We start from the raw sequence: 62,425 nt of genomic DNA on the forward strand, positions 1-62,425 counted from the left end.
ATAAATGACCTGAAGTTCCCCCTTCCAGGGCTACTACGGTGTCATTGTATTAGTACCCGGAAGGTGGAGCTGGGCTGCTCGCGCTAAATGGTAAGTGCTAGCAGCTGCCTTTGTGAAGCAACACAAATTGACCCAAGCGCCAAGTCACTGCAGAGTGACCTCCCCACTCCGGACCTGTTATGTTTCTTTCCTCTGCAGAATAGTGAGCACTCTCAAGCATTAATGAAACCCAGAAAATGGCATCCGAGTGAGAATATAGTGAAAATATGCAAAAGTTAAAAATAGCCTTCCCCTAAGACTCCTTAGGACACCGTGTCCAGCAGCCAGACTCTCCCGGAACAGTCAAAGCATGGGAAGCACATTCTTTGCATGTAAAGAAATTCTTTCCCCAGTTTCATTGCAGTTGAGGCTGAAGGCCAACCAAGTTAGGCCTGTGGCCAATTATCCTCACTGAAGTTTTGTTACATTATGTGGCCCATGCTTTTCATTAAAAAAATGCTGTTACTTTCACCTCCCTGTCGGGCACTCCTCTGAGAGGGAAAAGGCACGTGGACTAAGACACCAAACAGCTGTGATGCAAACGTTGTCACCGAAGATGCTGCCGACACAGCAGCAGCACAGTGAAGCAGTACCGCTTGAAGCGGTCACGGCCCGTTTATGAAAATCTGCATTCGTCATGCAGCAGATACTCACGAGAGTGCAGAGCTTGACTGGAAAAGGGATAGACAGACAGACAGACAGACAGACAGGCAGACAGACAGACAGACAGACAGACAGACAGATAAGCAGAGAGACAGACAGACAGATAGACAGACAGACAGACAGGCAGACAGACAGACAGGCAGACAGACAGGCAGACAGACAGGCAGACAGATAGGCAGATCGACAGATAGATAGATAGATAGATAGATAGATAGATAGATAGATAGATAGATAGATAGATAGGTAAAGTGACAGCAGACACTGCAGACTAGTACTCAAAGACCCAGTCTAGGCCCCACCAGATGTGCCAGTCTGGGCATGGGAGGTGGCCACAGGGCAAACTCCTCTTCATGGCCTTTCTTTCTCCTTAAGAATCTTCAGGTTGCAACCAGTGTCTTGGTGCACTGCGTTCAGTTCTTGCTCACAGATGTGCCCTCTGTCTCACTGACCAGACGTTTACCAGTTTCCTGAATCCCCCCTGGCTGCTGTTTCTCACCCTCAGCTTCTTTTTTTTTTTTTTTCGGAGCTGGGGATCGAACCCAGGGCCTTGCGCTTACTAGGCAAGCGCTCTACCGCTGAGCTAAATCCCCAACCCCTTCACCCTCAGCTTCTTATGCATTTCTTGGAAGGCTTTCATTCTGACATTAGCTTGACAATGTCTAATTGGCACTTCATGGAAACTATCATCTGTATGGGTTTCTTTTGGTAGTTGTTGTTTTATAACTATTACCATGGAAACAAAAAATCACGGGGAAGTAAACATACCGAGTTGTATGACTCATAATGAAAACACCTGTGATTGGAGCTCTCAGTAATGCTCGCTATACTGGCTGATGGGTACTGAGACAGATTATGCATAACTTGTTACTTGACAATATAATGTCTCACACAAACGCCACTGTCATCTTCAAATGGGTCAGTGGTTTTCAACCTGTGGGTTGTGACCTCTGTCTCCAAAAATATTTGCATCACGATTCATGGCAGTAGCAGAACCATAGTTTCGAAGCAACAAAAATCAATTTATGGTTGGTTAAAGGGTCGTAACATTAGGTTGAAAACCACCGGCCTAGAACAATGCTTACGGCCCTGTTGTGCAAAGCAGGCAGATGGCTGGGAACGCAATTCTGTGGAGGCTGAAAACTCCTTGGAGCCTTTGCATGTAAATAGCACTGACCAGACAGCGAGAGAGGGCACTTGTGTGGGCCTCAAGGCAGTGTTAAAGTGGTCAGACCAGGCTTCTCACATTAGAATCACCTACGACATTTTTGCAGCACATCCATGTTCAGCCCCAAGTCTAGAGCCATTGGCCTGGAGTCTTTGCCTCTGAGTAATGGCGGCTGTTGAGCCTGAGTTATTCTAATGGGACTTCAAGGCAGAGAGTGTCTGGTTGGAGCTTTCTTCCCTGTTCTTTTTTATCTCTGTGAATGTGCCTTTTTCTTTTCTCTTCACAGGTTGTCACTCGAGGCATTCAGAGGAAGCAGACACATAGGTTTCTCTAGTTGGCACCATCTGTAGCAAAGGGCAGCAAATCAGCCAAAGATTGTTTCACTGGAGCAAATTCAGATGCTTCGACCCAACATCAGGATGGGGGCTCTCTGATCCTTAATGGGAACACAGGCAGTCGCCAAGATGAACAATGAAAATGAGGCTATAACTATCCTATGATTTAAAAACCAGGGTAGAAAACTGGGCGTGCAGGCACACGCCTTTAACCCCAGCAGAGGTAGAGGCAAGTGGATCACCAAGTTGAAGGCCAGCCTGGTCTGCAGAGACAGTTCTGGAACAGTTAGGGCTACATAGAGAATCCTGTTTGAGAACAACAACAAAAACAAGCAGGGTAGAATTGCACCAAAATATTATCTCTCTTTTCCAGCAAGATCCCCTGATTGGCAGCCAAGTGCAGAGTTTGTCAGGATAGTTCCATCCCTGGCTATGTTAGCTAAAGCTCTTGGAGAATTATGTGGAACCGACTTTTCTAGCAAAGACCATGGAACAGGAGCACCCTGGGTCTGTGATGCCCAAGTAGTCACATGCCCAAGAAGCAGTGGCAAGCTTGTCAAATGTAGAATTCACCCACATGGCTGCTCGACCAGCAGTTTTCAACCCTAGATGCACATTGGAACCCGGGCAGCTTGAAAAATACTAGGGCTTGGGTCCTTCTTCCAGAGAATGTGATGATTTGGTCTGATTGTGCATTGCTCATTTTTACTGTTGCTGTGAGTGGTAGTTTGAAGGAGAAATGTCCCCCTTAGGTCCGTGTATTTGAATACTTGGTCCCCAGTTGATGGCACTGTTTAGGGGAGGTTATGGGACCTTGAATAGGTAGAGCTTTGCTGGAGGAAGTGTATGGCCGGGGGGCAAGCTTGGGGGTTTTATATCCACCCTCCATCTCTCTCTGTGTCTCTGTCTCTCTGTCTCTGTCTCTCTGTCTCTGTCTCTCTGTCTCTGTCTCTCTCTGTCTCTGTGTCTCTGTCTCTGTCTCTGTCTCTCTCTCTGTCTCTCTCTCTCTCTCTCTTTCTCTCCTACCTATGTGTGGCTCTCAACCTGCCCCACACCTTCCTCGCCAGAATAATCTCTTCTATGAATTGGGTATGAATTGGGTTTGGCCACGGCATTTCACCACAGCAACAAAAACGTAAACAAATACTGCACCCATGACAAGTGCCCGAGAGAACACAAGTGTTTTCTTCGTGATTTCAGTTGATTTTAGCCCTCATGGTGAGGAGACTATGGTAGAGCAGGACAGAGAGGCTCACTTTACAGTGGAAAGAGTGCAGAGGGAGGGACGTTGGCCACGCTTTCTGTTTTTCCCATTCTGTTCTGGCCTCAACCATGAATGTTGCCACCTATACCCAGGGTAGAGCCATCTCCATCAGTCAATCATCTCTGGAAATGCCCTTGTGTGCCAGATCTGAGGCTCACCAATCTCCTCGTGGAAGCTAAACCCAATAACGCTGACAATGAGGCTCACTTGTCACAGGGTGCGACATGGCCTGGAGATGCTCCCGGCAGAGTCTAACATGCAGCCTAGAATGGGAACCACTGGAAAGAAAAATGCCATGTGGCGGGTGCGAAAGCCTAGTTCTTGGAAGGCTGAGGCGAGAGGACCGTGAATTCTGGGTCAGCCTGGGATACATGGTAAGACCTCTCTCTCTCTCTCTCTCTCTCTCTCTCTCTCTCTCTCTCTCTCACACACACACACACACACAAAAGTAAAGTCTTTCTTTCCTTTCTCTTTGTTTCTTATTTCTTTTCTTTCCTCCTCCTCCCTTGTCTCTTTTCTTCTTGAGACAGTCTCTGACTCTGCTGCCTTGGGTGATCTTTGTTAAAAATCAGGTTCTTGCCCAGCCCATCTTCAGGGTCTCAGTGTCAAGAGCCATGTCATCTCCCGCTGCTACCAAATGTGACACATTTCCACTGTTGCCACAAGTAGCATGTTCTCCATATGCAACAGGCATAGCCTTTAAAAGGTCCCCATCATCGCAGCTCACTCTCCCTGTCTGTCTGACTCTCTCTGTTTTTCTCTCATGTTCCTGCTTTGAGTCATCCTTTTGCTCCTTCTTCCCCAATAAATCTCTTTTCTTTTTTGGTCTTTTTTTCGGAGCTGGGGACTGAACCCAGGGCCTTCTGCTTCCTAGGCAAGCGCTCTACCACTGAGCTAAATCCCCAGCCCTTCCCCAATAAATCTCATTCATGAAATGTGTGGTGTGGTCTTGGTGCCACACTTTGACCCTGATCTGCCAAGGTACTCCTGCTGCTTAATCCTAACATCCTGGAACTCACTCTGTAGACCAGGTTGGCCGGGAACTCACAGAGATCTGCCTGCCTCTGCCTGCTGAGTGTTGAGATCAGAGGTGTACACCACAGTGCTTGGTTTCCTGGTTGTTCTTGTTTCCTTCTTTCCTTCCCCCTTCCCTCCCTCCATTCTTCCTTCCTTCCTTTGGTTTCATATCCTATCAGCAAAGGATTAGAGGAAATTAAGAACTAAGAGACCAGACATCTAAACTGAGGGCAGGGAGATTAAGTGACTTTCCTAAGGACACATGGTGACTGCACAAGTGGCTGTAGGGCACAGGGTCCCTGCCTCACTGTCTGGCAGGAAATAAAACATATTCAACAGAGCAATACCACTTTATTTACTTTGTCTTAGTTAGGGTTTTACTGCTGTGAACAGACACCATGACCAAGGCAACTCTCATAAGGACAACATTTAATTGGGACTGACTTACAGGGTCAGAGGTTCAGTCCATTATCATCAAGGCGGGACCATGGCAGCATCCAGGCAGGCCTGGTGCAGGAGGAGCTTCATCTGAAGGCTGCTAGCAGAATACTGACTTCCAGGCAGCTAGGATGAGGGTCTTAAAGCCCACACCCGCAGTGACATGCCCATTTCAACAAGGTTACACCTACTCAAACAGGGTCACACTTTCTAATAGTGCCACTCCATGGGCAAGTATATAGAAACCATCACATAGAAACATCATCATATCATCATATATATACTGTAGCTGTCTTTAGACACACCAGAAGAGGGTATTGGATCCCACTATAGATGGTTGTGAGCCACCATGTGGTTGCTGGGACTTGAACTCAGGACCTCTGGAAGAGCAGTCAGTGCTCTTAACCACTGAGCCATCTCTCCAGCCCCAACGTTCAGTATTTATAAAGGGATGCTATGCGCCTAGGGGAAAATTCTAGCATTTCTATCCAGCCACAGGTTTACTGACCGTGGACATGCGCTTGATTCCGGCTCTGACTCTCAGAAGCCGGTTGGATTTGGGATCTGATGAAGATCTTAGTTGTCTGTTGTTTTTCTTTCCTAAATCTCTACAAATAGGTGTAGATCTGACATATTGCGCATAACAAGCTTATGCCTTTAATTCATTTTAATTTTCAGAAATTACTTACTTTTGATCAGGCAGTGGTGGCGCACACCTTTGATCCTAGTGTTTGGGAGGCAGAGGCAGGCAGATCTTTGAGGTCGAGGCCAGCCTGGTTTACAAAGTGAGTTCCAGGAGAGCCAGAGCTACAAAGAAAAATACTGTCTTGAAAATAACAAGCAGCAGCAGCAGCAGCAGCAGCAGCAGCAGCAGCAGCAAACTCCTGGATATTACTGACTTCTTTTTATTTTTTGTTATGCGGTCTCATATAGCACAGGCTAGCACTGAGCTCACTTCACAGTGAGAAAGACTTTTTTTTTTTTTTTTTTTTTTTGGTTCTTTTTTTTCGGAGCTGGGGACCGAACCCAGGGCCTTGCGCTTCCTAGGTAAGCACTCTAACCACTGAGCTAAATCCCCAGCCCCGAGAAAGACTCTTAAATGTTTTCTGATCCTCTCATGTCTAGACCCTTGCTGACGTCACAGGCCACAGCACCGTGCATGGGTTTATGTGGTGCTGACAACTGAACACCGGGCAAGGCTAACAGGCAAGGTTTAATGCTCACTAGGAAAGCCAAAGTCGCTTGGGACATGGTACCCTGTACATCTTCTCAGACAGCAACTGATTGTGGTTGAGGCTGTCACATGACCTTGTACTAGCACAAAGAGTCGTTCGTGTGTAGTTAGAGAGGGTTGCTCCCTTGCAGAGCCCTTCAAACTGTGAGTGTGTATGTGGCCGTCTTAAGACTCGGGAATGCCAAGCAAGGGGCTTGGTGCCTGTTCTTATAGAAAAAGTTTCATTTGTCTGAGAACGAAATTGCTGATAGGAAACTTGCCCATGCATTTCTTTTTATCTTTTTTTTTCTTTTTTTTTTTCTTTTTTTCGGAGCTGGGGACAGAACCCAGGGCCTTGCGCTTCCTAGGTAAGCGCTCTACCGCTGAGCTAAATCCCCAACCCTGCCCATGCATTTCTTTTTTTTTTTGGTTCTTTTTTTCGGAGCTGGGGACCGAACCCAGGGCCTTGCGCTTCCTAGGTAAGCGCTCTACCACTGAGCTAAGTCCCCAGCCCCCGCCCATGCATTTCTTAAGCTGCCTGGGAATAGCATCTTGTTGTCCTGGGGGACCCGATTCTCCAACCATTGCTCATTCCTTCTCTTCTCTTTGCAGACATTTATTATGTTATACAGTAAGCTTCAGGGCTGAGCCATGGCAGAGGGAGCCGGGTCTTTTTCCGGAGGCTGAAGTCTCTCCAGGCAATGCCTGCCAGTGAACAGAGACATCCGAGTGTGTAAGCGAATGGTAATGATCCAGTCTGACGTGACGCTTATCAGTCCTGACAAGTATTAAAAACACATTTGGGGCTGCAAACGTAGTTCATTGGTCGAATGCTTACATAGCACACGTGAGGCGCTAAGCTCGGGTCCCTGAACCACCAAAAAAACAGCAGCAAACCTACGAAAACAAAAACAACAGAAATAACCACCTTCGACTTCAGAATCAGAAACACAAGTTTTCCAGGAATAAGCTCATTTCAAAGACTTGCTCAGCTCTTGCTGCTATTGTGAAACTGCAAACTTACAACCTGTTTTTATAGAACTTGAAAAAAAAAAAAAGGACCCTTCTTAAATCTTAAAATGTGTAATTTTTATAGAACATAGTTAAATAGAAATTTACATCCTTCACAACACAAATACATTAATAATAATGATCATGCTGAGGGTGATGATGACGGTGGTGATGATAATGATGATGACGATAAATGGATAACCAAAGAACAAATGGCCAGTGGGCACATGGAAGGTGCCCAGCAGAGGCAGGGGGATGGCTCAGTGGGTAGTGTCTGCTGTTGTAAGTGTGAACACCTGAGTTCAGATCCATAGAACCCACATGAAATGGCCAAATGTGAGGTGCTTGTCTGTAAGCCCAGTGCTGGAAGGCAGAGACAGGAGGATCCCTGGGACTTGCTGACCAGCCAGCCAGCCAGCCAGGCTTCAGTGAGAGACTGTCTTTTAAAAAGGCAGAGAGAAAAGAGGAGGGCGCCTGACTGTGACCTCTGGCTCACATAGGCAAGCGAACCTGTTCCTATGCACATATCTGCACACACCATTCCACGGGCTAAGCATGTTGACAAGGGTGTGAAGGAACCAGAGCCCCGCATAACAGCTGGTAGGATGGAAAAATGGTAAAGCCACTGTGGAAATGGTCTGACGGCTCTTCAGAAGGCTGAGCGAGAGTCTCCATCTTCTGAGCAGCAGTTCCCTCTGGTGGGGGGTGTGTGTGTGTTACTTCTCAAGACAGCAAGCGAAATGGGAGGTTTTCAGACATGATGTTTATAGGGAGGTAAAACAATGTGTTCTAAGGGGAGGTGAAGCATTCCATCATGCAAGGAAGTAAAATAGCTTCAGGAAGTCCCTGAAACTGACCAAATTCACTAGGCCCCTCCCTTCCCAGGAGTATGAAAACAGTAAAGTCAGCTGAGAGTCCCTCTCAGAAAAGCGCAGCATGGGGCTGGGGATTTAGCTCAGTGGTAGACCGCTTACCTAGGAAGCGCAAGGCCCTGGGTTCAGTCCCCAGCTCCGAAAAAAAGAACCAAAAAAAAAAAAAAAAAAAAAAAAAAAAGAAAAGCGCAGCAGCCTGAAAGAAGCAGAAATCATCTGAGCTGACTGGGAGAACCACAGACAAAGTGAGTTGCTTGAGGAGGCTCAGACCAACTGACGAACCAGGAAAGTGAACTCTGAGCTGCAGGCAAGTTACAGTAAGCTCCAGGTTCTCAGCTTTTGTGAGCTGTCAATCATACTAGGGTACACATTGTTGATAAATCTTTTCCTTTTTTTTTTTTTGAATCATATCTGCTTCTGTAAGTAGCTGTTCTCATCTATATTCCTGCAACTATCCCCAATAAAACTCACTGGTTGGTCAAGTTGGACGGACATTGCTGGTGTCCATACTTGGGTCTGTCACTGGTTCCCTCCCTGAAGTAGATATTTGTTTCTAGTATCCCACAATTACCTCCTTACCCAGCAATATTCAGACAAAATGTTGCATCATTTCATTCATTTGAGGTTTTTATTCAGAGGAGAACAAACTATAGAAACAAAACTGGACACTGACAGTCTAGGGCTGTGGGGCTCTCAAAGGACTGAATCTAAGACAACTTCTGGTAGGTATGAGGCTGTTTCAAAAATGATAAAATGTTCTAAAAGTTATGATGTTATTTGCACAATCTGAGCATCTTAAAAAGCAATTTAGTTTTGTATCATAATGGTATGGTATATGAATTTTACCTCTGTAAAAACATTTTTTTTACAAAGTTTTTGAATGGGGCTAGAGAGATGGCTTAGCTGTGAAGAAACAAAAAGCAGCCCTCACTCACCCCCTTGCTAGCCCTAGTGCCAAGTTCAACACTCATCCCCCTGTTAGCCCTAGCCCTGAGTTTAGCGTTAGCCCCAGCGCCAAGCTTAACAGCCAGCACTCGCTCCCTCTGCCCCACACCCTCCTGAACAAACGTTATCTGTTTTGAAGGATAACATTCCTTTACCCCTCACCCAATCATGTAACACCAAGGCTCAAACGCCCCAGATAATGCATTTCCTATATATAAACCCTGAGCTCCTAGCCCTGGTGTTGCATTCCTAATTCGATGAGCACAGAAGGTTGCGTCCCAAGTTTAAACTCAAATAAAGGACTCTTGGAAGCTTGCGTAGGCGTCATGATCTCTGGCGGTCTCCTGGAGTTCTCACGAATCGGACATAACATTCTGGGGGGGCTCGTTTGGGGTTCCCCAGCACATTCCCCAGGATCTGCCACCCGGAGAGTCTAGTGCCCTCTGGTGAGTGTCAGTCTCTCTGTATTGTCTGTGCCTGTTCTTGCTTTCAGTTTTGGGAAAACCTCGAGGGGTCTGTATAACTGGCAAAGTTTGACTGGGAGCGGTTGTGCTGGTTGTGCATGGCTCCGGAGGGGAGGCAGGGTCAGGAAGATGTTTCTGATCTTGAGTGATCTCGAGAGTATATCGCTCACCTGTGGTGGTAGTGGTGGTGGTGGTGGTGGGGCTGGTAGTGGAAGAGAAGCCTTGCCACAGGTTACTTTCCTCCCCGTGTCACCTCTGGTTTCTGAGGTGGGAGTCTGTGAGTCAGAGTGTTTGGATTTGCTTCTGGTTCCAGTCGTGACACGGCTACTTTGTGTGTGTGTGTGTGTGTGTGTGTGTGTGTGTGTGTGTGTGTGTGTGTGTGTGTCTGTCTGTCTGTCTGTCTGTCTGTCTATCTACTGTGTTCCTCCTTGTGGCATTTGGTTTCTTTCTGTACCAGATTTTACAGACGTTATGGGGCAGAATGATTCTCACCCTCTCGATATTATTTTAGCTCATTTTAAGGAAGTTAGGCCCAGAGTTCCCAACCTGCAGCTCAGAGTGGCCAACTTTTGAAGTTGGCTGCTCATCAGAGGGGACCTTCCACCTCTGCCTTCTAGTGGTAGCACTAGAAGACAGAGTGTTTCAAAGGGCCTAGGGACAAAAGGATCAGGTCCACTATGTAGTAGTTTGGAAAGATTTGCTTACCAACCTGCTGCCTTGGGTTAAGTCTTTTCTCTTCCCCCTTGCTAACGTTTCCTCACCAACACGAACGATGTCGGCCATGGTGGCAGGAGAACGAAAAGGGAATTCCCCAAGCCTCCCACACCTCTTTACCCTCTCTTTTAGGACAGCACACCTGAAGCTGTTCTCCTTCCCCACCTTATACCCACGTCTCAGAGCCTGCACTTCCCCCAGTGTGCCACCTGCACTTCCTCGGGAGGAAACCCCAGTGCAGCCTTCAGATCCGGTGGCATCAGCTTCAGGACTACAACTGGAAGCAGGTGTGCTGTGCCTCCTGAGGCTGTAGAGCCAGAGGCAGATTCCACTGTTTTACCCCAAGGGCGATGCGGCCAGTCGATCAACAAGGGAATCAACCTCACCATTACTGGCCTTTCGTTACTGCTGATCTTTATAATTAGAAGACAGAAAAGGCCAGATTCTCTGACAACCCTAGAGAGCTCATCGGTCTGTCAAACAACATCCTTTTCGCCCATCAGCCCACTTGGGATGATTGTCAGCAACTTTTGCAGATCCTTTTTACTACCGAGGAAGAGGAACGTACCATTTTGGAGACCCTAATGGTACTCCAACCAGGAACCCTGCTGACCCAGATGATGGATTTCCCCTCAGGAGACTGGCTTGGGACTACCATATGGGTGAAGGTAGGGAGTGTCTTCGAGTCTATCAATGGACTCTAATGGCAGGTCTCAGGGCAGCCGCTCAGTGACACAAATTTGGCTGAAGTTTGTGATGTTGGGCACAAGAGTAAAGAAGACCCAGCAGTGTTTCTCAGGCAGGTTGTGGATGCTTTCTGCTGTTACAGGCACCTAGACCCTGAGGAGCAGAGAACTCTAACACAGTAGCGTCAGTATTTGTAAATCAGTTGACACCAGACATTAGAAGGAAGCTCCAGAAGTTAGGAAGATTAGGAAAAGTCATCGAGGGACTTCACAGAGGTGGCAGAGAAGGTGTATCATAGCAGGGAAACTAAAGATGAGAAGATTGAGACTGAAAAGATATTGAACAGAGATCTGGTCAAGGCCCTTCGGGCCAATAGTATTCCAGACCAGAGAGCGAGAGGAAGTGCCAGCTCCCGATCGCTGATGGGAAAGAGCCAATGGGAGATCATCGACCAATCTTAGGTAAGAACCAATGCGCCTATTGCTAGGAGGAAGGGCACTGGGCTGAAGAGTGCCCAAAAGAGAAAGCCAAAGGTTAAGACTGTGGTCACAGAGGAAGAAGATGGAGGGAGTCACCTGTCCAGCCTTGAAACCTGCGACTCTTCTTCCTGACCCTGATCTGGCCCATCTGTAGATGGAAGCGGCTTCATCCTCGAAGGTCAGAGGAAGTCGGGAGCAGCGGTAACCATGGAAACGGAGGTAATCTGGGCTCAGCCTCTTCCCCCAGGTACTTCAGCTCAAAGGGCCGAACTGATAGCGCTAACCCAGGCCTTCAGCACGCGAAGAGGACTGGCCGCTAACACTTATACGGACAGCCCGCACGCACTCGCAACTGCTCATGCGCATGGAGCTATTTACCAGGAGAGAGGGCTCCTAACTGCAGAGTGGAAAACTATCAAAAATAATGATAAAACCCTACAGCTACTTGAAGTTCTCCGGTTGCCAAAAGAGGGTGGCCATCACACACTGTCCAGGCCATTGAAGAGGAAGGACACCAGTGGTTAGAGGTAACAACTTAGCCAGCGATCCGCTAAGGAGGTAGCCCTGGAAGACACGACTGCCTCCATGTTGGCTACTGTCCTGCCTGAGCCACCCAATCCCAGCTTGCCGGAATGCCCTGTCTGTGTGAAGGGAGAGATCAAATGGGCTAAGAATCAGCCCATGAGCCAACGCTCAGAAGGCTGGTGGCAAACGGCTGAAGGTAAGCTAATATTACCCACTTCCTCAGCAAAAGCCATCCTCAGGGAAATCCATAGAGTCACTCACGTCGGCTGGCCGATGCGGTGAGACGATCTAAGGTGACTTTCAGGGACATGCAGAATACTATTGAGGAATAGTGTCAAACTGCAGTTTGCCATCTAACCAACACCCACGACACTGCCAAACATCTAGGCTCTCGGTTGTGAGGTCTGAGACAGAGGGTCTACTGGGAAGTTCATTTTACAAAACTCAAACCAGAGGAGTAGGCTGCAAGCACGTGCTGGTGTTCTTCAACACCTTCTGTGGATGGATGGAAGCATTCCCAACGAAGACAGAGACTGCAAAGGTAGTGACCAAGAAGTTGCTGAAGGATGTCTCACTCAGGTATAGATTCCCTCATATGAGAGGGTCAGATCAACATATGTGTCCAAGATAAGCCAGGATGTCACAAGGTTTATTGGGGCAGGTTGGAAATTACATTGTACATACTGACCCCAAAGTTTGGGACAGGTAGAAAGGATGAACAGAACATTAAAGAGACCTTAATTAAATTGACCTCAGAGACTGCTGGAGACTGGGTGATGCTCCTTCCCTTTGCTCCATATCAGGTAAGGAATTCTTACCAGATGAGATGAACCCCTTTTGAGATTGTGTACGGTGTCCCTGCCCCCATTGTACCTAACTTACAGTCGGCAGCTGTTACCAAATTAGAAAATGATAAGTTAATAACTTGGGTCAGAGCAACCCAGTGCGCTCATAAGTATGTTTGGCCTAAACTGTGTGCCCTCCATGAAGCAGGCCCGGTTCCAGGACCACAAAAGTTTTGACCAGGAGAATGGGTCTACGTGAAGAGATTTCACTGACACACGAATAAAAGGGTCTTGTGTGCTTGCTTCGGAATCATGATCTCTGGCAGTCTCCTCGGGTTCTTGTGAACTGGACGTAACAGTGGTTAAGAGTACTGGATACTCTTCCAGAGGACATGGATCAATTCTCGGGGATCCAACGCCCTCTCCTGGCTTCTTCAAGCACCAGGCACACATGTGGTACATAGACAAACATGCCCATTCACACACATCAAACACGGCTTCTGAAGGTCAGGGGCTGTAGTGTGTATCTCTAGACTTACCTACTTAGAAAGCTGAGGTCGGAGGACTGTTGCATCCAGGAGTTTGGTACCAATTCAGGAAACACAGTGAGAATCCATCCTTTTCAAACATTTTGCTGAAAACCCTAATTGATTTGCAATCCTTGTAAAGTTAATGGGTTTCCCCTGTGTGCCAACTTTTATACAGCAGAGCAAAGAAAAGAAGACGAATATGATAGTTTTCGAGGCAGGATCTTTCAAAAGGCAGGTCTCAAACTCACTGCTGTTGGGGATGACCTTGGCCTCTGGTGCTGGGGAAACAGGAGTATGGTACATGTCTAGTTTATGAGGTAGGATGGACTTTGTTCATGTTTGGTAAGCACTCTACCAACTAGCCTCTGGTCTCAGCTCAAGGATAAATTTTTATATCCTAAGAGAATGTATGGAAAAACCCCAGTTAAGTGTTGTTAAAGAAGTTTTTAGTCAATGTAGTATAATTTTAAAATGTGCTCTTCACCCTTTCAGGACCATGCTCTTGCTAGCCCACACTCTACCCCTTATCCTGTCTAGCTTTGCCAAGCCAGAGCTCCGAGATCGCTCTCTCACCAGCCAACCACTCCTCGGCCACCTCGGCCAGTGTCCGCCTGACCTGGCTCAGCTCCACCAAACTGCCAGCTTGCGTCCCCCACACCCACACCCTTGCTAAATGGGCATCACAGAGGAAACAGAAAAACCCATGTGAGTGGTAAATATGGTTAAGGAGACTCCTCTTGACCACAATCCTACTGCCTTTAAGACTCATTACCCACACCTGTTAAAAGGAAAAAAAGCAAAACCCCCAAAAAACTCAACCAAACAAAAACCCGTTTTGTTTTACTTTTGTTAAACAGGATGAAACATATTCATGTTAAGAGTGTGAATCTTGGCTGGAGAGATGGCTCAGTGGTTAAGAGCACTGACTGCTCTTCCAGAGGTCTTGAGTTCAATTCCCAGCAACCACATGGTTGCCTACAACCATCTATAGTGGGGTCCAATACCCTCTCTGGTGTGTCTAAAGACAGCTACAGTGTACTCATATACATAAATAAATAAATATAAAATTTTTTCAAAAAAAAAGAGTGTGAGTCAAGCCAGGTAATTGGATCTGGCCTTTAATCCCAAAGCTCGGGAGGCAGAGGCAGGTGGATCTCTGAGTTTGAGGCCAGCCTGGTCTACAGAGTGAGTTCCAGGACAGCTAGGAATATGTAGAGGAAGCTTATCTTATAAAAAACAAAACAAAACAAAACAAAACAAAACAAAACAAAACGACAGAGTGTGGGTAAATCTTTAAACTGTCACTCACCCTTATTGTCCAGGGCTGTCATGTACAACTATGAAGGCTGTGCACTTCACAACTGCAGGGAGAGTCACTCACACAGCACACACTTGAATTATACCTTGATGGTCCTACACAGTGTAGCAGCCAGACCAGAATTAGCAGAATACCTTCCCAGGGTTATCCCTGGGGTTAACCCCATTTAACTTAGCGAGTGGTTTACAGCTCAACATCGGTTATGACGGGCAGGTCAGAAGGCTCCTCTAATCTTTCCCCAACTCGGTCCCCGATGGAAAAGACCTTGCTGAGCAGATGTAGAATGAGTCTGCATACTCCAAGCTGAATTTGTTGTTTTAGGGATCATCTCTTGTAAGTGTATGAGGAGAGTGGGAGCTGGGCAGGGGTCACATTTAACATCAGTCATCTTTACCTGGAATTTCTCTATAAGAGAAAAAGATATTACCATCCCAGCCATATGAGATGTCAGGATAGATACATCCATAGAGACAGGAAGCAGCTTCGTTGTTGGGATGAGGGTGAGAATCTTTTGTAACCACATCACTGTTGTCACGTTTTCTGCATGTTCCTAAAATACCGGAAAATACCGAATCGTGCAGGCGTGTGTGCCCACACACACATGCGAGCACACACAAAAACACACAGACACACACTCACACACGCTTATACTTTGAAGATTTTTTTAAAAAATTATATGCATGTGTATCTATTTCTCTGCGTATGTGCATGTGTAAATGCATACGTTGGAGTTGCAGGTGGTTGTAAATTGATCAATAAAGGTGCTAGGAGATGAACTGGAGTCTTCTGTAAGAGCAGTGCATGCTCTAAAAAGGCTGAGCCACTTCTCTAGCCTCTAGAGCATGGGGATGAATTTTAAAGCATATGAATTATAGCCTAGCCTTCCAAGAAATGACATATTGAGATAGCGGTTCTCCACTAAGCTGAGGACGTCTCTGAAACTAGTTTCGAAGACAGATGACTCCTGAGCCACTCCTAGTTTCTCTTTCTCTACAGGCAGTGTTGGGACACAGCTGTATTATGAGTCCTGTGAAAGTGTATGTGTAAAAGCCACTTGAACCTGTTGAAATTTAATGCCAGTGGTGAGGTAAGAGCCTGATGATCCAATCATCTCCATGACTTTTAGAGGCATGTCCTATTGAAAGTGATTAGTATCAAAGCCTTCATTGTTGACTCCTGGTGGCTGCATCAGCAGAGAGACCAGAAGGGACGGGCTGTAGCTGCTATGTTACCATGTTCTGCTTCAGGTGGTGAGGTCACCACTAGATTCAAGCCTTCAACTTTGGACATCCAGACCCATGAACATTTTCTTTTTAACTCCCCTAGTCTGAAGTGCTGTGTTAATAAGAACCAAAAAAGGCTGAAATTACCTATGACACATACTTCAAGTTCGAGAATCTGACTTGAAAGATTCTAGGAGATTCCTGAGATCGTCCTTTCTGAATTCTCCAGCACAAATGGAGCCTGGGCCTGAGCCTTGAGTTGGGGCACACCAGGATAGGACAGGAAAGTCCCTCAGTAATGGGTAGGAAGAGGGTAAGGGTTTCTCTTTCTTTCTTTTTTCTTCTTTTGTCTGTAACAGCTGATGCCTGTCAACATCAGGATTATAGTTAGAAAGTCTGAAAGGAAGTGCCCTGTGATATTGAAAAAGAGGCCTCTAGAAACCTGACGGCTGTTAGATAAAAGTCCCAGTGCTGGTGCAGCCTGACTCCCTAGTTGTTGGTCAAGGAGTTCCAGGACCCCCTGAGCAGCACAGGCTGCCTTCTCTGCTGCTGCTTGTTCACCAAGGTAAAGAAGCCCCATGGGCGCTCCATGCTTTGTGTAGGACACAGGACAGTGAAGCAGGGACAGAGCCATGAGCTTCCCCCTTACTAGCCAACTTCCACAGTGCTCGAAGGCACTACGTAGGCTCTGGGGGAGAGCTGTCAACAGTCCTACTCAGCTGTGGAGCCTGGGAGCTATATATACCACCAAAATTCCAGGCGAGGTGGGCCCACTGGTTCAATGATGGACTGCTTTGAGTGTACCCAGCTGCTCTCTGGTTGGATTTCAGGCCCATTCTGCACAAAGGATTTCACATCTGGTCAGAAGCCCGGGGCTAAGAGGTCATGAGCTCTGGTGAGGAAGCTACTGCTGCTGTTTTGCTAACTGGATATATCTGTCAAGATGCCTTTAAATATTTATGCTTATGTCCATAGACTACATTGCTCTCACCTCTAGTCAGAGAAGCTTCCTTTTAGGAAGGGTAGCAGTTACCGAAGAGACTCATACGTCATCAGAGTCCTGAGAAGAAGTGACTGTTGAATGTTGAGCCATAAATGGGACATCGGGGAACGAGGAATGTAAGTTGGACAAAAGGGTGAGTGTTGTAGAACAGTCTCCTAGGCGTGACTTGGCCCTTGTGTCAGCAGCTCTGGTTGCCTAAAGGAGACCTGTACAAGGTTGGGCCCATTAATTTCCCCCAGGGTGTGTGTGTGTGTGTGTGTGTGTGTGTGTGTGTGTGTGTCACACATGAGACGTGCTCCAAGATTTACAGGCAGCTAAGACTCATGAGGGGGAGAGGTATTTCTATTTTCTTCAATGACGTAGTTGCCCATAAGCTGCCCATGATTCTTTATGCAACCCTAATTAAACCCATTGTTTCCCAAGCTAGACTCAAGTGGACTCTTTGGTGCGTGGTGTGTCATTGGTGCCCTATTTGGATAAATAGGTGTTGGTCTCCTCACAAAAACGTTTGCAAAACATGGACCTAGCCACAAAGGGACACCATCCGATGAGGAACATTCCCAGCTACTATTTGATGTGAAAACCAGCGTGCGCACAGTGCATTCAACGTGCCAGTCACCTTCCTGAAGACTACCTGTCATGGGAGTCACCTGCTCTTGCCGATGGCCTGTCACTGCGACGGCTATGATCCACCTTTCTGTCTGAGGACCCTGAGGCATGGGAGACCAGGGACTGCACCCTGGTCACAGAGAAGCAAACGGCAGAATCAAGAACTGACTGTTGGTGAGCCTCCTGGCTGTGTGGTTTGGATCATTCATGGGGGTTAACAGAAATTTCCTTTGATCAGGCGAGTTCTAACAGACCTGCCCAACACTGGGGCAGACTTGGCTTAAGCCAATGGACACTGCTCTTGCTCTGACTACCTTGGGAAGCTGACTCACCAGGTCCTAATTTCAACCCCCGAACACCTCAAAAAGTTCCAGGGAGGAGTCTACATGGTTGTCCCAGCTGCCATCGGGCCTTTGATCCAGGGAAACCCTTTCATCCATTTTGCTCCTAACAGGAATTAAAGCCGATTTCCACACTATATGAAGAGCTGGTGTTATACAAGTCAGAACGGGAATCCAGGAATCTGTTGTTTCCCTAGAGCCCCGGGGTCTGGAAACCAAAGCTTCCTGTGTGAGCTTCTGGAGCTCCCTGTAGTGCAGGAATGTGAAGTCATTGAAAGCAGGGCGATGTAAGGTGCTGCACGCCTGTCATCCCAGTCCTTGGGGAGCTGAAGGCAGGAGTTTCACCAGCTCAAGGCCAACTTAGGTTACACAGTAATGCCCTGTCTCCAAAACCAAAAGCGTCTTTCTCAAAAAGGGAAGACAGGATTATGTAAGAGTGTGACTTGGGCATGGCGGTGACCCAAGTACAAGCATGGGCACCCGCTTGCCTGGAGGTAATAGGGACTTGCCCAGTTACGGTATGGGGCTTGTTCCTGCTCCCGTGCCTGGCTAACCATGGATGCTTAATTAACTCCTGTCAACCTAGTTGTTCCGACAACACTCAAGGCTGAGGGTTTGTGGCAAAGCCTAACTCCTGCCAGATGGCAGGATGTCAGAGCCCTAATCACAGGGAGTGAGAAACCAACACAGACATTATGGCCATGAGCTATAGACAGGCTGCCACAGGCAGAAGGACGACACCAGTTATGAGAGACATTTCCCTTCTGAGGAAGCCATCCTTCTTACCCCAGGGTCTCGGGCTGGCTGAAAAGGGAAAGGAAGGCTGTATTCAGATGCCCTAGGTCATCCCCTAGAATCGGGAGAGCTCCATTAAATACAAAACAGGACTCGGGCAGGTGAAAGTAAAAAATACGGTACTCATTTTTAATGGCTGTGCTACGTTTTAAGGCAAATGTCACACACACACACACACACACACACACACACACACACACAAACATCGAGAGATGAACATGTTAGAAAAATACCAAGGAGACGTTTCAGACGGTTGTGGTGGTGTCTTCCCTGTTAACAAAACTCCATCCATCTCTCTGAGAGCCAAAATTCAGGGAGGCATGGAACAGCCTCCTCTTGTGGCCTCCAAGAGGGAAATCCCAATGTTGCACAGAAGCGCCTTCCTCCGTCCACAGCAGCACTCTTTACCGTGGGTCCAGACTGAGATGTGGGTGTCCAGCCGGTGGGCTTCACTGTCCAGCTCCAATCTGTACTTAATAAGACTCTTTAGAATGGATGCCAAAGATGTAATTTGTACTTTAGTTCCCCTTTATCCAAACTCAGACTTGCTTGGAGCTAAAAGCATTCATGTGTGTGTGCACACGTGTACGAGTGCACGTGTGCACACACACATACACGCGCACACACAAAGTATATGTAAATACAGAGGAAAAGATACACTGAAACTTAAAAAACATACCAAATGCTCACTTATAATCAATGTGATTGATTCCCCTTTAAAAAAAAACAGTGTTGGCAACAAGGTTTGCCACTCCCTGCTCAGTTCCTGGTCGTTCCTGGCCCCACCGGAGACTGGAGTGGCTCAGTTGGTTTAATGATCTGGGCTTTCACCCTGGCTGTGTGGACTCTGCTCCTGGCCCACCCCTTCACTCAGGCACAGGCGCCATTTTAAAATGACCTGTCTCAAGTATGTGTGGGTCCGGTGATATCCCAGCAGAGGAAGCAAGAGAGTGAAGCCAGTGACTTAGGGACTAAATCTCCTGTTACGGGTGGGGTTGGCAGAAACTGTGTTTGACAGTAACAATGTTGAATGTCTTCACAACCCTTCGGAACTCGAGCTCTGAAGTATGAGGATGACAGTTCAGGAGAGCCGCTCGGGCCAACAGGCGGTCTTCATGGAGAAAGCCGTCGCTCAGGTAAACTGGGCACTTACAGGTGTTAGAATTTGGCTTCCAAGGAGCAAAACAATAATTCCCACAGATCTATCCTTGGCCTTGTCAGGTCCCAACGGAAGTACGTAAGAGGCAGGTTACATGGGACCCAGGACTAACCATAGGCTGCACATAAGCCAAGTAATTTACTGTGGAAACCAGACAGGTGCCTGGGACCAGAGCCTTGATCAGTGCGTGGGTTTATTGGGGGGTGTATATGATTTCGTAGCTTGGCTGTATTTTAGGAGGGGCCTAGTCAAACCGTAGTAATACAGACTGACCAATGAGCCGGCAAGGCTGTGACCACATCACCCCTCCTGGAGGAGGAGGTCCTACTACTGTAGGTGCTGAATCCCAATGGAAATGGAGGGGAAGTGTTGGCTGGAGCAGAGAAGCGCCTCTGTGTAGAATGGGAGCAAGCCTGTCCCATCCTCTTTAGGGTGGTCCCCAGTCTGCCTCTGACCTCTTACGTTTTACTCAAGCTGAGACACCAGCTGTGCTAACATCACACGGAGGGTCTCTAACTCGTTTTACCTCTGCTCCCTTAGAGGCCTCCGGCACAAGTGGAGCACGCTCCGTTAACGCAAGAGTGAGCCCAGCTGATTCCAGCTCAGTCTAGGTCCCTGGGAGGTCCTTCAGTGTCTGCTGCTATGGAGACAGTGTGATTGACAGCTGTAAACCCTTCTGGCTCGCCCAGAAAGCACCAGATGCAGAGCTCCCGGGAGACACTGAAGAATCCATCCGCACCCCCACCCCAACCCGGACCTTTATCCCAGGCCTCCATGAACCTGGGATCCCTGAGGTCTGGCAGCTCAAGGGGGTTCACAAACAGAGTCAAGGTGAATCCACAGCTCCATTGAGACATGGATCAAGACAAAGGTCAGAGTGTTCTAGTCCTCGGTAAGCAGTCCTGGCTTGGGAGCTCCATGACTGTGCTGAGAGGTCACTCTCAGATTAGTGATTGGGCCAACGCATTCCTTGGGAGACGAAAAGTCTGTGAGGGCCATGCCCACGTCAGTGGGGCAGGCTACCAGGGTAGGTCGCTGGTACTAGCAGGATGGCCCAAGACCCAGCCCAATCACAGCACTGACTCCTTGGATTCGAGTTCAGGAGCAACGGCTACAGGGCCTGCCCGGTTCTGGTGTGTCACCAGGGGCGACGTCTCCTCCTCAGACTTGGAATTGGGAATGGCTTCCACCTTCACTTCTTGCAGCTCCTGCTCACCCTTCTTCACTGTCCTCTGATTCAGGTGGTTGAGGATCCCAGCTCCCAGGGCATCCCCTTCCACGTTCACCACAGTGGTGGTCCTGTCCCTGGTGGAAACAGAAAGGAAAAGGACTGATGCTATACCCAGAGTCATCAGTGGAGGGCGCTGTCACAGGCAGGTTGGTGGCCACAGGGGAAGCTGACTTGTTGGGAGTGACCGTAGTTATGAGTAAATGGGTATTTCTGGCATGGGACCATAAGGACCCCATTACCTCAGACCCATGGGGGTGGGGAAGCCAGGTGAGCAAGGTTCAGAAAGGACAGCAAAGCCTTCCTTCCCTTACTCTGTGTGGGGTCCTGACAGTGTGACACATTTACCACCTGAAGACTGTTGCCTTACAGAGACCGTTCCTTCTGAGGTGAGCGTGCCTCCATATTTAGCCGTATACCATAAAGGCTGCGTCCCTGATTCGGTTGTACACCATAACCCTGCCTCCCTGAACTTCCTGGGCGCTGTGGCTTCTCCGTCCAACCCCAGCCTCCCTGTGTTCTTTCTTCAGCGTCTGTCCTGTTCCTCATTTCCTCAGCTCCCTAGTCAGGAGCCCTGCTGGATGTGGCTGTGACACTGGAGGGCTTAACCTCCAACAGATCTGTGCTAAATTCATTTCCTCTAAGCAGCGTTTGCTCCGGAAAGGAACAGGTGCTCATTGTAGAAACCGTTGGCGAGAGAGCAGCTGAAGGCAGTAAACAATTCACCTTAGACACTTCTGGGAGTTGATACGCAATCTGGTTTTTAAAGTTGGACTGGGAGGCAGAGGCAGGCAGATCTCTGAGTTCCAGACTAGCCTCGTCTACATAAAGGATTCCAGGTCAGTCGAAACTACACAGAGAAACTGTCTCAAAAAGCAACCAAACCAACAAAACCCAGGCCTGGTTACTCAGTTCTGCAATCTGAGCTACTCAGTGGGTGATGGGCTGGAGGGTAGCCTAGTGAGGGCCCCACAGAGAAGCTGGGACTAGAGCTCAGCAGCGGCGAGGCCCTGGGTTCAAATCCTGATACTGCAGACTAAAAACCTGCAGCCAGTGACCCCGATACGGTGCTGGAGCAACTGTGGTCAAGTTCGAGCCAGGTGCCAGCCAGACTGCAGTGAGCAATTTGGAGGCCCTTGGAGGCCCTGAGCGAATGCAAGTTTCCTTTACTTTGTTTGCAAATCAGTTCCGTGCAGGACACCAAAGGAACGCACCGAGCTAACATTCACCCTGGAGAAGAGTGGGTTAAATGCAACTCAAGGAATGGACCCTTTACTTAAAGTCTCACATTTTATGTTTTGCCTCATTCCCACTTAATATATTCTAAAGCCCTTTCTTGTATTATACATTATAAAAATGGCTAGTTCTTTGAGTAAAAGGGAGGCCCAGGAAATTAACTTTCACATTTTTGGGGTGGAAAGAGGAGACGTAACCCTGGTCCTGGGTACCGTGGCTGTGGGCAAGCATGTCACAAGAAAACAGCCCTGCCTTTCCCACAGCCTACTTAGCACAGGTTAGCTCAACATCCACCCTAGTCACTGGAACTCAGAGAAGGTCCTGTAGTCGTTTTGAAGACAGGGGGAAATGGTGCAACCCTCCCCAAGGGCACTGGAGAGCTGGAGCCCTCTGCGAGTGGCTTGTGTGCCCACAGGCCTCTACTGGGCAGCCAGCAGGGGTGCTATTTCCCTCACAGGCTGAGCACCTCTGAGATGTTCTCTGGGCACAAGAGACAGCTGGAAGGAGGAGGAGACAGATGATCCCAGACTGGCTCTGGGTCTGTCTAGCATGGGGGAAGCTTAATAGTCTCTATCAGACACTTTAACCCATTTCTGGGAAGAGCCCTCAGGCTTCAGCCCAGCATCACAGACTTGTATCAGGCACCCAAAGCCAGTGTCTCTCTGCCTGGCTGTGACCAGCAAAGCAGGACTGTCCTCCTCACTAATGTTTGCTGACTGCTGTCCCATGTGTCCCCTGTTCTCTGCACTGTACAGAATGATGACTCATTTAATCTCCTCCATGACTAGTAAGGCTTCTACTATGGTAGCAAGATACCTGGAAAAGCCTGGGCTAAATGCTTGTTTTCTTACCCTGAACTCTGCTATTCCCAAACCACTGTCTTAGTCGACTTTCTTATAGAACATTGAAAGCACAGAGTCCCAATAGACGAGTGGATCACAGCTAGAAGTATCACGAATCAAAATGCCCAATGTGGTGAATTTGGCCTGCATGGGGTGTCAGAAGGCTCCGGTGATCAATCTCCAGACACTCTTGTGTCTGTAAGGAGCTGCAGGGATGGCAGCCGGGTCACCTCCTCGCCTAACTTCTCCTGAGTCCAAGCCCAGGGTGTGTGCATGCTCTCCCTGCATAGCAACAATTCCTCAGCTATTTCCAGGCCAGGAACAACCACCGCTCCAGTCACTGACGCTCCACTCTGCCCTCATTTGCTCAGCCCCTTAACCCGCTGAATGCTACAAGCAAGTCCCGGAAGGTCGGCTCGCATCTGTGAATGTTCATGGCCTCTCTCTCGTCCGCTATACTGTTGACTCCTCAGAGTTAGAAATCGGGCTCTGCTGGCTTACCTACAGATGCCGTCCAAAGCGAGGGTGGTTTTAAGCGTCTCTGCATGCGCCAGGTCTAGTGGACACCAACAGACTCTCTTTACTCTAGGGTCTTCAGTGTCAGCTACTTACACAATCCAGTCCACAGCCAGGATCAGAGAGAGGTCGTTCGTGGGCAGTCCAATGGCCTCTAGGATGATGGCAATGGTGAGGACCCCTCCAGCCGGCACACCCGCTGCTCCAACACTGGATGCGGTGGCGGTCACCCTAGGGCACGGCAGAGCAAAGGCAGCCTTGAACACAGAGCATGGAGGGGGGCCCAGGGAATGACAGAGCATTGCAGCCATGACTTAAAAATAACAACCATACACTTGACAGGTGACACCTCCTTCAAGTGCACTCAGACCTCACACCCTCCAGTTCTGTGCTCACAAAGTAAGCCAATCGATGACCCAAAAAATACCGAAAACAAACGGTAACGACTGAAGACCGTTTTTTTTCTTATTGCCTTAATGATACAGTATAGCAAAGATTCCCATCGCACTTACATCATATTAAGTACATAAGTAATCTAGAAATGATTTGAAGTATTGAGGAAAATGTGTGCAAATTATATACAAGGCATTACTGACACGGTTGAACCTGAACTATCCCCTTCAGGGTGCTTTTTTTCTTTTTCTTTTCTTTTCTTTTTTTCGGAGCTGGGGACCGAACCCAGGGCCTTGAGCTTGCTAGGCAAGTGCTCTACCGCTGAGCTAAATCCCCAACCCCCTTCAGGCTGCTTTTAACACTCAGTTGTGAGCTGGCAGCTGGACTTTGAAGGCTGTAGAGTCTTTGGGAGGTGGGGCTTGGCCATAGCTCACTAGGAATGGGCCTTGGAGATTATCCCTGCCCCCTGCCCTGCCCTGCCCTGTCCTGCATCCTCAGCTTCCTGCCTATCACCACGTAAACAAGACATTATCGACCTCGATGGACCAAAATTCCTCTGAACTATGAGCTCCAATAAACTTTTCATCTTTTAAGCTGTTTCTGCCAAACATTTTGTCACAGCAATGCAAAACCCAACTATTCCAACTACCTATTGTCTGCTGGGGAAAGATGGTCCTGGAACCTGAGCCCTGTGACAGATGACTCGGATTGTCGTCTGATTGAATTGGGAAAGTGCAAGAGGCATGGCTTTTGCATGTGTCTGTGGGGACGTTTCCAAAGAGGGTTAACTGGGATGGGAAGACTCCCCGTAAGTGTAGGGAGCATCATACCATAGCTAGAGCTCTAGACTGTATGAAAACGGAAAAAGGACAAAGCCAGCCGAACACCTGCACTCATCTTTTTGTGCCTTTATCGTTCCAGATGTGTATTGCTTAAGTTGCTTTCCGTCAGGTATTTTGTCCCAGCGGCAAGAAAACTAAGACAGCCTCAGGAAACGGAGAGGCGACTATGATGAATTCTCACCAACCCACCTTTATAAACGAGACACCCGAGCGATGCTGGGATTGGTGTCTTCCCTCCCCCTCCCACCCCCTTCCCCTCCCACCCCACCCCACCTCCGCCAAAGGAGATCGCGAACACACACACATCCAAGTTTTAAGCCAGGCCTAGCAAGGTAGGAAAGAGTATCGGGCTCACAGAATGGTGAAAATCTGTCCCGCGTTCAGGTCCACGTTGTTGAGCTGGGCGATGAACACTGCAGCCACACACTGGAAGATGGCGGCCCCATCCATGTTGACTGTGGCCCCGATGGGAAGGATGAACCTGCTGATCCTCTTGTCCACGCCATTGTTTTCCTCGATGCACTTCATCATAGACGGAAGGGTTGCTGAGCTAGAGATGGGCAAAACAACCAAGCATGGAAACGGTCCCCAGCCAGGTGAACACCACTGGGCGCAGACCCTGGGACCTACGGGTGGGGCGTCCCCGCCAGCGTCTGGCCGCCTTCCCTCAAAATGAAGGCGGCCAGCCCGACCTCTTGCCAAGTTTCCAGTGTGACTGTCAAGTCCCAGGATCCAGGATTCACTTGTTACATTATTCACGCGGAACCCCTCAGGGCCACAGCTTGCCCCAGTGTTCCCAAGAGAATCACTGGGCTCACCCGGCTCCGTACCCGTTCGGTTGGTTCCCAAGCCCACTCACCTGGAACAGGTCGCAAAAGCCGTCGCAAACGGGGTGAGGAGGCCCAGGAGGAACGTGAACGGGTTTTTCCTCGTAAAAGCAAAATAGACAAGAGGCAGAACAATTCCTCCATGGATAACATGGCCCAGTATAGAGGCGAAGATGTATTTCCCGAGGCTAGTCACGAGCACGATGAGGTCCTGCATTTCCACAATCTTGCTTCCGATCAGGAACATGATGCCGATAGGTACGTACCTGCGAATAAACAGATACTCATCAGGGAGGTGATGAGGCTGGGAGATACTGAGCCTCCCACGGAGTAACTCTAAAAACAAAAACAGATGGGGTGGACTGAGTCTTTTTTTAATAAACAGTTTGTGTGACTGAGAATAATTGAGACGATCCTCTGGGCGAGCGCTCCCACAGGGTGAGCGCTCCCACATAGACGTCTTCCCTCTGGTGTATGCATGCCTTTCTTTTAGCTTTTCTCCTTCCTGTCCTTCTTCCTCCCCTGTCCTTCCGTTTACACACGGTCTCACTATACAGTCCAGGTTAGCATGTAACTTGCGATCCTCCTGTCTGGGTTTCCTGAGCGGGACTGGGTGCCATTATACCTGGGCATGCATTGTTCCTAACTGATGGACTGCCACCAACCACATGGCAAAGGGCAAAGGACGAAAAGTGAAAGGCCATGTGTGTGTGCCATTATGAGCTCGACTTTTAACTTTGCTCAGACTTGTCCTGAGAACTCAGAAATACAAGAATCCCACAGGACTGCCGAGATACGAAGTGAACACGGCCCGGGGCTTCCGTGAAGTTTTACATTCTTTGTGGCTTGGAAGACATGATCCCGTGGGAAAAATTCATTAACAATGATATTCTGGGAACACTGCCAGAAGAGGAAGATTTTTTTTTCTTTTTAAAGGGAGAAAAGGAATAAATTATGGAAACTACGAAGAACAAAAGTCAGTTGTGGTAAATTTCATATCAATCTAGTAACAATTCTTCAACTATAAATTTTGATTTATAGCTAATAATACCTCCTAGTTCAAACTTCATAGGGAGCAGAAGTGTGAGGAACATGAAGTCTCACACATCAGCCCCGGAGCATCCCGGTGGAGGTGGCCAGTGAGACTGCGTTTTCTTTCTGGAGACGTTCTAAACAGGATTAGGAATTTTAAGTGTCATCTTCAGATAAGAACACACCCCCTCCTGAGGACTAGAACACTGCTCTTCCGGCACCATCCTCAAGCCAGATTCCTCCTCAGACAAGCACCCCTCGCACCTAGACATTCCTGGGTACCTAGAGGCAGGAGAGCATTTACATCTGAGCTGTCTCCCATTCCACACCATGCTTCCCAGATCTTTTTGTATCAGTGTTGAGAAATTCACCTTTTAAAAAAATGGTGATGGGACACACATGAAGTTTAGCATTGAAAGGTTCATTATGTGTAGAGTTGATCGCCATGGAGTACATTTGAACTGCTGGACAGCCATTCCCACCACCCAGCCCAGAAGCGTCTCCATCACCCCAGACAGCTCTACTCCAGTACAGCAGCTCTGCCCCCCTCCGCCCCAGCCGGCCTGGGGTAACAGCAGTTGTAGCCACCCAAAAGCAGAACATACATCCACCCACCTACCACAGATAGACATTTGGGCTGTTTCTATCCTCAGCACACTACTGTGTTGTTGTTGTTGGGTTTGAGGCATGGTCACAAGTAGCCAAGGCTGTTCTTGATCTCCTGATCTGCTGCTGACTTCCCCCTTCCGGGGAGGTGGGTGGGATTACAGATTTGTGTAGCTTCACGTCCTTGTGGTTTGTATGTCCTCAGTGGAAGTGCCTGGGTGTCCTCCTAAGTCTTTGGAAACACACCTGTCTGTGTGTGCCCATGTGCCTGTGCTCTCTGGGTCAGGACATCAAGTGGGGGCCCTGCTGATCTGAAGGTGTGCACATTTTAAATAAGAAACAGTGCTGAAGTGGCGGTGCCAATTCCAGTTCCCACCAGCAGTCTAGAGGGAAGCCACCAACCCTGCTCCTGCACCAATGGCCACCCAGGGGAGACTTTTGGAGACGTCAGGAAGACGGTTTCATTGTCACAACTTTGAAGGCCAGCCCTAGAGGCCTGTTCTCACTGCCATCAACTGAATAACCAACTCGCCATTACTCGATTATCCCTGGGGTAGGCACCCCTTAGGCTGTGTCCTGCTCGTAGTAGCCGTCCCTGCCGTGAACTGCCTGCTTGCACACCAGCCCACACTCTAAGAGTGTAAACACACTGTTTTCAGTCATAAGGACACTATGGGCTGTGGGATGAGGTAAAGCTGGTCTGCCAGTGCTTGGGAGATCCAGACACGGGGTGCAGAGTTCTAGGTCATCCTCGGCTGCATAGCAAGTTCAAGGCCAGCCTGGGCTACATGAGATGCTGCCTCACTGAACCAAGCCAAGCCAAACCAAACCAAACCAAACCAAACCAAACCAAACCAAACATCAGTTCTCTCCCCAGAATAACAACAGTCAAGTAAAGAGGTGTGTATGCAGTGAGAGCTGGTATATGTGATTTTTTTTTTTTTTTTTAAACTCTGAGCAAAAGAAACACCACTGGTCTGGATTTGGCTTGTCGGTTTCAAATTTTTCCTATAACCAGTCCAGTTGGTACCTAAATCAGCAGAGAGAAAAAAATGCTGGGATAATTGGTAGTTGACAATAAGAGATACTTTGTATGTGAAGGAATAAACTAGTTTGTCTGTTTGATTTCTCCAGACAGGGTCTCTCTGTGCAGCCCTGGCTGTCCTAGAATGTGGGAGCCATATTAGATTTGGGCCTGGTTGCTTTGTCACTGTGTGGCCTTAGTCTTAGATTGTAGGATCAAAAGCCCCTCCCTGTAATTTATGGCACAAGAAGTTTACATTCACAGAATGTTGTCAGCCTGAACAAGACCCTTCTGGGTCTCCAGCAAGGTTTGACCCCTGCTGACCCCTGCCCTTGCATGTGGAAGCCTTTTGTCCCCAACTGGGAACACTCTGGCCAGGTACTTCTCACCTGAGTCAGAATTAGGCTGGCCTTCCTGGTTATTTCCCTAATTTATTCAGGCCACATAGTCGGTCCTTTGTTACCGAAGTCTCAGCCAGGGTTCCCCACTGTGCTTGACAGATACCTGCTAAGTGGTGTTCTGTGGATATATAGTTTGGTCAATAAAGAAACCAGAGGCTCTCTTCCTCTTCTGGCTTGACACGAATAACCTGTGTGTGTGTGTTTCTTTCATCCCACAGGCTTTCACCTGATTCTCCGTACCGTGTCGGTGCAGGCGCCGACACTAGAACTCTCTTTGTAGAGCAGGCTATCCTTGAACTCATACCTTGAACTCTGCCTCCCGAGTGCTGGGATTAAAGGCATGCACCACCATGCCCAGCTTCATAAACTAGCTATTAACAACGATTGGATATCGTTAGTTTGGATAATAACAAACGGACAGCATTAGCTTGGATAACAACTGGGTAAATTCCAGGGCTCTGCCTAGGTGATGTGCTGCTAGCTAGTTCTTATGTCACCTTGTCCCAGGCTGGCTCAGTCCTTGGGAAGAGAGACCATTATTGAGAAAACGCCCCCACTTGATCAGCCTGTGAGGTCATATATTTTCTTGATTAATGATTGATATGAGAGGGCCCAGCTGACCTTGCCCGACACCACCCTGAGATGGTCCTGGGTGCTATAAGAAAGCAGGCTGTGCAGGCCCTTAGTACAAGCCAGTAAGTGGCATCCCTCCATGGCCTCTGCATCAGCTCCTGGCTCCTGGGCCTGCCCTGCTTGAGTTCCGGGCCCTGTTGGGATATGATATGAAACTTTAAGCTAAACTAACCTCTTCCTCCCCGTGCTGTTTAAGGTCATGATGTTTTTACCACAGCAATAGAAACCCTAACCAAGTCAGGCAGAATGCCAGGAAAGGCTTTTAAGATCTGAGGTTGCTCTAAAGGAGATGGTCACATTGTTTTTTAGCCAGGACTCAAGCTAATGATTTCCATTGAGCAGCTGTACTTTCATTAATTTGGCACAAAGAAAAACTTACAAATTAAAAACTTTCATAAAAGACCATTTCAAGTTTTACCTAAGCAGTCAGGAGCTAACATGTGAACTCATAAGTGGATCGTGGTTGTTGGTATTCTGCCTAAGCTCCACCCCCACAGCTACCTGGGAACAGCCAGGTAGGCTCCGCCCCACAGTTGCCTGGCAACAGCCAGCTGTGCCTGACTACAAAGGGGGTTGCTTGCCCCCCTCCTCTCCCTCTTGCTTTTTGTTCTCTTCCCTGCTTTTCCCCTCTTCCCTGTCTCTTCTCTCTACCCACCCCACCTCCTTCCCTCCATGTGCTCATGGCCGGCCTTTCCTCTTCTCTCATTAAACCTCTCTACGTGGAACCATGTTGGTTCGGTGTGCTTTGTCCAGGCGGGACCCGAGATTTAAACCCCAACATTGGTCCCAACAGTGTGTGCTCCTGGATCTCTAGGTGACCCAGACAAGAAGGGGAACTACTGCATCCCTTCTTTAAAGATTTAAAGCATTATCATCGTCATTAGTGTGTGTGTGTGTGTGTGTGTGTGTGTGTGTGTGTGTGTGTGTGTGCATGGGAAGGTTGCAAGCCAACTTTTGTGCATCAGTTCTCTCCTCCCACTGTGGCTTCCAGAGATCAAGCTCAGGTCGTTAGGCTTCCTGTCCACTGAGCCATCACTCTGGTCCAACCATTGGTACCACGACAGGCTAGGCTTCACCAGCGCACTCCAGGCACGTGGCCAGGTGTTCCACGGGGTAACCTGGAGTACTGACATTTTTCCTAGACGCCAGGGGCCAGAGAGAAGAGATGGCAGAATGGCACTCACCACATGATCCACGACACCAACACCATTGTTGCCTCATTGAAGGAATTGAAGAATCGGATGAGCTCGTCTCCCTCGGGGCCTAGCTTCTTTAGAGCCACTCCTAACATCAGGGCAAAAAGGACCAGTCCTAAGATGTTCATCCCTTTCACATCAGTGACGACGGGGATCTGTAGACCAGAAGAGACAGACGGAGTCAAGTTCAACGCCAGAGGAACGTGACGTTAGAGTGGGTCTGCGCTGTGTCTGAAACACTGCAGAATAATCACATGCTCATGCTCTCTCTAATCTTCGGTGAGTTACACACCAAGGAGCAGAAAACAGCAGGAGGCAGAGTTGGAGAGTACACAGTTATTAGCCAGGAGTGACTGCTCACACCTGTAATCCGAGGTTTGGAGAGAGGAGCATTGGCGTTTTGAGGCTAGCCTGGGCTATAAAGTAAGACGTCGTCTCAAAAGAACAAACCAAGACCAGAAAATCTGGCCACTAGACGTTCCTTCAGAGACCCAAGGCCATAACTGTCATCTCCCGAGTCAGAACACCTTTTGCCGTTCGGATCTTATACTGACCTCCCGGCTGGCAAGTCTCAGGAGTCGTGTGGGCTTTCCCCAAGGGTCTTTAGTAAACCACCCACTGAAGATGTGTAGACAGCTGGGTGTCTAGGGAAGGCAGAGGCAGGCCAATCTCTGTGACTATGAGGCCAGCCTGGTCTACAGAACATTTCCTGGAACATCAGTTTCCAGGAAAGTCAGGAACACAGTGAAACTCTAATGTGAAAAACTAAAAGTCATAACCAGAGGGAGGGAGGGACGGACAGAGGGAAGGAGGGAGTGAGGGAAGGAGAGAGGGAGAGAGAGAGAGAGAAGGAGAGAGAAGAGAGAAGAGAGAAGAGAGAAGAGAGAAGAGAGAAGAGAGAAGAGAGAGAGAGGTGTAGACATAACATAGCCTTTGTGTCCCCAGCAATTGACTTCCTTGGCCATTCAGAGTAAACAGCATCTCGTCCTGTCAAAACATCACTGCGAGGGCATGATCTGGTAGTGGTGGAACTCAATCCTTTGGAGGCTGAGGCAGCAAGATTCTAGTTCAAGGCCACTGAGACTCCATCTCACAAACAAACAGGGGCTGGGGAGATGGCCCAGGCTCTTAATGAGCATTTACTGAGGACTAGAATTCAGTTCTCAGTATCTAGGAGAGACAGCTCACACCCATTTGTAAGTCCACCTCTGGGGGGGGTCTAATACCCTCTTCTGGTCTCCTCGGGTGGCTGTTCTCAGGCATAAAACCCAACACAGACACAGACACACAGACACACAGACACACAGACACACACTAAAATCATTCTAAATAAGTTAGAATAATTTAGAGTAAATAATTAGAGTAAATAACATGATTCTAAATGACAAGAAGAAAAACCTTCACAGAGTGATATACAGAAGCTTGCAAGATGGTAAAAACTCCAGAGAGTAGTTCCAGCTCTGGGATTAACTGCCTTCTCTGAGCCTCGGGATTCAGCTCTCAACTGCTGGTTTTTAAAAACTGCATTTATTTACTTACGACGTGCACAGCTGTGTGCACACACATGGCACAGCACCCACGTGTCGATGCGCGCACACACACACACGTGGACGTCAGAGAGGATAAAGTCAGCTCTCCTTCGCCGTGGATCCCATGGATCCCACTGGAGTCATCAGAACCCAGCAGCCTACGACTTGATCTGATAGTCAAGCCACCAGATCCTAGACTAATTTTTTAATATAATGTTTTCTGCTTAAAAAAAAAAAAGGCTGGTAGTGTTTTGAACCCTTCAGCCCTTGTATGACAAGGCGAGTAGGCTGGACAGAGGTCAGAAGCACTCCTCTTTCCTGTGAGCCCAGGGCAGTAAAGAATTACTGGATTACATAGTTCCCAGGTCCCTCATCCCTTCCAGTGTCAGGAAAGCCAGGCTGTGGCCCAGTATCTGATAAACAGACCCTTAAATTGACTGCAAATACACTCTCAATAGAGTTCACTAATTTCCAGGCACATCCGAGTGAAAGGTGTGACTCCGTGAAACTCGCTGGTGACCAAGCAAACATGTCGTAAAAACCGATGGGTAGTGGTGTCATTTTCTTCTGATTGGTCATTAAGATACACCTCAGGTCTAATGGTAATTCGGGGGTACGGGAAGACACCCCTGGAAAAGCCCGCTTTGTTTACACTAATAAACATCTACCAGGAACATTTCCAGGAGTGGCGACGGGTGAGGAAGCCCAGCTATGGAGTCTGAGTTGAGTTGAGGTGAGTAACTCAGTCTCTCTGTGCGTTGGTTCTGAAGGTATTCTTCAGAACGAGGATAAAAGCAGCAGCTGACATGTAGTGGTTAGGAAGTTCGAGTATGTTATATGCTATATGCATGAAGTACTTAAGAGTATTCCTAGGAAATCAAATTGTTGGTTTTTTTTTTTTTTGTTGTTGTTGTTGTTTTGGGGAAGCAGTGTCTCTGGTAGCCCAGGCTGGTCTTGAACTTAATAAGACGACCTTCACTGATTCAGCTGCTTCTACATCCTGGGTGTCAGAATTACAGGTGTGTACCACCGTGCTTGGTTTTAGAGGGTCTGGGGATGAACCCAGAGCTTCTGCGTGGAAGGCAGTTCTACCAATGGAGTGATATCCCCAGAGGTTCTGTTGTTTGTTTTGGGGAGGAAAGCTCTCTTAGTGTCCACTTGCAGATATTTTAAGCTCATCCTCGGTAGGGAGTGCCGAGTAGACCAGGGGCTAAGAAAAGGGCGGGGCTCTGTCTAGGGGAGCGTCACCTGAGTGTGGCACCCAGTGGCTGCCAACTGTCACTGTTTACTGAATTAATGATTCAATAAAAGGCTAGGTTTGTACCCGTGGCAAATGATCCCAGGAGACCAGAGCAGGCATGGCGGAGAGCCACAGGTTAGGGCTGAAGCCTCTCATGTGTCCTTAGGCTGGGTTCTCTGGGTTAATTCTGCCAGTGGCATTCCCAAGGATGATTCTACTTGTGTCTTTAAAAAAAGAATCCTGGAATTGGCAGGGCCACACGGCTCCTCTGTGGAAGAGCTAATGTTGTTGAATTTACCTGGGAGAGCAGGGACATCGGCTGGGGGATACCTGTGGGTCACTAGCACTTCCACTGGGGAAATCAGAACAGTCAGAAAGGCCAGGTTAGACCAAACTTGAAGGTATTACAGAGACAGGTAGATCCTGGGACGCTTGCATTGCGTGAGCCTTCAGACAGTCCCAGTAGACCCTGCGCACACCGCTTCAAGCCATCTGCAGTGGGGATCAGGCTGTCCCGAGGTTCGTAAGTCACGACTCTGCTTCATTGTTTTGAGACAGGATTTCACTATGCTTCCCTGACTGTCCTGGAACTTATTACTCTGTAGACCAGGCTGACCTTAAGCTCACAGAGACCCACCTTCCTGTGCCTCCCAAGAGCTGGAATTAAAAGGCATGCGCCATTACTCCTGGCTTGATTCTGTTTTATACACACAAAGAACTCGAACTTTCCAAGGTTGGTCTAAAGTCGAGGGAAACACCATTTTCTTCTAACTTTACCAAGTGTCATTTTAGAAAAGTGTGTTGGGCTAGAGAGATGGCTCAGTGGTTAAGAATATTGGCTTTTCTTCCAGAGGGCCTGGGTTCAAGTCCTAGTACCCACATGACAGCCTGAAATTCTAGCTTCAGGAGACCCAGTGCCCTCTCCTGGCCTCCATAGGCAACTGCATGCATGTAGTTCATAGACACATAGGCATTCATATTATATTTGAGGGGCTGGAGAGATGGCTCAGCAGTTAAGAGCACTGACTGCTCTTTTAGACATCCTGAGTTCAAATCCCAGCAACCACATGGTGGCTCACAGCCATCTGTAATGGGATACAATGCCCTCTTCAGGTGTGTCTAAAGACGGCTACAGTGTATTCATATACATAACATAAATAAAAAATTCTTTAAAAAAGAAAAGTGTGTTGACAAGACAAAGTACCAAGACTCAGATCACTGGTACCACACGGCAACCTGAAGATTCAGCTGTGGCATTCTGTGTTATTATACAGACAAATATGTAAGTATTTACTTAGCACCCCCCCCCACCACACACACACCAATGTGCAAAAAAAATGTACCAACAACATTAGCCAGAATTCTGTCTTACCTCTTCTGTTATTCTGAAACAGGCACGTCCGCTCTGTAGCCCTAGCGTCAAGCTGACTTGAAACTCGTGTCTCAGCTTCCCTACTGCTCTCCAGCAGACACACCTTTCTTAGATTTACAGCCATGGGGTCTCCCCACATTGCCCTAGCTGGCCTTCGTTCCTGGGTTCACGTGATCCTCTTGTCTCAGCTCAAGTGGCTGAAACTACAGGCACATCCCACCATGCTCAGCTCACTGTGGCTTTACTTTATTCCTTAATTTTTGAAGGAGAATCTTCTTATATAGCCTAGGCTATCCTAGAACTCACAATGATTCTCCTGCCTCAGGCTCAACTGTGCTCTATCAATACCAGGCCTCACTGTTTTTAAGGCCAAGTTTATTAATTCCAAGTATATGCGAATATACAGAACCTTTGTTGTATCTTCTAAATTGTCTACTTGCATGGTGAAATGCTTGGGGTTATTTTTTATTTCTCCCATGTAAGTGTTAAGTTTTTAAAGTTCCATGTGTAGGTTATGCTGAGACACGTTTCCACTGCATTTTAGCTAGAAGGGGTGTTATGAACTGGCAGCTTAAAGAACTCTGGAGATCCCCGTGCTCTCGACTCTGGTGTTTGGTGGCGGTGGTGTAAGGAGTAAACACACCCTGGAGGTTTTAAGTATTCCATTGAGACCCCCCAATTTCCAATCCCAGTAAGTTACAGACACGTCGTGGCTGTCCTCCATTAAGGAAGCTGGTTTGCTTTCCACACATTTCCATAAGCGATCTTGGGAAGAGCCTTACCTTCTCTTTGGTCACGTTCCCCAAGCTGGAGTTATGGACGACCACTGTGTAACTGGTTGCAGACTAATAAGGAGAAAGGAAACCAGTCATTAGGGACCAGGTATAAAGGCCCACCAGAGACACTAAGGACATACATGGCAAGTTCCCCATCTACTGCCGCTGACTACTCACAGTGAGTGTGTTGGGCAAGCTTCCCTTGGCTGGCCTGACGCTGACCTCTGAATCCTGCCTAAGTTACATTAACACACAGGCAGCGAGGCCTTCTTACGCTTCTGGGTTATTTAGGGACCGAGGGAAGTGAGGATTTCTATCTGTGCCTTGGGCAACAGGGTAAAGAAGACGTACGCTATTTCCCGCTGACAGTTTGATCCTCCAGCAGGCCGGGTTTCATATTAAGAAGTTTGGCACAATTCCAGAAAGACGAAGCTCATCACATTTTTCGTTTACCTATTATGCTCTACTGTGTTCCAGAATGACCCGAGGGTGGATGCTCTTTGGCATCTGTTTCTAATCCGGCTTGAGCTGCCCACCGCCAGAGAAAGGGACACGAGGCGAGGCATTGTCTTCAGGCCAAGTCTCCCAGGCCTTGGTCCTACTGTTATTTGAGTAGATGCACACCTTTGCATGGCGTGCACCAAATCCCTCTCCCTGCTACGGAGGTCATGTGGCTACGTAACTGTCAGAGACACCCGCGGAGAGGTATAGGCCTGAGCGCCTGCTTGAGCCCACACTTCAAGAGCCTTGGCTTCTCTTTGCTTTATCAAAGTTTCAGAGAGGCAGACATATTCAACTGTCCTGTGACTGGGGTGGCTGGGAGACCACGCCCACCCAACCCGTCTGTAACAAGTACCCGGAAGTTCTTTGTGTTGTTCCCTCTGCTTCACCTTAGATGTGATGTCACCCCTCCCCACCTTCAGTAAAATAGACATACCACCTTTACAGTCAGAATAAAAGCATGATTTCTGAAATTCTATGCTTCAGACAGTCTCCAAATAATGGTTTGAAGGCATTTTCTAAATGATGTAAAAGGATGTGAGAGCTCCCTTTCTACATCCTAAAGGGTTTTTGTGGTCATTAGTTCAAGTATGCTTCTATAAAAACTGACCGCGATGTTACTAAGTTTTGTTTATAACAAGATCCCTCTGGATTGCTCCGGCACATCCATCTTCCTCACGGAGGACCTCCCCAACCCTCTTATTCTCACTCTTAATGAAGCTCCTCTCCAGGTTTCAAAGGGAAGCCTCTCCTTCCCTCTGTGGCCCCACCATTGACCCTAACATATGCAGACCATTTTCTGCTTCCCTCCTGCTTCAAGGCCTGATCATGATCTCAGGGTCATTTCTCCCAAGAAGTCTCATTCATGAAGGATTTGGGGAGGGATTGCCCTAGACCCTAGAATCCCTCCTTCCTGTACTTTACCAAACTCTGGTGCATTAGTTTCTACAGTTTCATGTAATCGACAAAGTATCAAACCTTACCGTAGAGAATGCGGCAACCACAAGATTGGAAGGGAACAGGTTTCTGTGGGAAAAGAAAGCGAGCGTTTTGTCAGGGTCGTAGGTTTTTGTTGTTTGTGTGTGTGTGTGTGTGTGTGTGTGTGTGTGTGTGTGTGTGTGTGTGTGTTTTAAATACTGTGGTTCTATAACCTGGGGCTCTGCGTATAGTAGGCAAGTGTCCTAGCCTGGAGAGATACCCCGGCTCACGCTAAACATTTACACAGCCTTGAAACTCACCGCGCAGAAGGGATGATGTTGAACTGTGGGTCCTTCTATGCACCACTAGTTCTGTTGTGCTTGTTTGTTTTTGAGATTTACTTTATTATTTAATTGTGCGAGCGTGTGTGCGTGTGTGTGAGCGTGCGTGTGTGTGTGTGTGTGTGTGTGTGCACGCTCCCGCATGCATGAGTGCATACAAGTGTACAGACACACCAGTGGAGGTAAACAAGGGTGCTGATCCTGTAGAGTTGTAGCTGCAGATGAGTCATCTGATGTGGGCACTGGGAATGGGAGTCCTCTGCACGAGTGGTCAGCACTCCAATGGTTGAGCCACTTCTCCAGCTTCAGGATTTTCACTTAGTTAATGCTGAAGCAAGGTCTTACTGTGCAGTCCCAGCTGACTTTAAACCTCCCACCTTCCTCCCACAGCTCCATGCTGGAATCATAGGTGTGCATCACCGTGCCTATTCAACCAATGAACCTGATTGTTCTTACAGTAATTGAGATCCATTTATAGAATTGGGGGATCTTGGAAGGGAGGGTACCAGGGTCCTTGCAAGTTCAAAAAAAATCCTATACAACTAACTTTCTCAAAGCCTGTGGAGCCCCCAGTGTTCATCATGACAGTAGCCTCATTTATACATGCCTGACCGAGCCTGGACGAACTCCAACCAAGAGACTGGTTTACTTTTCACACCTTGACTCCACCTTCCTGGAACATGGATGGCTACTTTGTAAATTACGGGATAATAGTTTGTTTTGAAAGTTTACAAGAATTACTCATCTTGCTAAGAAGTTGTAACTTATAACCTTGAAGTCCTCCCTTTTACACTAAAGTGTCAGTCTGCATTCAGCTAGCTCCTGAGCGGTGGCTTTCTCCTTCTCTCCCTGGGCGCCACCATGTTTAGTCAGCAGCAATTCTAAACCAGAAATAAGGATCCAACCTCTTTTAGAGAATTTATGTTTTAAAGACTGATTTATTTATTTATTTGTGTGTGTGTGTGTACATGCATGCATGTGTACATGCTCTGTCACATGTTTGTACAAATGGACACTGTATGGTTATACATGAAGCCAGATGTTCATGGAAGTCAGGTGATCTCAATCATCCACCACCTTATTTTTGTAAGATAGTTTCCCACTGCCCTGGGAGCAAGCAAATCCCAGCAATCCTATCTCCTCTCCTTCTCCTCTCCCTCTCCCGCCCCTCCTCCTTCCCCCTCCTCCTCAGAGCTGTGGTCAAAGACTTATGTAGGATGCCTTGTTTGTTCCATGGGTGCTGAGAACCAAACTTTGGTCCCCAGGACATACAGCATTCACTTTAACAACTGTCCATCCACAGAGTCCTGCGTTTCTATATTAAAGCACATTTTTACAAGGCTGGAGAGATGGCTTAGCAGTTAAGAATACTGGTTGCTCTTCCAGGGGACCATATTTAATTCTCAGCCCCCACATGAAGGTTCACAACCTTCTGTAACTCACACATGTGGTGCACAGACACATCAATACACATAAGCAAAACATTAATACACATAAAATAAACACATTTTATTGTAATATTTTCCCTTTATATTTCATATTAATAAAGTCATTGTGATGTCTTGAAATACATGTATAGGAATTGATTTTATATTTGGATAAAAGCATGTTGTTTTTTTTTAAAGGCAATAGGGGTTAGGAAAAATGGCTCAGTTAGTAATGTGCTTTTGGCTCAATCATGAGGACCAATCCCAGGGACTACATAAAAGCCAGAAGCAGGAATGTGAATCTGAGATCTCACTGTTGGGAGTCCTGAGACTGAAGGAGCCAGGAGTGGTAGTGCTCAGCCATTGAGAGGCAGAGGCAGGTGGATCTCTGTGAGTTGGAGGTCAACCCAGACTACATATCGATTTCCAGGGCAACACAGAGGGACCCTGTCTCATAACAAACAAACAAAAACACACACAAACAAAAATAGAGTATGATTGAAGAAGATGCCTAGCTTAGATCGCTGGGATGTACTGCACATGTAAGCATACCACACACACACACACACACACACACACACACACCCCAAGCAAGCAAACGAACAAATAAATGAGTTTTCAGAAACTGAGTCCAAAATCTATTCCTGCAATCTTTATTGCTGTCGTCGTCTTCTTCTTCTTCTTCTTCTTCTTCTTCTTCTTCTTCTTCTTCTTCTTCTTCTTCTTCTTCTTCTTCTTCTTCTTCTTTTCTTCTTCTTTCTTCCTTTCTCCTCCTCCTCCTCTCCCTCTTCCTCCTCTTCTTCTTATTCTTCCTCCTCCTCTTCCTCCTCCTCTTCCTCCTCCTCTTCCTCTTCTTATTCTTCTGAGACAACTCACTATATAGACTAGGCTGACCTTGAACTCACAGAGATCCACCTGCCTCTTCCTCCCAAGTGCTGGGAATATCTTCTTTGGAGCAAGGCTCTGTGTAGAAGCTGTCCTTGATTTATAAAATACCATATTCCAGCTATATACTTCCAGCAGGAACAACGAGTCTGGAAGAATGAAAGGCTCAGGGTCATCCTTTACACGGATTCCTGGGCTGGACTGTCCATCAATTCCTGCCCCTGAAGGCAAGTTGAGCTGCTGAATTAATTATGAACTAGGAGGGTTTGGGAGCACTGAGAGAGGAGCTTCTGGCCGTTCCTTTCAGGGATTATCTTAATTTGGCTAACAGAGGTAGAGAGACACAGCCTAGAGGTGGGTAGAACCATTCCCTGGGCATACATTCCCCGGGTGACTAGAAAGAGAAAGTGAGGTTAACACACTCCTTTGCCACTCTGTTTTCTGATGTGGCTGCAACGCGCCCAGCCGCTTCGAGCTCCTCTCACCTTGACGGACCATACCTTGAACCATGAGCCAAAATAAACCTCTTCTCCTGAAAGTTGCTTTTTTTGTTAGGGTATTTTATTACAATATCAGGAAAAGGAGTTAAGACAGGCTGCTCAGTCAGCAAGCAAACCTACACACACACACACACATACACACACACATACACACACACATGCACACACACATGCACATACACGCATGCACACACACACCCACGCATACACACACACATACACACATACACACACACATACACACACATGCACACACACATGCACATACACGCATGCACACACACACCCACGCATACACACACACACACACACACACACACACACACACACACAATGGTGTTGGGGTTCTGAGATGAGCAGTGGTGGTAACCAGTGCTGGGCAATCTGAGATAGCCTTGTGGCGTTCATAATTCCCTTTCCTTGAGGTGATAGGGGTCTATGAATTGCTCAAAATAGATACAAGGGAGCAGAAGTGGTGAGTGGGTCCACAAGAGACAGGTGGAGATGAGGAAGTTGCCTCTTCTTTATGGTTTACTTTCCCTTTATTTAATGCTCCTTTTCGTAAAAGACATGTCACCACATAATATGAGTATTATTTCCCTGTAACCTTTATATTACAAAACCTCTTCTATGGTAACAATACAGAGAGCTTCTGTGGCTTGGTCACCTATAATTGTAGCTTCCTCTTCAGGTAGGATGCTCTCCTGTCAGTCTTTCTGGGCTTACACACTTGGAAAGGGAGCAACTATTCCGGAAAGCCCCACTTGATGAGGAACTGAGGGTGACCTCCAGTCAACAGCAGAGTAGGAACCATGGCTCCAAGTCAAAACCTCGGCATGCTAAATTCTGCCAATAGCCACGGGACTGCCAAGAAAGTCTCCACCTGACGAGCTTTCAGATGAGAGCTAGTCGATTCCTTGACTGCTGCCCTTGACAGATAGAAGCTGAATGCCAAGATTCCCATCCCACGGATCTCTGGGATTATTCCTGCGTGGGAGTTTAAGCTGCTGTCCTGCAGTCATTTGTTACTAGACAGTTAACGCCCAAGCCAACAGTATGAACGAGATGGAGATCAAATCCAGAACTCGCTCAGAGCTCTCACTGTGCCAGCCAGCATGAGTGCTGTGAACCCACACTTACTGGTCTATGATACCTGAATTGGTTTTGGCATCCTTAAGAACAACACTCAAGTGTACACCTGCACGAGAGCAGGAGAACGGGGATTCTTAGCTGGACTATTGAGAATCGTGAGTTCTTATCATGGGCATATTTTCTTTAAACAAGCAGCTGTGGACTGGGGATGAGGCTCAGTTGATAGTATTGTGAACTAGGCTTGGTCCCCAGCACCCATTTAAACAGTAGCTGAGCCCCTAGGGAGTGGGCAGAGGATAGGAAGTTCAAAGTTGTCTTTGGCTATAGAGTACATTTAAGACTGGCCTGGGTTTCATACCTCCCCCGCCTTTTAATTTTTGGAAGATAAACTAGCAACTTATATTGGGTAGTCTTTGGTCTAGCTGTGAAAAGAAAAACATTTACGTTCCTTCCATTACAAAACAACGTCCTATCCCATCTCCAGGTCTAGCATCTCCTGTTTGCTCGTCTCCTCGGGAGCAGCAAGAGAGCCTGTGCCAACCTTCCCGTCTTCACCTACCACTTGCTAATTCTCGGTTCCCGGACCTGGTTGGCCAGAGGGTTCTCCTTCTGTGAGGACAGGGAAGCTGTGGTGACTGCCAAGTTAGAGAACCGTCACCTTCTGTCTGACTAGATTTATGTCAACTTGACCCAAACTAGACCAGCAGTTCTCGACATGTGGATGGAGACCCCTTTGGGGATGGAGTAACACGTTCACGGGTGGGGGTTGCCTAAAGCCATCGGGAAGCACAGATATTTACATTACAGTTCATAACCGTGGCAAAACTACAATTATGAAGCAGCATGACTGTCTGGTTGGGGGTCACCACGACACGAAAGAAGGGTCACAGCATTGGGAGGGTGGTAAACCACTGAGCTAGAGTCATCTGAAAGGAATCTCAATCTATCTAGCTGCAGAGCATTTTCTCAATTAGAGCTTGATGGGGGAGGGCCCAGCCCACGGTGGGTGGTGCCAGCCCTGGGCTGGTGATCCAGCAAGCTCTTCCACAGCCTCTGCATTGGTTTCTGCCCCTAGATTCCTACACTGTTTGAGTCCCTGTCCTGAATTCCTTCGAAGATAACGGTGATTTGAAGCATGGCCAAATGAACCCTTTGCTCCCTAAGCTGCTTAGGCCATGGTGTCTCATCCCAGCAATGTAACCCTGACTAGGAAAACCTTCCCCACAGGAAATAATTTGCCCTGCAAATGCTTCACATCCTTCAGGGTTAGCTGCTTCCTGGGTGGGTATGAGGAGTCTTCCACTCACAGGTTAGAAATAGACCCTCTTACTAGACCCTTGGTTGAAATCCTTTCCTGTCCTGCCTAATCTCTTAACCATGAGCCCCAACCTTGTACCATCTTATGCAGAATGGATCCTAACAGAGTTCATTTTAATACCATCAGTGAGATTCAACTAAAAACAAAGGGCTATAAACAATACTACAGGTAAAAACCAACTCCTGCCCAAGGGGGAGGAAAAAAAAAAGGTAAAGTTCAAAAGAATATAGTGTACTTTGGCAGTCCAAGACAAAGCTAAATCACATTCACCATGATTCAGCACTTCTATGCCCAGATGTGTGCCCAAGAGAAACAAAAATTATGTTATCTCCAGGAGGATCTGTATGCATGACAGCCTTATCCGCCAAGTACCCCCAAGTACCGTGCCCATTGCAGATGGATAAGTAGACTGTGATAAACCAATACGGTGCGGCATCCGTTGGCAATAAAAGAAAACAAGAGCAGCACAGAGCATCCCAGTAGCACTGTCCTGAGCAAAAGAAGTCAAAGTAAATGCATGTTCAATAATCACCAGGAGATGACACTCCAGCAGATCAAACCAATGGCGAAAGGAAAAAGAAGAAATAAAAAGAAAGGAAGGGAGGGAGGGAGGGGGGAGAGAGGGAGGAAATGAGGGAGGAAGGGGGGAAGAGAGGGAGGGAGGGAAGGAGGGAGGGAGGGAGGGAGGGAAGAAAAAGCCAGCTGTCCAAGGCTCCAATGAAGGATGGGAAACACTGAGAAAAGACACGGCTTGGACAGTAACCCAGTGTACTGACTTCGGTAGTAGTTACGAGCGCTCGAGTCTCAAAGTTGGCTAAACTGTGGGCTCACCATGGGCGCCTTTCTTAAAGCTGTTTAAACGGTCAAAAAATAAATAAGTAAAAGATAAAGGAAAAAGAAAGCCTTGCAACTCTAGTACTTGGGAGGTACGGTAGGAGGATTGGGATTTCAAAGTCATCCTGGGCTACATTGGACCCCACCTTCAACGAAGTCACACACACACACACACACACACACACACACACACACGGCAGGACAACCGACTTCGCTCACAACCCAGATCCCAAGTCCTCGGAGGTGTGCTAGCTTCCTTGCAGCTGTGTTTAAAACACACGAGAGAACATGAAGGGAGGGGTTGTTGACTGACTCCAAGGTTTGTAAGGTTCAGTGAACCGTAGCACGGGGGAATCGCAGCAGACAGGGAAGCTGGAGGAGATACAATTCCTCAGAACACTGCAGTGTCCGCACTCCTAGTGCCCCTAACAGCCCATTCAGATTTCGACTCCCTCGGTGAATTAAACCGTTCCTTAAGTCAGAAGCCTCACGATCCTCATCTATGGAGACTCACTTAACAGCCACACTCAGGAGCACGCCTCACTAATTTCCGAGGTTTTTCTTAATCCAATTAAGTTAACCATCACAGGGCTCACCTAAGACTCCTTTCATTCAGTGCCCTGGGCGCTGCATACCAGGGGTTGGAGGGCCTCCCCCTGGCTGGCTCCCAGCACCAGGGCTGCGGGGGTGGGGGGGGGGGGAGAGCACAATTCTCAATTTTCCAACACAGATGCTTCTCTTAGCCCGAGCACTCCTGCAGCCAGGCAACTGTTGCTTGCCAGGCCAGAGGTTTTGTTCCTTTAAAGCTTTGTCGGTAAGCACGTCTCCTTACTCAGCTTCCAACGCAGAGGACATTGGGCTCGAAAAGATTCTGGAGGTGATTTTTCACCTTCCCGAGGCCCAGAGCCATGAAGTCCATCTGCTTCCCTTTGCACTTCACCTGGGCAAGCCCTGCCCTAGAGAAGTATTTGTATGTGCAATGCCCCAGGGAGGCTGTGACTTGCGCACCTTCAGGGGCAAGCACAGCTTTGCAACCTGGGACTCCACTTGCTTTAGGCTGTGCACACTTGTACGGATGCACTTGACAACCTAAGCCCTTCGCCTGCTCATCCTGTATACACACACACACACACACACACACACACACACACACACTCCTCTGAACGACACGCCCAGCAATCTGTTAGCAACCTAAGTCCTTCTCCACTTGCGTCAAGCTGCGGCACATTCCACTACAAACAATGGATCAAGTTTCTCCTCCCCTCAATGAACATCAAGCATAAACAGGGTCTATTCAAATGCATTCTCGATATAACTGGTAGGAGGGTAAGAGGCCCAATCTCTCTGAAACTAGGCTGTGTGTACTAGCGTGAAGACAAACTGTCCTCTGCACGAACTCAGGGTAAAACCGTTTAGCATCTTACATCTATGTTTAACTGGGAATACATATGATTACATGAGACACATTATAGAACTCCTCCTTGTATTTATTGTTTTACGTGCATGAGTTTTTCTCTGTCTGTCTGTGTGTGCACCATATGTGTGCCTAGTGCTTAAAGAGGCCAGAAGAAGGTGTTGAATCCCCTGAGCCCCGAGTCGCTATCTTTTCGGTACCCCTTCTTTCTCTTGAATCCCACCACAGGATTACTCAGACAGTAGCTGGGGGCCTTGCTGTGTGGGGAGTGTATATATCTAACCTCACTTGTGTGGCCCCCTGTCATTCTTGACAGCACATTTCCTTTCTGACTGCTACTATCACTTCGCTTTTGAATAAAGTTTCCTTGCTGGTTTACAAATCACAGTAAGCCCTTATTTTAGATCCTCAAAGAAGCCAACAGCCTAGAAACACCTAGACTAGACACTGACAAGCAGCTAACATTACAACTGAGGAAATGAAGAGTTTTACATATTTTTTAAAGTAAATTTATTATTATTCTATTTTGACACGGGGTCTCATGTATCCTAGGCTAGCCTCCGACTATGTAGCCAAGGATGGCCTAGAACTTTTGGTCTTCTCAAGTGCAAAGATCACAGGCAAGTGCTTCTCTATATCTTTGATGCAGTGCGGGGGTCAACCCAGGGCTTTGCATCCTAGGCAGTCCTCCTTTAACTACCCTAACTTCATTTGAAGAACGACACCTGACTTGTGCACATCCCTACTGCACAGTACACACATGCTGTTCTGAGAGCCAAAATACCAAATAGTCCTTCTGCATAAAGTGTTTCTTGTTTTCCTGAGATGCAGTTTCCCCCAGCCAGTCCTTCTGCCTCTGCCTTCCGAGGGCTGGGGTCACAGGCATGCGCCATCATTCCCAGCCGTGTCATGTGTTCTAACCCTGGGACGTGACTCTTCATCTTGTCCAGCTTTACACCCATCCCTCCTTCCCGTTGTTTGATCCTAATTCACCTGAGTTACAGAACACCATTCATGCATTAGGCCAAAGTGTCTCACACGTGAGCTGGCCACAAATCAACTTACTGGCTTTACCAGCATTTTAGAAGTGATTGCGTGCCGCACTTAAAACGCTTTTTGGGAACTTGCTGTGATTTGCAAACGCAGGCCTGAGGAGTGTATATCTGTAGATGCCGTAGTATAAAAAGTGTCTCTTCCTATGGGCCAAAGTGAAAACACAAAAATACTGAATGTGCTGCTCAATCCAGAGATTCAGTCCCTCAGGCCAAACATGGAAAGAGTGAAAGAACACGCCCTCTCACTATAGTGACTGAATGGACACGCCCTCTCAGTGCAGTGAGTGAATGGACACACCCTCTCAGTGTAGTGAGTGAATGGACACACCCTCTCAGTGCAGTGAGTGAATGGACACACCCTCTCAGTGCAGTGAGTGAATGGACACACCCTCTCAGTGCAGTGAGTGAATGGACACACCCTCTCAGTGCAGTGAGTGAATGGACACACCCTCTCAGTGCAGTGAGTGAATGGACACACCCTCTCAGTGCAGTGAGTGAATGGACACACCCTCTCAGTGCAGTGAGTGAATGGACACACCCTCTCAGTGCAGTGAGTGAATGGACACACCCTCTCAGTGCAGTGAGTGAATGGACACACCCTCTCAGTGCAGTGAGTGAATGGACACACCCTCTCAGTGCAGTGAGTGAATGGACACACTCTCTCAGTGCAGTGAGTGAATGGACACACCCTCTCAGTGCAGTGAGTGAATGAACACACCCTCAGTGCAGTGAGTGAATGGACACGCCCTCTCAGTGTAGTGAGTGAATGGACACGCCCTCTCAGTGCAGTGAGTGAATGGACACACCCTCTCAGTGTAGTGAGTGAATGGACACACCCTCTCAGTGCAGTGAGTGAATGGACACACCCTCTCAGTGTAGTGAGTGGACACACCTTGTCCGTGTAGCAATGTGTCACTTGTATACGTGACTTAAACAGGCAAACAGGTGTGAGGCTTATCTGAACTGGCAAACGAGCGCTTGGCTGTACTGCACAGACCCAACAGCTCAGTGTGAAAAACTTCAAAAAACCTTTCTTCTGTATACATCTGGTGCTGTTTGTCCTTCTGATCTATTGTCAAGGGTGGTGCGTGTTTCCCCGTCCTATATAAGAATATAAAATAGTGAACTTCTGCTCTTTTGTTGTTGTCGTTTCTTCAGAAGTGTTTCCTTTTATTTAAGTTCAAACATTCTTTACTAAGTCTGCAGGAACTTCAAAAAACCCCAGAACAGGATAAGGCATAGCATGTATACCTGCCAGGCATTTGTCCACTCCGGTGTTTATTGTCTCAGAGCTAGTTGACAAAGACTTCTCCTTTCAGATCTCGATACCCCCTGTAAGGATAGAAGCTGGGGAAGGACTGGGCTTGCATGGCTGGTGCTGCTTATGATATTGTGTATGTGTGCACTTTCAAGCTTGAGGCCAGCCTGAGCTAGTTCGGACAGCCAGGGCCAGAATGTAAAATTTCATTTTTAAGAAAAATGAAAAGCAGAAAAGAGAACAATTGACCTAGAGACTCCCTTGACCCAGAGAGCATTTCCAGGTGGCTTGGGCCTGTTTCCTGTCCTAAGCTGCTCTGAACAGATACAGACATACTTTCCTTTGCTTAAGTGCTTCATTCAAATGCCCGGCTGGAGGGAGCGGACACCCATCTGGCTTACGGTAGTTCCTCTTCTTGTTCCTCTTTTGGCTCTCAGCGAACATTTCTGAGACAGTAGACCAGTGACATAATACCATTATGATACATTTTGTCTTGGGGGATGAGCAAGACAAGCCACCTTGAACCGTGGGGCAGAAGGCCTATCAATCTCCTAATCCGCCTCTCGCCATGAGGGTCAAACTTAGGGCCTGAAGCATGCCAGACAAGCCCTTTACTATTAAAGCATAAACCCTGCCCTTGGTTAAGATTTCACCAGTAGCTCAGGCTGGTCTCAAACAGGAGATGTGGGGTTGGGGATTTAGCTCAGTGGTAGAGCGCTTGCCTAGGAAGCGCAAGGCCCTGGGTTCGGTCCCCAGCTCCGGAAGAAAAAAGAAAGAAAAGAAAAAAACAAAAAAACAGGAGATGCGCTAGCCCTGCCTCCTAAGTGTCCAAACACTCTCATTCCTATTCTTTGTCTACGTTTCCTGGGTTGGAAGCAGGACCGTATTCCCTGCCCTTATCACGAGCTGCTAGGTCAAGTGCAGCTAGCTGGTAGAAGCATTAGAAAATGCTACCGCATCCTAACAGAGCAGGGGAAACTCTTTTGGGGAGATACAAGGGTTGCCCTAGTCGCTGAGGAGTTATACTTATACCGACCCTTGAGGCAAGACACTGGGGTCACCATTCACTTTGAAAGCAGGAGCTGAGGGGGCTTGGGTCTAAAAGCACGGCCATAAAACAGCAAGTAGTAAGTCCCTTCTTACTTACTAAAGTTAAGTGGTTCTCACTCCTCCCGCACCCCCAATTACCAATCAGTTCCTTTTTCAGAGATGGAGGAACACCATTAAGGTTCCCGAGTTACCAACAGAGAGGCACACACGAACACCGCACTCCCATCTGGGCCACAGATGGCTCCACAAAGAGCCCTGAAACCCCATATTTGTTTTTTTCTCCCTGAGGGAGCTAACCTAACAAGCCAAGGTGCTCTGGGCTTCAGTAGGTTTCTCTTTCTCTGAACACATCTACAGTTATTTCTCAAACCTTAAAACTCTTGGACTGCCAAGCTGCCAGGCAGGCACTGAAGCCCACGGTCCCACCGACGTCCCCAGAGGCGACCTCCACTTGCTCTGTTGGCAGGAGCTCTTGGTCTTTTTCAGCAGATTTTCCCCCCAAATGCCATGTCTCGGGCTTTTAGTTTTGTTTTAGACAAACAAACTCTTTAAAGTGGCAGAAAGCTGTCACATTTTCCACATGAAGAAATGGAGACAGGAGAAAGACAAGTCACTCTCCCAGGGTTCTCTGGTTTTCACCACCTCAGTAACGAGGAGCTTTGCCCAGTGACTCAAGACAAAACATACCACTCCGGCTCAGAATGCGGGAAGGCGAGCCAGCTGGACTCCTGGTTCAGACAAACCTGGTTAGATTAGTAAACGCCTGCAGACTGCTGTTTCCCCATCTGTGAACTTTGGATTAGTGTAGAAATAGGTGAAGCTTTGAAAAACTACACTCTAATTCATCTCAGGGGATGAAATACAACTCCCGAGTGAAAAAACAAGCAAAGAGAAGTGAAGATGTGCCTCTCAACCCTCTGGATCTCACGCCTTTCTATAAAGAAACAAGGCTAGGCAGTGTCCTGACCAAGAATGTCTGCCACCCGTCCCAGGCCTGAGAGGCAGTCATGGAGCTGGGCAGCGGGCTCCTCATAACTATTTATTATTCTTGGACACATCCTTAATTCTGGCAGAAAATTGACAACTTCCTTCACAGCCCAAAGACTGAATCAGAGAAAGCCTCAGACTACAAGCTGGATAGCTCCCCAGGCAAAAGTCACTCAATGTTCCAGAAGCTTTGGGCTGATGTAGGGGAGAAAATGAAGATTTTCACGTCATGGGAACAATTTAAAAAACAAAACAAACAAACAAACCGAAAAAAAAAAAACAGCAGCCCAGGGTAAGGAGAAAAGTGTCAAGTGAGAAGGCATACTCTTAACACACTCTTAACATCCCCACCTAACGGAAAATCAGTTCCAGCTTTTGAGCTGTGGCCTCCAGTCTTTAAAGGTGTGGTCAGCACGTAGCCCAGACGTAATTTTGGTATTTAGTGTTAAAGGCTAATATAGCTGAACTAACTCTAGGTGATATGAGTGCACGTGGCGTCTCCCGCCATGCCTTTGGTGGAGGGGAGAGCATTACCTGAGTAAATCCAGGAAAGAGTCCACTGTCTCTTTGGAGACTGGAGGAGGTTCTGAGTTCTCCAGCCCCAGGCTGCTGGAATGAAGGGTCTGCGCGCCCACTCCTGGCTTGATGATGAACGCCAGAGCAACAGCGAGCGCAGAGGCACTCAGCGTGGTGAGGCCGAAGTAAGCAACAGCGATGCCACCCAGACGCCCGAGGGAGCTGGCGTCCAGGGAGGCGGCGCCCGACACCAGACTGCAAACCACCAGCGGTAGGATGATCATGCGCAGCATACGGAGCAGCATCTCGCCCGGGAAGGCCAGGTAAGTGATTTGCGTGCGGGTGAGCTGCAGCCCGCGAAGCGCCGCGCCCATGCCGGCGCCCGCCAACACCCCCGACACGGTGAGCAGCACCAGCGCGTTGCGCCGAAAAAAGCTAGCACAGCGCTGCGCTTTGCTCGTCCCCGTCTCGGGCGTTCGGGGATGGGCCGCAGGCTGAGCCTGGGCGCCGTCGAGGTATCCGTTGGTCTCCTCCATGTCGCTGCCCGCCGCTCTAAGCAGCAGCACGTGAGGAACTTGGACTCGGAGAAAAGACCGGTTTCCAATGAATGGATCAGGCGGAGACAGTGGCCAGTGCCAGCTGCGGCTCCCGAGCTCTGCTAGTCCCTACAGGAACAGTTTCCAAAAAAAGATAGAGAGACGTGGGCTGGAGGCTGGAGGCAAGACTGAGTAGACCGTGCCGCGCCCAGCCTTCCTTCAGAGCCGCTGCTGGCTGGATGATGCAACGCTGGAGGCGCGCTGGAGGCTGCAGCTTAGGGAGGAGGGCGGGGCCGGAGCCCGCCCTGCCCATGTAGGCCCGCCTCCGAGATTATGACCAATTAGAGCCCTGAAGCTCCGTTCCCCACCGCCCCGACTTTCGCAGACCCCGCCCTCTCCGGAGGCACCGTAAAGGGAGTGAGAGACAGGCAGGCGGGGCTCTTCCGAGACCGCGGGGCGTGAGGCCATCGGCCAATCCTGTCTCCTGGCAGCTTCCCGTCCTAGCTAACGGAAGCGGCTCCCGACGCGGGCGGAGGGGCCTCTAGGTGCTGTCCAGGCCTCGGGGTGAGAGGGAGGGTAACGTCTGGAACGCCGCGGCGTTCTTCACCCCTGCTGGTGGAGGAGAGGGGCCCTGGGAGGTCGGTGCCCGACCTTCGCTAGGGAGCCCGGAACAGTCCACTCTCCATCCTGCGGGAAATCCTTTCTTCTAAGGGCCCTGTAGGCTTTCGTGGTGCAGAGACAAAGGAGTAAGGTGGATGGGGAAAGTCTCATTGCTCGCACGCACAGGACTCTAGCAGAGCTTTACCCTTAGGTGACCGAGGAGTCCGGGTGACACTGTGTCCAGTGCCAAGGGTGCGCCACTGCGTGCACTAGCGCGCTCTGGGGCGGGTCCCTTGGCTTCTGGGCAGCAGCCTGGTGTGTGCAGACTGAGGACGTAAAACTCTCCCAGAGAAGCAGAGCTCTGACGCCACCACTTTCGGTGGCGTGTCTGCCACGTAACCTCAGCTGAAACACACGCGGAATTTTAACCACCCCTTCCGGGGTTCCAGACTTGGCACAGGAACAGTTCAGCCAAGTGTTTGGCCAGTCCGAAAGACTGGATTTTTAAAAAATGCCATTTATTTACTATCTTCTTTGACCACAGCAGATAAAAGGGAAACCTTGGTAGTCATTTATTGTGTTATTTATTTTTATATTTTCCCCGTTCTGCTTTTGAAAAGAACTACCTCCTCAGACCTCCGAGAAAGCCTTAGGTGTGGCTGAGTTATAGAGGAAGACAATGTGAAGTAAGGTAATTTTGAAGCATACCCTAACAAGTCAGACCTGTGCAAATCAATGTGCCCTGTTGAGGAGCTGCAAGACAAATCGTCCAATTGTTGAGACACCAAAGTGCTCCTTAACACGAAGCCATTTAGCTGTCCTGTAATGCTCGTTGAAGTAGCTTATTTGCGGGAGGGAGGTGTGTGCATCAGACGAGGACCTATACGTATTTTTATCTTGTTCCCCAGAACATGGTTTGCCTCTCTGTGCATGGATGACTGATTTCTATGGACCCGTACTTCTCGTTTCCAGGTAGCTCTTCCTCCTTTTGCTTAGGCTGCCTCAAAAGACTCAAGGCATGCCCCAGAAATGGGTTTCGAATCGCCTGCTTTACAGCCACACCCAGACATCCTGCGGCAGCTCAGCTCAGCACATTCAGAACCAGATTTGTGATTGTCTCCCTCCAGCCTGCTCCCGTTTCTGTTACGGTTATCATGATCTGTCTCTGTGAACCTTCAAGTGTAAGTCTTCTCTCCTCTGATCCGTTGTTGAGCCCCACGACTTCTTTGCAGCGACCTTTCTCTCCTCTACTTCCACTAGCTATACTGTTGACCCCATTCTAGTGCTTGAACAGTTTCTTCCTGTGTGGCCCAAGCAGGTCTTGAACTCAGAATCCCTGCCTTTGTGTTGAGTTTGGTTTGTTGCTGTGTGTTGTGATGCTAAATGCTGGCCCTGGTTGCCTCTGGGACGAGGAGATCCTCCTGTACACCAAAGTGATGCTGTGTAATCTTGTCCCCCCCCACCAAAGTTATCCCTGATTGGTCAATAAAGATGCTTACAGCCTACAGCTGGGCAGAAGAGGGGTAGGTGAGGTTTCAGTTCCTGGGCTCTGGAACTGAGGCAGGACCAGAAGAGGGAGGAGAGAAGGTGGAGAGAAGAGAGGGCACTGAAGGGTAGGTGACTCATGAAAACATGGCCTTGAGGGCTGGCCAGTTCAAGTAAGAGTAGCCTAGGAACATGGCTAGTCATATCTCGGGGTTAGTGACAGGGGACTAGTCACAATAGTGTAAAGGGTTGACATCTGCCCTGCTCTGGTGCTTTAAATGCTCATCATAAGTATAACGGTGTGTGTCTTTTATCTGGGAACTGAATGACCCAAGGCAGGGTGGAAACCCCCAATTAATATTATTTACCACAACACCTCTACTTTCCAATTACAGGAACATGTCGCTGTACCTTGTTTATTTCCATGCTTCTAAGTCTAGGCGTTAAACAATTACAGTTTCTGTGTATTTGTTTTCTGGTGTCCATGCCTGACCAGAGGAGGGCATTGGACTTTCCGCTTTATCATTCTCTGCCTCACTCCTTTGAGACAACCTTTCACTGAACCTGGAGCTCACGGTGATCCTCCTGACTCTGCACCACAGCGCTGGGGTTATACTCGTGCTTGGCCACACCTAACTTTCTGAGCAAGTGCTGGGATTGGAACTCTCCCCACAGAATCATCTTTCTTTTTTTTTTTTTCCTTTTTCTTTTTTTTGGAGCTGGGGACCGAACCCAGGGCCTTGCGCTTCCTAGGCAAGCGCTCTACCACTGAGCTAAATCCCCAACCCCCAGAATCATCTTTCTAACCTCCTTATCAAGGCTTTGAAATTCTGTCTTGTTTGTTTTGAAGCAGAGTTTCATGTATTTGGAGTGGGTCTGGAACTCTCTGTATAACTACAGATGGCCTTGAATTCCTAATCCTCCTGACTATACCACACACTTGCTGGACTTGCGTGTGTGTGTGCTCGAGTGTGTGTGCGCGAGTGAGTGTGTGTATGTGTGCATGCACGTGCACGCTGAACCTAGGGCTTTGTGTATGCTCCTCCTGAACCTGGGGCCAACAAGCTTCCGGTTTTCTTTCTGCCTCCATCCCCCTTAGAGTTGAAATTCTAGGAGAGTGTAGGCCTCCAGTTTGTTAGACATGGGGCTAGGATCTGAACTGTAGTTCTCATGATTACATTGCAATTGCTTTTAACTGCTGAACCATCTCTCCAGCCCCTCATCCCTTCCTGAGAGTCTTGCTATGGAGTCTAGACTAATGTCTAGAATGAAGAGGAAGAATAGGATGGCTAGTCAGGAAGAAAGAGCTGGAAAGCAAGTGCTGACGAGGATGTGTGGAGAAGGGAACCTTGTACTTGTTGGAGGGTATGCAGATTAGTATGGCATTACAGAAAATGCAAATTAGAATGGCAGGTCCTTAGGAAAAAAATCAAAAGCCATTCATTGGATCCAGGAACTCTAGGTGAGTCAAAGGAAGTAAACTCAGCATGTGGAAAAGATATTGGTATTTAATATTTTACATTTATTGATTATGTGTGTGGGCACTGGAGTGCTATGATGCTTCTGTGGATACCAAATGACTTGTGAAAGTCTGTTCTTTCCTTCTCTCGTGAGGATGCCAGGGGGAATCTTGGATTGCCAGTGGCAGGTGCCCTTACTTGCCAAGCCATGTCACCACCGCACCTCTGCGCTCCTAGTCACAACACCCACAAGATAAAAATCAAATTAGGTGTTCATTAGTGGGTGAATGGATAGAGGGGATCGCTTCAAAAGCTAAATCTAATGGAACCTAAGTCACATGTCCTGTGATTTAACACGAGGACATCGTGTTAAATGAAATAAGAAAAACACGCAAACATTGCATGAGCTCACGTTTATATGCAGTTGTTTTTTAAAAAGCGTGACTCAGAGGCTAAGAATTTAGCCAGGATGGAACGAGAGGCAGGATGAGACAGAAACAGAGGACTTGCCCCTAGTTTTAGGAAACACCCAAAGTATGTCAGTTGAAGCTTGCTTCTTCTTTGAGAAGATTGTCGAAGTCGAAACATTAGAGAGATGAGCTAGCCGACGGGAATGTAAGTAATCTGGTTTCTGGGATCTGTGGGGAACAGTTTTGAATTAGAGATCCCATTTAATATGTTAGATGTTTATAGAGGTACTAAGAGCAGATCACGCTGCAAGGCCCATCGAGTTGTTGGAGGGAGGGAGGGAGGTAAAAGCCAAGCACAGTGGCTCATGCCTGGAACCCCAGCATTCAGGATTCTGAGGCAGGAGGAATGTTCAACAGCAGGCTAGGCTAGATACTAAGTTCAAGGCTAACTGGACTTACAAGTTCTAGGCTAGCCTTCTCTACAAAGTGAGACCCTGTCTCAAAGCCACAAGTCAAGCCAAAATCCAGAACAACAAAGCCAACACACACACACACACACACACACACACACACACACACACACACACGCACGCGCACACACACACACACACACACACACACACACACACCCTATAATCGGTGTAGGGCATAATGGCTCAGATCTGTGAGAACAGGTCTTGGGATGGTAAGAAAAGGGAGTACAACCTGTATATTGAGAATTCCAAGCTTGCCTGGCCTGTGGGTGAAGACTTTGCCTCGATCTCCTACCTACAGGGAGTGGTGGTGAAGAATGTTCTAGTGGTTGACTAACACGCATATTCCCGAGGCTGGAACAGCCGAGGAGTCTAAATCTCAACGGAGGATCCTTCCCTCCCTCCACACTCCATTTTTTAATGAAGAAGTATGTAAAAAGGTTATGAGTTAACAACTTGGAATTACAGTAAAGCCCCAGATAAGATTTAGGACTAGCTGAACAGTGCCTGTTAATCAAGTCCTTCTTTCTAAGTGATAGGCTACAAGGGGAGAGGCTTGGGGAGATAGCGTAGAAAAGAAGAGAATTTCAATTAGAGAGAATCAAAGATCTGATTCGAATGTTGGCACAACAATTCATTGAAATAGATTAAAGTCTAGTGGGGGGAGATATATGTGGATACCTTTAACCAGCTACAACCTGTGGTCCCCGCCCGACTTGACTGCAGAATTTGAAAAGGACAGATTACAAATGAACAAAAGAGGTTTGGTACTCCATACCGGTATTGCCAGCACTTGGAAGATGGAGGCAGGAGAATCAGGAATTCAAGGCTAGCATGAGCCATACTGCAAGCCTAGGGTGGCCAGCCTAAGCTATATGAGATCCTGTTTAAAACAACATGGAAAACGAATGTTATCGATATCTGTATGAATCTGCGGTAGGACCCAACCATCTTCTTATACGTTTTCTTCTCATTTTTCCCTGCTTGGGGCTGGAGAGATGACTTGGCAGGTTAGAGCACCGGCCGCTGACCTTGTCCTGCTTGGCTGAGACTTGACCCGACTAAGGACATGGAAGGAACGAAGAGAAAACAAGCAAGCGACAGAAGGGCTGGGATCAGGTGGGCTGTGCACACTGTGATGGAGCTGCGATGGCTGTAAATACCAGGCTGAAGTATCATCAACCCTTTATAAGCAATTATACTTGTACACACAGACATACATGCATACATACATCTGTGCATACATACATCTGTGCATACATACATACGTGCACAGACCATAGCAATACACACAATCAGTAAGTAAATTTAATTTTTCTTTATCTTTGAGAATTTCATACATGTCTACAATGAAATATGATTATATATACTCCTCATTTCCTCTAACTTCCTTCGTGTACCCCCTAACACGTCCCACAAAGAACCTCACGTCTCTTTTTAAAACAATCATTAAATCCAGTTGTGCTGCCCATATATACATGGTGTAAGAGGAGCTACTGGAACATGGGAATCACTGGCCACACCCCCTACAAAGAATAAATCTTTCCCCAAAACTATCAATTCTCCATAGCTTCTCTATGAGGGCAGGGCTGAGAGATCTATCCCATTTATGTGGGGATTTTGGCCGCCTTGATCCTGTGCTATCAGTTAGGAATGCATAGCCCTGCAATTATTTGCATCTATAGGTTTATATTCTTTCATTTAATAGACGAATGAGATAAATAAATAAGTTCCAAAGGCAGTGGAATCTAGACTGAAGGGGAACCGAAGCATAACCACGACACAATTAGGAAACTTTATGGACCAGATGCGGAATTCAAATGAGGGTCTCAGAAGTGCCGTCAGTGCTCCGGATAGCAGAGCAGTGTCCTTGTTCTTGAGAAGCTGGAGAGGTCTTTGAGGGTGAAGTTCACCGCACATGCACACACCAGTCCCAGATGTTTAGCAAGGACTGGTACGTGTAGAGAGCTGGGTTGGAGAGACGAGGTGTTAAAATTCACGAAACTAGCTTACAAGTGTGTAGACGGCCACTGCTTTGTCTTGGAAACCTGTCTATACGTTAAAAACCCTCAAACTTATGAAGTAGCTGTTTATAAGAAAGAACAAGTGAGCCTGCTCATGGTAGCTTCCCAAAACTGGGGAGGCAGAGGCAAGTAGATCTCCGTAAGTTCGAGGCCAGCCTGATCTACAGAGCTTCTTCTAGGACAGCCAAGGCTACACAAAGATACAACAAAAATCAAACCCACCACCCACTACCACCACAAACAAAGTGTGCAGTGGTAGGCTTCAGGCTTGATGCTGTGATATTACAAAGCCTTAGAGCGGTCACTGCTGCTTCTGACTGTCTTTCCACCAATCCTCTGCTAGGTGGGGTGTGAAACCTGGGCTTGTCATCAACTCTCACAGCCACAGGTGGGTGCAGACAGAACAATTCCTGGCTACCAACCTGAAACACAGATGGTGTACCTCCCACTTACTAAGGAATGTTAGCCTGAAAATTAGCGACGTTATCAGGGAGGGACTGAGTCCGTTTGAATCTATTTTTAAAACAAGAGTGTCCTAAATCTGGTGTGGAATGGGTTTGAAGAGTCAAGGAATAATTTCGACATACCAATGAAATATAGACTCTCTGCTGTCTGTGGGAAGCCAGGCTCCGGGTCACTACAGAGGTAAAAAAACTGCCTTTAACTTATGAGCGAACATGATGGAAATCCTTGCTGGTTTAAAATGGTGTGTGATTCAGAGTCTTTTGGTAAATTCAGACTCTATGAAAAGATGACTCAACGTGGCATGATGTGGAGAGTTACGATTTTTCCTACATCCAGTTCCAGCCACAGGATTTCTTTCTGACCATGAGTTCACTTGGGAGAGAGGCAGCAGTCTCTAATAGGTTTATACGTGGCCTGCACCCTGAGCTCCCGCCAATGCCGTGAGACCAGGCCTGGTCCCACCTGCTCACATGAGTTCCCCAGTCATTATAGTGTGGATCCTCCTAGGCCAGATGTCTGTCCATCTACCCCCAGATATGGGGGCAAGCACAGCCTGCTCCTCTTACCTCCCCTGACTACGGATCATTTGAGGTGATGCCTACCTGGTGGAAACATGGCCTACAAGCAGGCTTTTGAAGGATTCTCCTGCCTCTGGTTTCGCTCGCTTTATGCCTCCCTGGATGCTGTGGTGTGAACAGCCTCTACCACACTTGCCAAGAACTGATCTGAGCTACCTCGCCATGCCTCCCCAAAGTGATGGGGTGAAACCTGAAATCATTAGTCAAAAATAAATCTTTCCCAGTGCCAGAGAGATGGCTCAGCAGTTAGGAGAGCTTGCCGCTCTTTCAGAGGACCAGCAGCTGTGGTTCCCAGTACCCATATTGGGCAGCTCACATCTACCTGCAACTCCAGCTCGAAGGGAATCTGATGCCCACTTCTGGCCTCTAGGGGCACCTGCACACACGTGATACATACACTCCCCCCACCACCACCCCTTCCACACACATTTTTTAACTCTAAAAAAATAAAAAAAGTAACTCTCTTCTTTCTTCACTTGTTTCTGTCAAGTATTTTGGTTACACAACAAGAAGGTACCCGCCACAGAATGTGCATAAAAATTTACTGGGACAAATACCTCTGTGACAGAAAATGAGTACGGTGCTGTAGGCGAGCCCAGCTGTCAGAAGGCAGGGCGAGTCTGCCCCCAAGTGAAGGGAAGCAAGAAGAAACAAGGGACACTGGCAGCTGTTGGGAAGCCTCACACTGGTGTCAAGGGCTCAGGAAGCTAAAGGAACAGGTGAGATTTAGCAGTTTCATGCTTAGCTACTGGTTAAGAGCAGCTTGTGAGAAGCATGATTGTAGCACACACAGAGCAGTGGACCTCAGAGACGTTACTTGGTCAGTTTAACTGGCGCTCTCCAGGTTGCTATGGTTGATAGCATTTCTGAGGTAAAGTTTCACTGGCATGGTATAGTGTAATACTTTTCCTCGGAGAACATAAACAAATGTCTACTCACCCCAGAGAGTGAGCTGATGACAGACAGAAGAATGGATATCATCAACACAGAGCATGTTTTATTGGGGTTACTTAGAGTATGGGTGAAGGTTACCCATAGGAGCAGAAATGACTCAAAGACAGCTGCATCACCAAAGCCCACCCCGTCCCAGCATGAGTGGAAACTCATGAGAGCTGGAAACCTGAAGCAGACTAAACAGCCTGTAGGCAGCTCAACAGGTTGGAAAGTGTTCTTGTCTAGTGGCTCAGTTGGTCTGAGCCTCTTCTACACAGCTCGGCTTGTCTGAGAATGTCTCTCCACAGTCCTTACTGTTATATATGGTTGGGAGAGAGGAGCCTAGTGAATTCGGTCAATTTCAGTGACTTCCTGAAGTCACAGTGTTGTTTATCTCTTGAGCTTAATGAGTTTCCCAGAAGGGACTGCTTCATTTCCCCCTTAACATTCTGTGCCTTAAACTTCCCTTTAAGTGGGGAGGGAGGCTTTAATCTCAGAGAACAATGTTGTTCAACATATGGGAACATGTCTACTTACGGTACAGCAACCACTTTTCATATAGGGAGTTCTGCATTGTAGGGGGCATTTTGTGAAATGTCTGTGATCGGAGACATATGGAGAGGACTTCAGAAATCTTGTAAGAACTCTTGATTTTTTTTTTCTATGACTGAAGCAGAGAGCTACTTGGGAGTTTGGGGGTCTTCTTGGTTGATCTTGAAGACCTACGGTACAGGAGGCATGAGAGTAGAAACAGAGACCTGTCAGGTGCCATTGTGATCAAGGAGAGAGGAGCCTGGAGCATAGAGTGGAGCATAGGACACGGTGACACACAATTCGCTTTTGAATGTACTTGTGAGATAGAGCCACCGGGACTTGCTAAAAGGTTGGATATCGGAGGTAAAAGGGATTCTAGTGATACAGGTAAGGATTGGGAGTATGGGCCCTCAGAGAGATGGATACAAGAGCTCGTTGATGCAGGTAAGCTAGGTGGTGTAGGGATTCTGGAGGGTAGGAGAGGAGAATAGAAATTGAGGTATGAATTTATTAGATCTGAACTGTCCACCGAGTCATTTTGCTGAAAATGGTGAGCCAGCATACAAAGTCTCCCTAGAGGGAGAAAGAAGGTTTTCATTGGGTGTGTGTGTGTGGTGGTGGTGGGGTAGTTCTGATGCTTTGATCAGAAATATATGTTGACTGATGATGAAGGTCCTCACCCCCAATTGGCTTTTGATCTATCAATAAAGATGCCAGTGGCTAATGGCTGGGCAGAAAGAAAGAGGTGGGGCTTGCAGGTTCCACAGGCTGGAGAAAGGAAGAGAATCAAGGTAGGTGTGTGTGTGTGTGTGTGTGTGTGTGTGTGTGTGTGTGTGTGTGTGTGTGTGTCTGTGTGTGTGTGTTGGGGTACTGGGGGTCAGAACAGACTCGGAGCTGCAGGTGGGAAGGGAAAGCAGCCCACGTGCTTGACAGGAGGCAACTGGACAAGTAAGTTGAAGGCAGAGTTAGAGGTGTTGAGCTAGGAGGAAAGGTAAGGGCAGGCTAGTCAGGGAAGGTCCAGAAGAGCCCGACCACAGAGCCAATAATCCAGTTTATAAATGAGCTAATGTGATGTGTCTTTTACCTGCGGATCTGAGATAGCTCCTGGGTGGGTACATGCATTTGACCAGCTGGGAACACAAAGCAGTGTAGACAAAACTACACGCTACACCTGGGACTCGCTGGGTTAACTATTTATCATAGTAGGTCCCGCTCTGTGCTGATTCCACTCTAATAGGCTTGATCACCTGGACTTTGCTACAGCAAGAGGAAGAAAAGAGGTGGAGTCTCGCACTGGCAATAAAACACATTTCTTTAGTCAAGGTGCATTTCAAGAGGGCAAGAAAGGGTTATCCTGTTAGGTGTTTGGGAAAGAAGGACCAGAAATATGGGTGAACAACACTAACGCCTACTGGATATGGAGATACATGATACTGAATCACCAGTTTAAAGCTGCAGGACTGGCGGAAATGACCAGAAATGTAGAGGTAATGGGAAGTTCAAAGCCAGAGCCCCCAGGAATTTCAATAGAGTTCATCAATCAGTTGACATGACAAGCTTAAAATAATCATTCTGTTTCCCTTGGTTACACAAATAATCATATCTCTAGGATGAAGTAATGAGCCAAAAATCATCAACAAACTATGTATGTATAACATTTTAATCTTTGTGTTCTCATATAGAGCTATGTTTTATGATAAACACACACACACACACACACATGTATGCACAAGAATGTGTCCGTGTGTATGTGCAGAAGTCAGAGAAGGGATACCAGGCATCCTCTGTGACTCTCCACCTTGTTCACATGGCTCTTTCTAAACTGGCAGCTGGCACTGGCAAGCCTGTCAACTCTCCTGCCTGCTCCTCAACACTCTGGGGACCCAAGTTTGTGAAAGACCATCCTCCTTTGTTATGTGGTAGCTGAGATCTGAACCCAGGTCTGCATATCTTAACCACTGACCCATTTTCCCAGTTCCTAGGTTATTTTTTTTTTTTTAGATAATGCCTTAAATTATTAAGATAACCAGATTTACTTACATAACTTGGTAAGTCAGCTTTCCTAGATTCATGAAGTTTTACTCACTAGATTTATAAATCTGCTTTCGGTGTTTGAAGTTCTTTAAAGACTTCGGTTATGTTATATTGCTACCGTGGTTTGAAATTGCTAAAGGAATTCAACCAAGCTTATAAATGTGTTGAATGTTTTGGGAACATAATCCACCAAATATCTGAGCTTATCAAGAATAAAAAGAAATAAAGTGGAAGTAAGTTTTATTTTAGCAAAAGACATTACTAGGTCTATAAAGAAATAAACTCTGTAGGTTGAATTTAAGGCTTAAAAACGCTAATGGTGTCCAGTGTTCTTTTCTGTGGAGAGCACTCCTTGGATCCTGAAAGCTTACCCAGTGCCCCTGTCCCTACCATGATAGTTTTAGAAGACAACCCTGTTGGGATGCAGGGCCCCTTGGGCTCTTGCTACTCTACCTCTTGGATTAGCTCTGAGTTGCTGTTCAACACCTCTCGATTGTCAGTCACTGTTCTGATGGGCCTGTCTGCCATCCTGATGGAAGGTCTTTGTCTGATGGACTGAGATGGAAAAAAATTAAGCATTTCGAATACGATTTGTTATTTGGGGAATATGGTTCGTGCAGTGTCCTTTAGCTTCAAGTCACCGCTCATTTGGGGTGATTATTACCTTTGTCAGAGAGGCCTCCTCTTAACAGTGCTCTGCAGTAGCCCTCAGCCTGTTCGCGTTCAAGAGAGACCTTCCAAATCCCCATCCTTCTGGGGAGAAGTGAATCAACAGTGAGTCCCTTTGCTTGGACCCTGGGCTGTCCGCCCTCCAGTTCTCAGCACTTAGCAAGGCTGTTAGGAGCATTGTTGACTCTGCTCTATGACATGGGAGGGATTGGGCAGTGTGGCAGTGTTGTGTAACACCTTCCTGCCCCACCCTCTACATGGATAGAGCGGTGACCATAGCAGCTTGTGTAGCTAGAGGGTGTGGTGGTTTACTGACCAGCAGGGCTGTGGCAGGACTGGGTTTGAAAGCTGTAGCAGTCTTAAGTGAGCAGGGAGATGTGTTGGCTCCCTTTGTATCACAGCTGTGCTCTGTGATCTTCTGCTCATTTAATCATTGTGCAAAATATGGCTACCACCCCCATGATATTGTTGAGGCGGGCACACAAACTATTACCACACTTTTCTCCTTATGAACCAGGGTCTTGTGATCTGGCTGGGTAGCCACATAGTCCAGGATAGCTTCGGGCAATGCTCCTTTCTCACTGTAAAATAATTAATAAATAATAATCAATTTCATCACCATCATCATCACCACCACCACCATCATCATCATAGTGTGTGTGTGTGTGTGTGTGTGTGTGTGTGTGTGTTTGGCTGCTGTGTTTGAGAAGTCGAATCTCGTTTCCTAGGTTGGTTGCTTTGTTCCTTTTTGAATAGAGCTTTACAGTTCCTAAAATGGAATACTCCAGGGGGGTTGGATGTTACGGTTATAGCTTCTCTAGCAAGCTAGAGTCACCTACCC

At 47.8% G+C, this 62,425-nt stretch overlaps 1 protein-coding gene and 3 long non-coding RNA genes across 18 annotated transcripts; 2 read left to right on the top strand and 2 right to left on the bottom strand.

Annotated features, from left to right (window-relative positions):
* Window positions 1-6,818: 6,818 nt before the first annotated feature.
* On the bottom strand, window positions 6,819-11,596 carry LOC148001467 (uncharacterized). The gene is made up of 2 exons (XR_015637566.1): window positions 11,403-11,596; window positions 6,819-7,031 (listed from the first exon to the last, which is right to left on the bottom strand). It is a non-coding gene; the product is annotated as an uncharacterized LOC148001467 (long non-coding RNA).
* On the top strand, window positions 9,194-17,777 carry LOC148001468 (uncharacterized). 10 transcript variants are annotated; one of them, XR_015637573.1, is made up of 6 exons: window positions 9,194-9,408; window positions 10,273-12,410; window positions 15,461-15,551; window positions 16,047-16,252; window positions 16,663-16,806; window positions 17,118-17,777. It is a non-coding gene; the product is annotated as an uncharacterized LOC148001468 (long non-coding RNA). The 10 variants fall into 10 exon arrangements; XR_015637574.1 differs by lacking the exon at window positions 9,194-9,408 and adding an exon at window positions 13,684-13,851 and having other exon boundaries at window positions 11,617-12,027; window positions 16,518-16,806; XR_015637570.1 differs by lacking the exon at window positions 9,194-9,408 and adding an exon at window positions 13,684-13,851 and having other exon boundaries at window positions 11,617-12,027.
* Window positions 17,778-19,040: 1,263 nt separating this feature from the next.
* Window positions 19,041-50,164, bottom strand: Slc1a4 (solute carrier family 1 member 4). Its single transcript, NM_198763.2, is given in 8 exon segments — window positions 19,041-20,899; window positions 23,513-23,647; window positions 25,007-25,201; window positions 25,511-25,744; window positions 30,359-30,525; window positions 35,294-35,356; window positions 36,772-36,814; window positions 49,402-50,164. Coding segments are annotated over 8 exon segments (1,590 nt in total). The 5' UTR covers window positions 49,920-50,164; the 3' UTR covers window positions 19,041-20,664.
* Window positions 50,165-50,355: 191 nt separating this feature from the next.
* LOC108352807 (uncharacterized) lies at window positions 50,356-55,903 on the top strand. 6 transcript variants are annotated; one of them, XR_015637580.1, is made up of 4 exons: window positions 50,356-50,483; window positions 51,140-51,210; window positions 51,492-51,700; window positions 55,344-55,903. It is a non-coding gene; the product is annotated as an uncharacterized LOC108352807 (long non-coding RNA). The 6 variants fall into 6 exon arrangements; XR_015637581.1 differs by having other exon boundaries at window positions 50,356-50,464; XR_015637583.1 differs by lacking the exon at window positions 50,356-50,483 and adding an exon at window positions 50,519-50,665.
* Window positions 55,904-62,425: the final 6,522 nt, after the last annotated feature.

Source organism: Rattus norvegicus, chromosome 14 (assembly GCF_021556685.1).
Source record: "Rattus norvegicus strain SHRSP/BbbUtx chromosome 14, alternate assembly SHRSP_T2T, whole genome shotgun sequence".
NCBI classification, from domain to species: Eukaryota; Metazoa; Chordata; class Mammalia; order Rodentia; family Muridae; genus Rattus; species Rattus norvegicus.